This window comes from Labrus bergylta, chromosome 20, assembly GCF_963930695.1.
Source record: "Labrus bergylta chromosome 20, fLabBer1.1, whole genome shotgun sequence".
Taxonomy (NCBI): Eukaryota; Metazoa; Chordata; class Actinopteri; order Labriformes; family Labridae; genus Labrus; species Labrus bergylta.
In genome coordinates, this window is record NC_089214.1 from 12,529,151 (window position 1) to 12,601,239 (window position 72,089).

The following is a 72,089-nucleotide window of genomic DNA, read 5'->3' on the forward strand; positions in this document are numbered from 1 at the left end:
CAGCTGTTAAAGAAAGGATTTAAGGTCTGCTCAAAAAGTAGCTCGGTAAGTTGCTAGGTTCTGCTTAAAAATATATATAATAAAAGAAAGAAAGAAAGAAAGAAATGGAAAACAGAGAAATAGTTAGTACATTTCAAAAACATTGTTTCTAGTTGTATGCTAAGCTATGCTAATCTAAGCAGCTCTGATAGCAGTAGCTTCTCTTATGAGAGTGTATAAGAATAATAATCTTGATAAAAAGTGCCTTTGGCTTGATGATTCACCCATTTGGTCTGACATAATGTGTAAACTACTCTGAGCCAACCTTTTCTGAAAGTTCCATCTTGACAAACAAATGTTTGACTTCCTGGGTCATTGACTGTGCTGGGACCTTTCACAGCCTGCCCCACTTTGAATAGTTCAGACTTTGAAGCAGATGCCACAAGTTAAAAGGCAGAAGTCACACTGAGTCATGTTTGGTCTGATGAGTTACCGGGGCCCTGTGGTCCATCTGCTCTCACAAGACACTGACACTGTGGTTGCCAGCCTCCCACCAGTCTGAATACACTCTGTTGTAGTGTGCACTCGTTAGGGCTGAGAGCAGCACAACACAATTATTCAGGACGATATTGGGCTCTCAATTTCTCTCCTTCCATTCATGCTAACTCAATTTGGACATTATGATTAAAATGGGATGAATGCATCATGTATTCCAATGGGAAGATTACAAACTGCTCCTACTTCATAAAGATTTCAGGGGGGGCATTTTGGCTTTGTTTGACAGGACAGCTGAAGCGAGACATGAATTGTGGAGAGGAGAGAGTGGGGGTAGACATGCATCTAATAGTAGTGGCCAGGAGACGCACCTGCAACTGATCCGTCCAGACCTTTTGGTTTATTTGTTGGGTGTATTTGAGTTGTTTGCCCTCTTACCAACTGGGTAGTCTGTGTTTATCCTGTGATGTTCTTTCCTTCTATTTGTATCTTTATTTCAGCAGCTGAGAGTCACTTAGTTGGGAGGCTACACACTCAGGGTGAGGTCCCCTCCACCTATGGCATGTGGGTCAGGAGCATCAGGACACAAATACAGTGCACCATAATTTGCTGTGTTGCACCTCATTGTAGTCTGCCTCTCCACTAGTGACCTCAGCTTTTAATTGGTTAAGTACTATCTTAACAGTCACATTTAAACTTCTACATTATAGGCCTTTTTAAATATTGATATTAATAAGAATTTATTTGATTAAAATGATTAGTTTTGTGTATTTAACCATTCTTTCTTTCCTCACAGCTTCGGACCTTCTTTATCTATGACAAATTCAAATATAATGTATCATTTCTTTTGAAAACACAACACGTCTCTGCCTCATCAGTGAGAAATATGTGTGCTTTATCAAATTACAAGAGTAACATTCAATGTTTTGTCTTGGCATTGTCAGTTTGTCCATTGCCAAGTTACTCATTTACACCAACCTTGCCACATAATGTAAACTTATCAAGTTGACAAGTGTTTGGCTTATTTTCAATCACATGGCATAATGAAATTGAGGGTTTCTCACAAGTCCCTGCATGTTTGTTTTCCTACATTGTTGCCTTCCATCCATCCATTATCTATACTGCTTAACCTCTTAAGGGTCATGGGGGACTTTAGCCTACAGGTGATATTGTTAATAGTCTGGGTGCACTCTAGACTGGTCACCAGCCAATCGCAGGGCATGTTTGACTTAACTTAAAATATGAATTTTCTATGTGATAACAGATGAAGAGGAGGCTCTAAATTCCCAAATCTCAATTTAAAGGCAACCTGAAGTGTAAAGTCCCACTTTCTCCTTGGCCAGAAAAGATGAGGTTGCATGCCACAGAAGTAATGATGCTTTCAGGGGGGAAAAACATTCTGAAAAAAATCTTGGCATACAAAACTTAAAGGTGCCTAAACCTTTCTTTTATTGGGGCTGTATGGTAAATATTAATGTATGGAAAATATGAAGTGCAGACTTATGTTTTATCAAAATTACTGTAACTGAGATGCGATGGATTAGTTGTCAAATTTGGGAGTAAAGGACTCAATACCTTACTGTTCCATTGTAAAACTAAGCTTTTATCTTTCTTGTTCAGAAGCTGAGTTTTTGCATGAAATTGTAGAAATATTCGACTCCACTATTCCTCTGGATGCCCAGCCCTAGATAAGTGCAGCCGTCCACAAAAAACACAAAGGCATGTCTGTGATTGGCACATCGGTAGGAAGCAAAGTGCAGATACAAATTTCTCCCATATTTCAGGGGCTCAATTCTTGGAAATGTTAGTATCAGTTTTTCTTTTTCTCCCTTCAATCACATAAAGTGGTCCTATCATTAGGAAGTCACTGCTTCATTCATTTGCTTTAGACTTTCTACATCTTAATACTTTTTTCCCTTTATTCTGCGTCCGCTCGCTACTTTTCTCTTTCACTCGCTCTGCTTTCAGTTTGTCACTAAGAAAGGGGATAAGTGCAAGGCTGCAGTGGGTTTTTAGTGCTCCAACATCATGCTAATCATGGCAGGGGAAAAAAAAATGATGGTAGGGGGAAAAATATGATTCAGACCTAATCTTGCAACTTGCTGTGGCAGCTCACCGGTGAGTTATTGTGCCCCAAGGGTGCATTTGGCTTTCAGTTCCTTCCCTCTCCTTCATCGTCATCACAGTCTACATATGTGTGAATGTTTGTATTCAGTGTATGTGCGGGGCTCACCATAGTGTGATCCTATTGACACAGATGTCATGTGTCAGTCTCATCATTTCACTCTTGCCTGTCTGTTTACACAGTTACCGCAACTTTTTCCATTACAGGCTTTTTGCCCTTACAAGATTTTAGCAACATTTATTAATCAGCCACAAACTGCGGCCTCTCCAAAATAAAATCACTTTTCTGTAACATTCTTCAAGGTTTGATTCCAGAGAAGATAAAAAAAAAACTGTTAAACATTTTTACAAGCTGGAAGATATTGAATGATCCACTCCAGGTAATTTGCAGCACTTCATTTGTCGCTGTCCTTGCAGCAGGGACTCAGAATGAATGAAATTGGATCAGAAAATAATTACATGGGCCCAAAAAAATTAAATGTCTTTTTCCATTCTGTAGTCAGAACAGAAAAAAAAGAATTGGGCTGTTACAGTACATCTCCTCGTCATGTATGATAGTAGGGAGGGCAGAAGGAGCTTCAACATGTGATAGCTGTTCTCGAGGTTTGTTTCTTTGTGTGATCAGATGGCATCAACCTCCTCCTCTCGTTTTTTGGGTAAACAACTGTTCACAACGCTGTCCTGCTAGCTGAAACCCAATTCTGTCGGGCGAAGGCAAGTTTGAAAAGATTCCTGTAATCATGTTCTTTTCCCTGCAATTGAAACACACTTGGAAAAGGTGGGAAAATGGAGAAAAGCAGAATAGATAACATGATGTTTACAGCTTGATTATTCTGGCTGCTTTTGTTTTAGTATAAGAGGGCTTGTTAGCCCAAGGAAATTGACATCACCGACACAAACAGAGGTCACACAGTAGATCCAGAGTCACCCTCATCAGTCATAATCATTCTCAGCATCCTATCTTCTCTTCTTTTGTTTCCAGTGTCTTTATCTCCCCAAGCCAGCTTTCCAAATGGAAAAGGGGGCCTTAGCCAAATGCGGAGGGAAGGTAAAATAGAGTGAGAGCATATTACTGTGAAGTGTTCCATGGATACATAAAAAAAGGGGGGAAAAAATCATCCATCTCATTTCCCTGTTGAGGGCCTCTATGAATTTTCTGAATGATGCTGGAGGCAGATTCACTCCCCTCAATCGTCCCACAGTGAATGTGCTCTGAAGATGACCATAATAAGAGGGGCGGGATCTGAAAGCCATCAAATCCTCTGGAGTGCATTGATAAGGAGCTGGCTGTGTGTGCTGGGGATTCTATGGGCTTACTTTTAGAATTGTATCCATCCAACAACTTGGTCCAGACTGAAATGTCGCCACACTTTATAATGTTATTGTCATTAGATTTTTTTCAGACATTCATGTTTCCAAGAGGATAAACACTATTATTTGGTGGGGTATCTCTTGATTTTTCCTCAAGCACCACAATGGGGTGGAAATGTGTGACCTGAAGTGAGACACAACTAATAGATGTATTGAATGATGTTTTGGTATCATTTCTGGTCTCCAGAGGATACACATTGATGCCTTTCCTTTAGCACTAACAGCAGTCTGTTTATTTATTCCAAAGCTTTATGCTTCAAAGTGCTTCAACATCTTCTGGCTGGATTGGAACCAAAGTTGTTTTTCATGGTTCCTATAGGATGAATCCTAATAGATAACCGATCGGCAAACGTCAAACGATCTTTATGGTACTAAACCTGAGCTGTGGTCTCCTGGATCAGAGTCTCGTGTTGTTTTGTCCAACCACTGTCCTTGACCATTACCCCGAGTAGACTTTCATACATATCTATTCACTAAGAGCAGTTACACTGAGGGTCTAATATTGTTTAATAAAGCCTCTAGCATCTAGACGATGAAGGGTTCCTTTTGTTTCTTTGTAAACTGCAGAGAGCATTGGACAAAGGTGGAAATTAGGACAGGCTGCTTACTCATTGCCACAAAATGTTTAACAAAGACGTTTTGACAAAATGGTCTTCATCAGATTATATGAGTGATCTAGTTACTGAGAATTTAGTATTTTATTGTGGTGATTTGCATGTCTTTCATTGTTTCATTTAGTTATACAGTTACAGTTACTGCTGTATGTTGAATATTGCTTGACCCATATAGGGACAGACTGCCAAATCTGCTTTGGATGTTAATTTTGTGGAATGTGGCTTGTAGACTTGTCCCTGAACAAATAGCCAATTAGACAACATTATTATCTTTGCTGACATTTATTTACTGACCTTTTTTCACCACTGGGACCAATTTTGGATTAAGATTGAGATCCTCTTGAGCATTATGCCTGCCTAAGATCAGCATTTTAGCGTTGTCGCGTTGACGCTGCTTTGGCACGCTGAAGTTAGCATCAATCTCAAAGTACAGCCTGACAGAGCTGCTAACATTCATGTAGCGCCTCAGTCTTGTTTTATCTTTGTCTTTCTCATTTCTTTCTTTATATTTATTCTCCAACACAGCCTTCACTGAGCTGAAGTTGTGCCACTGTTTGATAAAAAAAAGCTTGCCATCGGCCAATCACAAATTAGAAGAAACCAACATAAATGCGTAATTGCCTTGCTATCTGCATTGATGAAGAGTATACAGTATTACCCTACAGGAAAAATATGCCTTAGTTTATATTCATACACTCCAGAAATACATTCATTTCTCTGCTTCTGTCACAACATCTACAAAAAGAATGACTGTGCAGAGAAACAATATTCAACTCCTTACTGCCATAAAACTTGAAAGTGCATTTAGTGATATGCAGCTCTCGCTCATATTTCACTATGATGACTATCAGTTTGAGTCTACAATGATCAGACAAGAACTACATTGTAAATCTTAGAAAACCAAAACACAATTAATCACCTGAGCCTGCATGTAACTGAATGAAGTTGAAATATACATTGACTGACTATAGGCTTACTGCATATCTCTAAATCCTTGGGGATCATTATTCAACTTTTGTTTCATCTGTTTGCTTTATGATATACGACCATGCGCTGGTTTCTTTATTTTTAGTATTCTTTGAACACTCCATAATTTTGTTCAATGAAGAGACAGTATACTGAGTTGACTGAGAAGCTATTCAGTTCATTGCTTGTTCTGTTGCAGGAACTTTTTTAAAAAGTTGCAGTGCCATTCGCAATTTTTTTGCATCTTTTTCCTTGGTAAGACATTAAACATCTACTGCAGGCAAAGACGTTGGTTTCACGAGGGTCCTTTTTGTGTTCTGACATAGTTTTTGGTCCAATGATGTGTCATAACGCTGAATAAAATCAACGTTTAAGGACTGAATGAAATTACAGTTAATGTTCAAAGAATGCTCAAATTGCACTGCGCATGCACAACTGAAATATGTGGAAGAATCTACACGTTACTTATAACATGTTCACTGTTGTACTTGCTATTTCAGGGGCTCTGCCAATGTCAAACCTTGTTAAGAGTGTTATGAGTCCAACATGTAAAATAAGAATATATAAAAAGACTCTTAGATCAGCCCTGGGATAGACGTGGCACTTATATGTGGAGCATATATCAATAACAAAGCCTCTGATTGTCTGACAAACCCAAACGGAGGCATCATAGTATAGATTTGTAGATGGCTTAACATTTCTAAGATGAAAAAATAAACACAAGAGGACATTAAGTATTGGATTTATTATTAGTGATTATACAACATAGTAGTTGTAAATGCATTGTGTCTTTGTTAAAAGACAGGAGTTATACTCATAGGCTAGATTAGGTAATTGAATAAAGAGAGAGAGAGAGAGAGAGAGAGAGAGAGAGAGAATGACACCGGAGCCTAGTTCGAATGACACAGCTGTGTGCTTCACATATGACGGTGAATCCCTAGCATGGTGCTTTCCAAAGTTGTTTAAGATACAGTTAACAAAACCCTCAGATGTTTTATACCACATGGATGAGCTAAGGGGTGAAATATTTTGAATAGAAAAGTTACTCTAGTGATGTGCAAAATGTGCGGGGATTATTGGTCAAATTGAGAAAGGTTGTCTTGACAGGACGAATTTACAAGTTCAAGCAAAATTTACAAAATGAGACTGATTGAATGTTTTGTTAACTGTTGCAATCTCGACTTTGCAACTTCCTGGAATGACTGACTCCTGCAACCTTGCACTAGCTAAGTAACTAACTTTTTGATTATCCCAGAACTGTTGGCTTACATTGTGTTAAACCTATGTATGTTCTGCTTTAGTGTTTTAGGTAATAAACCGTCACTCATTCAAGTTTTACCACTCTGCAGGTCTTTATTTTATGCAAGTGTTGAGTATCGCATTCTGCAGCGTTCTGAATTTAGTGCATCAATAATAACCTGTATAACATACAGCTAAGTGTGGGCTTAGCAATGCCCTTTGCGGATACTATGATTTAGCTTTAATTCAGATATAAGGCTTGGACTTGTTTTTGCTGGTGTGAAAGAAGCCACTGAAGCCTATTTTAAAATAATTTGTTTTTATCATAATAGATTAGCCGACTCCTTATTCCACTTTTTCAAATACTTATTAATAAGGCTACAATTGTATTATTTCCCTCACAAATCATTCATACCCATTAGATGTGTCGAGTGTAATTAATGGTTTTTAATAAAGAAGAAGAGTCTCCTCATAAGGCAGCGGCACAGGAAAAAGGTGCAGTGCAATAGTGTATTAAAACATATTGCAATGCTGAGGAAGAGGAAAACAGTCATTCATCATATCATGGTAATGTTCATGCTTCAGTATCCACCAGTCCACTGCTGCTGCTGCTGCTGCTGCTGCCTGTTTGAGTGGGGTTGTGTTTGTGTGTGCCCAGAGATGTGTTCTTGCATTTTGTGCTATCTGAGTTGCTGGTGTGTGGCCATCTATGATGTAGCTCCTCATTACCACATAATTGGCCTGGTGATAAAATGATCATGGATGGGCTAAATCATTGAGATAGACTCTGCTCTGTGAAGCCATTACTGTCAGTGGCTGAAGACCTGTATGTGATCCTGAAGAAACACATGTTTTTTTTAAATTTATTTTAATCTTTACCCCTTCGCTGGTTGACAATCTGATTTTGTTATTGTTGCTGTAAAATGGGCTAATTGAAAGATAGTATCTTTATAGCTCTATTTTCATGTTCATAAAGTTCTGGTACAATCTGGCAACTTAGTAGAAAATAAGACTAGATTTAAATAGAGAATCCCCAAACTTAATACATCTTCATTAAAGCATCATTTTTAAACGTGATTTCTGTTTTTAGACGCCTCTGTCTCAGTTAAAGCTGCCCAACCCAACCACATGTCTTGAGGAGCTACAAAAACATCAACCATGGTGCAACAGAGAAACAGAAACCTAATTTTTTTAACCAAAAGATGCTGATTGCTGATATTTTGCTTTAAAATTTAGCAGTGATTTTAAATTGTCATGTGAAGAAAATTCCTTTACAATTCACTTAGCAGACGCTTTTAACGCATCAACGATATTATTCCAACTATCTGAATATGGCTGTTGGTCGGTGGTCCATCACTTTTAAATAAGATGCTTCAGATATGCTTCTTGCAGTGTTTACATGTACAGGAAAGTGTGGTAACAAAATGCTAATGGGGTATGTAGCCAGAAGTTTGAACATTTCTAACAGTGATGATAACGTAGTTACAGAACAATATAAATAAACCTCTCTTTACCTTACTTTCTGCTCCACATTGTGAGGAGGGATCAGCAGTGTTGGCACAATTTGTGCTCCTGGACCTTTCAAATGGCCCCAATACACCTTTGCTGTGGTGGTGTGACCTTGCAGACTAATGACCCCCACAAGGTGAGTTCTATTATACAACTACCTCCATGTTTAACAGGCTGTGGACCGAAGCTGTCTATAAACTGTACCAACAGTAAACTTGTGAGGATGTGAGAAATATAGAATTAAATAAAAATATCACAACATTAAAGCTAATTAATTTGCTTTTTAACAAGTTTATACATCTTTGTGGATGCAGATGGCAGCCATACATTTACACTAATTTCTTTGCCAGGCTCACAATCTTCAATTTAGGTTGTAGTTGGCTGAAAGCAACGCTAATTAAATCCTGCCTGGCTTTAACATTTATAGCTTTTAACTATATCCTGCTAAATGCTTATTCTGCCACTGACATTACACTAGTTCTTTCATTTGCAGCAGCAGCAGCAGGTTGACTGTGTGTTTGGCACACTGTCAGGACTTTTAGCACTGCAAACAAAGCAAATTCTCTCGTTTAATTTGTCTGACTCATTTTTGTCAAAGTGAAACTGAAGGATTCACTGTGACATTTCAATAAAATGCCCAAAATATCTTAAGAAATGTTAGTAACACCACAACACTCACTATTATGCGCTAAAGCAAATATCTTTAGTCATGTTTGAACAAATACACACTGAAAATAAGCATTTCTATAGTGACTAATTTAAAGATGTGGAGTAAGCATACCACTTTTTAAAAGTATATAGCTGCTCTGTAAAAGCACGTTTGAGGTGAACTCCTGTCAGGTGCCGCAGCATTTCCTAGACCACATTAATGCTGCCATAAATCAGTCATAAAAATGATAAAATACACATACAATAGGAGCAGTTTCCACAATGTGAAGTGGCCTTCCTGAGATCTTTAAATGCCCTGAAGTAGATTATAATTCAGACACAACAGCGTAGGTTTCCGGTCATCTCATCCTTCCCCCTTCCCTCAATAGGCCTCCCCACGGTGCTGAACCCCTCGCGAAAGAGCAGAGACTCCATCTGCAGCAGGTGCAGGTCTAATGACGCTTTGATGCCATATGTCAAATCTCATCGCTTGCTGAGTCGACTGACATTTCCGTTGACGGCACCCAGCAACAGCATTACGTGCGGTTTACTCTCACCTTGCATGCAAGGAGAGAAGCGCTAACAAAAACTACTTCAAAACCACTTTACAGTTTTTTTTACACATGTGACAACACTTCTACTTTTAGTAACACAACAGAGACGTCTTTTCTTGTATAAATCATTCTTAGTGACCGACAACAACAGATGGCGGTGCACAACTCTTTGACGTTTTTTACCGTCCTTGTCTTGCTGGTTATACATTAGATTATTTAGTGTGTGCGTGCGTGCTGTGAATTTTTGTCACTCTCGTCTTGTGTTCTCGGCAGACACCTTCTGATTATTGCATCAACAGCAGTCGTGTCTTCAACGTCAACCTAAACTGTGCTATTTTTTGGTCAAATCATAGCTCCACAGCCCACACTCGGCTGCTGGTTGAGTAACTACTAATCATTCCACTTGTGTTTGATGTGCGGGGCTGCTGTCTAGTCACAGGCAGCCCATCACAGTCAAGTGGTAAGGAGTGATTGCCTGCATTGTGTCAGTGATGGAGATAGAAGACACTGTTCTGTCCTTGTGCAGTGTGTACAAACACAACAACAACAAAGACAATGGAGAACACAGCGGAGCAGTGTGTGAGTGTGTGTTAAGGAGTGTTCAAGGCCGTCTCTGTCCTGTGTGGTGATTGGCTGCCAAATAAAGTTCATGGGTTATTAAACGAATCACAAGATAGTGCTCCTTCTCTTATAACATTACACGAGTAGTAGGAGAAAGTGTGGTGGCAAAATGAATTTAATTAGTAATAAACCTTAAATGTGAAATTAATTAAGAAGATAATTATTATTCATATTACTTAGATTATTAACTATTTTACCTTCTACTGACTTGCTGCAGTGTAAGTCAAAGTAAACTCTGCTGCCTCCATGTTAACAGATGGGACATGTGTCAAACTATAATATACAACAATGCATCAGATATTTTTTTCTTAAACATGGTATCTGTCTTTATAGTTCATTCATAAAATGCTGATTTAGGCCCTATAGTGTATTTTCTATTGTGTTGTCTCTCACTCCAAACATCTTCATTAGCGCACACCACAGGGAGTACTTTGGTTTCACTTTTGTAGTCAAGATGCATCATCCATTGTTATATACCATCACCAGTTAAATCCAAACTATAGTTTAACTTGTTCTTTCTCATGAACTCTGTCCTTTTTGAAGAGGAACTAGAAGAGGAACTCTATAGAGAGTTCCCTGAGAACTACACACCATGGGAACTTTTATCTGTTTGCATTTACACCCTCATGGTACCTACTCTGGAGCAGGAGCTAAAAAGGTTCCTCTAATTGGGGTTCTAGGAACTATAATAGTTCATAGATCCTGCGATCCATGAGCAGTAAAAAAGAATGAGGGTTTGAAAATCCGAAAAAATGAAAACACCTAATGTTTGCTCTAACCAACTATGTGAGGTCACAATGTACTCACAAACACTAACGTACACATCTACATTAGTGCTACAAGTTAGTCAGTAGCAGCAGAAGTCAATATTTGTCCGCTGGTGTAAGGTTTTAATCCTAAAACTATTTCTTAAAGATACAGTAACACTTTAAGCTTGTCAGCATATTTCTAAGCATGCATTTGTTTTTTTCTAAATGAAAGATAACAGGATTTAGGCTCCTTATACGAATGCTTCATCCTTCCCGGTAGCTGTGCTGAAAATATGTAACATTGGTAAAGGACTTCACACATGCTACTAAGATACCTGTTGATTCAGTAAATTCCACCAAAATCAGATACAATATTTTATATTATAACCTGCTGGTGTTGGGAATTTGAGTATCTGTTTAAACGCAGAGCTGGGGCAAGTCACAAAAAAAGAACGCAATTTCTTTATAACTTTCTTTTGGTGGGAACTTGTCAAATAGTTCAGTACCTACCATGATCTAAAAATAGCTGCTGTTCGTTAAGGAATGCTTCAATCAGTAGGCTGTGTGCTTCAGGTTTAAGAAACAGCATTGGTGAAATATAGATAAAACTTGAATTGGGATAGCAAGCGTATATATGCATATATTTTTTAATAATTCTCTTAATTTGCGTCATTGGATTCAGTTGTATTTTTGGTTTCCTAGTGAAATCATCTATATTCTACTGCAACTACTCACAAGCAGCACAGCACCTTGTAAAGCTGATTAATTACTCATATTATGTCTTGTTTTTATTACAGTGTAAAGTCAGTTCAATCCTGAACAAGTGTTCCACAAGTGGTCGTCTTTGTTGTATTTCATAATTTGGACTGTCATGGTGAGGTACCATTAATCAAAGGCAGGAGGAATGAGTGATATCAAAGGAGCAGGAGAGTACAACACTATTTTACAAACTATTTCTGCATAATTGACTGCTAAACTGTTTCCCTCAAACAGGCACAATGATCCACATGGTCGGTAGCCTGGATGTATGCTGATAAAGCTCCCCTCAGCTTCAGTATCAGTGTTGTTAAAGGTGTATTCTCTCCTTTGATTGCCTCTAATCAGCTCCGCTCAGCCAAGCTAACTCCACCTGGAGGACCGGCTACTGATTTTCTGTCAGAGGGAAAAGCACACCATGATTATGCTGCCATTTGAAATTCCATCACTCTCCCTTTTGCAACAGAAATAAGATGCATCTCATTGAAATGTATGTGGAATGCTGGAGGGATATATTCGCGGGTAAACCTTGTCTTTTTAATTAAACACACGGTGGCCTTGGCGGATTGCTTGTGACACAGGGAATGATCGGGGCACTTAGAGGTGCTGCGGTTCAGGTAAATATTCCTTTAATGTCCCAGAGGGCAGTCGGAGGGGCATGGCTGGGCATGTTTATGGAAGTTTGGAGTTTGGAAAGGAGATTTAAATCGCAAAATACAATAAAACATTGACCTTTTCACCCTGAAGTTAAACTGGAAAACACAACTAAACTGTTGAACCCCTGTGCTGTTATTTCTCTCTGTATTCATGTCTATCTTGTCTAAAAAGATGGACTTCATGGGGCTGCTCACACATATCCATCACATATTAAACCTGTGGGAAGATGATGAGCCCCATTTTTATGATGTATGCAGATTATGAGGAATGATCCAGGAGCACGTTCTCCCAGGTCCCATTACTGGCGTCCCACTAGCATTTATAAATCCCAAACAAAGCCCACTCCCAGACATGACTCTGCTGTTTCGTCTGTCACTTCCGATGCTAAATGTACTAGTCGCGGAACAATACATGCACTGTTATCAGCAATATCTCATTAGTATTTTCATATCTTCATATGACTAAAAGAAAAAGATCAAGAAGAAAGAAAATAAATGAACGAAAAAAATGACACCAAGATCGGTGATTCTACTGAGACAAAGCCGAATGACCTTGACATTTCACTTTGTCGAAATGCCAGAAGATTATTCAGTCAAGTGAAGAACGAGAGAGACAGACAGCAGGAAGAGGGAGAGGAGAAAACTAAAATAGAATTATTCTGAGGGGGGGAACAGACATTTGAATTCCCAGTGATATTGCCAAATACATTTTTAGCTGCATTTACTGACAAGTTTCCGTTGCCAAAGCTTGGAGAAGTTACACTTTTGAAACGACTTGTCATTACATATCAATTCTGGGTCATCTTCCCTGTTTTATTTATGCGTGATACAGTATGTGTGTGTGTTTGCCGGAGGGTTTTTTGGATGCTGCGGGCTCTCTGAGTCAGACGTTACCCCTCCCCTCCCCCCCCTCCCCCCACTCTCCTCTCGCTTCACTGCCTCTCACCTCTCACCTGCCCTGTGGCCTGCAGCCTGCAGACAGGCACTCACTAATCTTAACCTCCCTCCTACTTTCTCCCGTTTTCTTTCTTCCTCCTTCTCCTTTAGCTTCTCCTTCGCACACAGGACAACAAGGTCTGACTACTGACCTCTCACTCTGACCACTTCCTTCACCTTATAGAGCCTCAAAAATATTTATTACCCTGGGTTCATAGCTGTTGCACAAGTACGATAACAGCCAAAAACACACCCTTTTTCTTTTCTTATAAATTCAAAATGTACAACTTCTGGTTCAGCTTAAAGAGGCTTTACTTATAAATCTGGACATAATACATACTTGTAAATCTAGGAAAGGTTGAAGGATAGACTTTGAAAACTGCTGAAGAGTGCTAGCCAAGGAGTGCCATCCTCCCGAAAAAAGTTTTAAATACAATACCTAAGTGCAATAAAACTGCAGTTCCCTGAGTGTCCACTTGAGGCTTGATCCGAAAGCCCCAAAAATCCCTGGCTGGATATTTTTACAGCAAAACATGTTAACAGCCTAAAACAAAAAACAAAATTCGACTCTTTAGCTTATTTTTCTATTCATAACAGCTGTACGTTATGGGAACTCGTTCATTTTTGAACTGTGAACTTGGTTCAAAATTTAGAATTGTGAACAGTGAATGTGAACTAGTGTTTTTTTTTTACTTTGTCTGAATTAAACTTTGAGCTAGCTCTTTTTAAGTCTGCACAACACTGGCTGTGTTTCTGTTGTGGGCACCTTTCTGGGAAGTTTTTAACCAAGAGTGTTGATAAATAATGTGGCTGTGTGTCTAGTTTATGGCTCTAATCTGCCGTTTGGAGAAATCTGTAGTTTTTTTGTGAGGGAAATTCTTGTATAATAACGGTGATAAATTTGCACTAAGTAGCTGGTTTACTGTCCTCTATTTAAACGGTTTGTTAGTTTGTAAAGTGTGAATTTCCCTTTTTTTTTTATTTTCAGGACAGTTTATAGGAATTCAAGATTGTTGTTGGCTGGCCTCAGAGAGATTAAGCGGATGGTACTGACTGCTTAGTTTAAGTTACCCGCTGACATTCAATCGCCGCTCTTACAGTACATTCAGATGAGTAAGTGACGAATACCTTACATTCTACTACAGTGTAGATCTCTCTTTAGACTGATCAGTAAACAGCTCAGTCAGGCAACACTTTAAATAAAATCTCATTACGCTGGAAACATGAGGAAAATCTATTTCATTTGATGCAAATGAATTGCTCCTCTCACCAAAGCTTTGTAACTTCTTGCTGCAGAAAACCAACGTGGCCGCAGCTATATGCTGAACTCAGCACTTCATATGTACACTGAGAACTCAACGGTGGCTCAATTTTCCAACTGTCCCACTCCCTTTTTGCTCATTTTTAATATATTTGGAGGAGGCCAGGCATCTTGTAAGTATGACGCAAAAAAACAATTCAATTAATAATCCTTAGAAAAACAAACAGGTATAATGCCGATGGATGACGTCATAAGGTTCAACTCTCACAGAACAAACAATTTAAAATAGAGTTTTTACTCATGTTGTTACCTACGAGGTGTTACTTTTTATAAGCTGCTCTGCGCGTAAGCACAACCTCAGTGTTTGAACGTCATGTTTCTATGCTGAACTGATCCCTTGCTCATTGTGGGCTGTGTCCCTGTCTGCTTTAATAAATGCAGCGTGCCGTCCTGCTTCCCCTCCTGTCTGCATTGTTTTGCCAGCAGTGCTGTGTCGCTCCGGCTCGGCTCTCCGAAAAATGTGCATCTGCATCACCTGTCACTCATAGGGAGGCATGCCGTGTTCAGCGTGATTGACGTCTGGATCTGCTTGAGGAGAAGGGGCCGTCTCTCACACGGTTCAGTGCGCCAAAATATGTGTGAACAGAAACGAGGACATTTAGGGAGAATGAGAACTGTGAAGAAGTGAAATAATGTTAGAATGATATGATGGTGTTTTTAAGAGGGATTCTGTTCCCCTGTGTGTGTTGTGTGTTGATTTAACAGAGCGTGAGCGGCTGCCTGTCTGTGTGTCTTTGTGTGTCTTTGTGTGTATTCCTGAGTGTATTCCTGTATGCATAGCTGTGTGTGTGTGTGTGTGTATGTGTGTGTGTGTGTGTGTGTGTGTGTGTGTGTGTGTGTGTGTGTGTGTGTGTGTGTGTGTGTGTGTGTGTGTGTATGTGTGTGAAGGCGTGCTGTAAGATCTTTCACTTTTGTGCTTCATCTGATGTTTCCCGGGCCGAGCCAATGGTGGCGGCAGAAAGTGACAGGTACTAAGGTGTGCTTTGACAGGGCTCATCTGCAGGCCCGAACATGCTGGACGGTACCTTTGGGTGCATTTACACCCAGGGGTCAAACTGAGGGTTAAAGAGACACACGTGCATATCTTCTCTCTACAAAGAGCCGGTTTGTGTGAGGCTTTGATATTCTTCAATCCTTCCCTTCTTTGGTCATATTCATGACTCTTAAAACAGAACACAAATCAAAGCTCTGTGCTCCTCACTGATGTCAGAGAAGGTCAGCATACCAGTCTTTTTTTCTTTTTTTTTTAAATCAAAATTTGGACAAGTGCTTGTTGCTGGAGAACCTCAACAGCAGCAAGACTTATCCCATTAATGACTAGGCCTAACTAAAAAAAGGGAGTGTGTTGATAAAGTCCCAAAACAGGAGGAAACACTGGGCGGTGAAAACTGTAAAACAATGAATATCATCGACTTATCACAAACTTCGGGCCAGGATCGGCTGTGATTGGTCGAGTCTGAGAGCAAAAAGAGTCATTGTAAAGTAGATTGACAATACAGTAATACAGATCACATCCACCTGAATATTATTTTTTTTTACATATTGTGTTTCATTATCAATTATTTATCAATTATTTGTAAATGTTTTAGATATAATAATGTTTGCTCAGAATTCAGTGTTTTGTGAAACATAAGAAGAAGACTTGTGAGTAGTTGCAGTAGAATATCTGGTTGTAGTTTGTGCGTGTGTGTGTGTGTGTGTGACATAGAGCATGAGAGAAAGGGCAAAGAGAGGGAGAGAGAGAGAAAGAGAAAGAGAGAGAGAGAGGGCAAAGAGAAGGAGAGAGAGAAAGAGAAAGAGAGAGAGGGCAAAGAGAGGGAGAGAGAGATACTTGCATAAAACAGTGTCAGGGCAACTGAAAAAAAAAGAACAGCTATTGGAAAACCCCATAGAGATACCGTATAGAAACACAACAGAAAAAATTGCTTAAACAAAATGTGAACACTGGAACATAAAGGAAATAATCTTTTTGAATTCACATTGCAAGGGTCCAGATTTGGAATGAAGTTTTAAAATGTCTTACTTGTTGGTCTAAAGGTTTATATTTGGATAATCAAAAAACAGGTACCTCCTGTGACTACATGACAATAAATAGTCCTGTGACAGGAAAGCACTTTAGCCTCAAACTTTGACAGATGTGTTGTTTGACTAGCTGCTACTGCTATTTAAGAAATGATCAAAATAACTGAACATTTAAAATAATGTTGATCAAATCCATGCAGATGGGGTTCCAGTTGATGCCGGAATAGTTTCCCTTGTTGTTGTTGAAGCTACAGTTTACCCGCAGAGCATCCATAGTGAAATGTTCACACCAGTGCTTTGTGATTTCATCTATAAGATCATTTTCAAAAGACACATTGTGCAGTGGAAGCCACGGGAAGCTTTGCAGAAAAGCCAACGAGAAGTTAGCAACAGCTCAGCTGCTTGTTTTTTTATTTATCCTACAATCAGTGTGTTCATCGACACAGCAACGTTGTGTGTGTGTGTGTGTGTGTGTGTGTGTGTTCGGATAAAAGGAGTCACAAACCGACTGAATTCACAGAAAATGAAAGGTGCACCTTTGAAGGAAATGATGTGCCGTTTGAAAACCTATCTCTGACAGTTGCAGAACAACCCCCCTCCTTTTGTGAGATTTTTTTTTTTGGGAAAGAGTCGAAACTTGACAGTTTTGTGACTGTCTCCATAGAAACGGTGAGAGGGTCTCATTAGGGTAGTACCACCAAAAAATCTGTTTTTGGAGGAACAAAACCCCCTTGACTAAAATAAAAAGAGCTGAGAGCGGCAGGATTATTATTATTATTTTTTTTTTAAAGATGCTAAACCACAAAAAAAAAAACACAACAAAGACGTGACGTTCTAAGCTTGGAAACGTGGGAAAAGTCAAACTTCAAAAACAGAGGACAGCAGAGGACTGTGATTATTAAACATTTGCAGAGCTGTGGATTCAAAATGGCTCTTGACACAGACTGTGAGTTTGCTGTTGCATCAGACAAAAGCTAGTTTTCAAGGGCAATCTCTCCCTCACATGTCTGACAGGCCTCGCCAACTATTTCCACTGGCATCACCATTGTCTGCTGTATTTTATCTGCGTCTTTCCTTGAGCTCTGCTATGTGTTTTTTTTTCTCACACTTAAATGTTACACCTCATAATATTTGCACGCCCACATAGACACAGATGTAACAGGCATAGACTTTCCCCCTCTGTATGCACAGCGTTTCATAGACATCGCTCCACTTCACTTTTCCCTGGAAGAGTTGTTTTAGGAAGTTCCTATTCTTTCCAGCTGACACATTAAAAGTCTTACAGATTTGTCTTCAACATTTAAGAGACATCCGGCGTCAGCATGATGTAAGCTGCGGCGTCCACGGCAATATTCAGTGCTGCGTAAAAACATCACTTTGTATTCACTCTGCGGTATAACTGTCGTTTATCATTATATAATAAAAGAAACAAAATCAGACAGAATGAAGGCTTTATTTTCTTTGGCTTTTGGCTTCGGCTAATTAATTTCCTATGATGCTTATCTGAAATGCAAATCATGTCATGCTTTTTTTCTTCTTATATCATTATCACGGCGTTGAATGTGCAATAATATGAGTTTTAATTCAGGAAACAATGTTACTAAATAATGAACTAACGTTCAACTTGCATTGCAGATTTCTTTTTTATCTCCCTGAAATGCCCCCAGGGTGGAGCATAATGTGAAAAAAAATATGACAAAGCTGTGCCAGAGGAGGATGTGAGGAACAACTTAAACTCATCATTATGAAATATTTCACTTCCTTATTTTAAGAGAAGTCAGGAGCAACTTTTTCCATCAGTCTTACTGGAGTAGATGGTTTCTTTTATACGGTGACAGAGGCATGCATCAGGAGTTATTTTACATGACAACCATATGTGCTGTAGAATACAATTCAATTATAGCAAACTGAGAGTTTAAGATCATATGCTGTAAGATAATACTTAATTATGAAAGGAATTCTAGTGCCAGATTGCTCTTAAATTACAAGACAAAATAGAAGTTGCACAAAAAAATTATCAAATAGCCTATATGTGACATGTGGGGCACCCAGAGGTTACTGCGCTTGGCCCTTGTATGGAGGCTAATAGTCCTCCAAGCGGGTGGCCTGGGTTCAAATCCAACCTGAGGCTCCTTTCCCGCATGTCATTCCCCTCTCTCTCTCTGATTTCTGACTCTATCCACTGTCCTGTCTCTAAAATAAAGGCATAAAAAGACCAAAAATAAGACCTAAAAAAAGTGAAAACACAAAGTGTAAAATAATAGGAAGTGAATGAGGGTTACCTGCCTAAAATAGAATAGCAATAGAAGCAGGATACGTTAAGTAGCTAAGTAAGAGTTATGGCATTACTATGACAGTTACATTGTAGGACTGAAGGTAGTGAAAACTCCAATTGCTCCAAATAATGAGCGATACTTAGCATGTGATTCAAAGTTTAACCATACAAGGTAAAAAAAAAGACTAATATTGGAAATATAGTGAAAGTTAATGTATTATTGCAAATTAAAAAGTAGTACTGAGCATTGTAATGTAATAGTAAACACTGGAAAGTATTATTGCACATTGTTTTTTTAGTCAGCAGAATGTTGAGCTGCTTCCCCGGGTCGCTCCGAGGTCTTCAGCCTTGTATGCAAATGAGCGCCGTGTTGGAATTATTAGCCGGCTTCCCTTTTATTTGCTAAAGGACACGTTAACAACGGTCGTATTTATAACCTTTACTGTGTTTATCACATGTAACACTGTGATTATGAATAATAAGAAAGCGACTGCGCTTTTACCGCCTTTTCTCAATTTTCATAAATGAACACACAAAGGGCTTTTATGAGCACTCATTAAAGATTTCTCTCCACACATCTTTCGGCCTCATGCCTCCATGCGGAACGACATCATTAATGTTAAAGTGAAAGTAAGTGAAAGGGTGAAACGTTTGCATTTTGAGCATCCGGCGCAGGAAGCTCACCACAGCTGAGCGTTGGGGTTGGTGCGAGGGGCGCCGCGGCATGCCTTGTGGAAGGCTGGGAATTAAGCTGTATTATGCCAGGAAGAGAGGGCTTTATTTATGGGAGCATCCGGAGTGAGCTGAAGGAAATGTGCTGGCGTTACCTGGGGGACAGTTGCTAAATAGTGTGAGTCCATTCCCAGGACAGGGGAGACTGCAGAAAAAGATGGGGAAGAGTTGGATGTGGCTAATGAGAGAGGAGCGAGAGATGCTAACACACAGGGACCTTATGCAAAGGCAGCAAAATAAATGAAGAGCTCATAATTATAGCAACCAAGTATTCTTGTTAATCAGTATTTCATTATTAGCTTTAATCTGTGATGTTTATTTTGTTCTGAATTAATCCTTATTTTGAAAGTTTGATTATTTTGTATTTATCTTTTTTTGGTCATGTAAAATTGAATTTACTTGTCAATTCTTTTCCCTGTTTTTCGTACAATTTGATGCCCCTTTAGGCTGCAATTCAGCATGCTATTTGCTATATAAATGATGTTGAGTCTAGCTGTATGATGATGCTAATAACAGTTAACACTGAAGCAGTCAAGCTTGCATCTCATTATCAGCCCACTAAAAACACCACGGCTCACTGCAGGAGCTCAGAGAGAAGAGATAAATGTGTGTGTGTGTGTGTGTGTGTACCTGCTAATATGCGTTGTGTATCAATCACATGCGACTATTTCTGTAAGAGGACGACGCAGTGCGAGTGTTTGGACGGTTTCCACTTATTTCAAAGAGAAAAGCTGAGAGCCAAGAGAGGCAGGCAGAGTGTGGGTGAGAGGAGGGGTGCACAAGCAAGTCCAAGAAATAAACCCTATACCCAATTTGGCAACCAGCTCCTGTCTATTTTTCTCCCCTCTTTTTTTGCCTCTGACACGGCCTTCACCCCATGCGAGTTGGCCCTGATGGCCCGCAGCGTGTAGGGAGGAGGCGAGTATAGTCTACCCCCTTCCCCCCACCCCCACCCAGCCTCCGCCTTAGCCTCCCCTCTCCTGAGAGCACATGACAGAGAGCGGCGTGCTAAAGCGGCTAGCTCTTCCTGAGCAAAATTCCCCTGCCTGCCAGAGCCCACCAAACCTTTCTCCTTTCTACACTCTCTGCTGTCTGCTCCACACTGTTTACCATCAGCAGAGAGAGACACACAAAATATTTACTAATCTCCTTGGCTGAACTGTAAGGGGTGGGGGACAAGTATAGTATGAGGCTTGACAGCAAATTAGTGCCCTGCCATGACACATGCGGTGGTGTGGCTCGACAGGTCCCCCTCTTTCCCCATTTTTATTATCATCCATGCTTGAATTATTCAGTGGCAGCCATTAGCATAACACCAGCCATTTTATATTTAGCTCCCCCTATGTTGACTGCGACAACATTTCACTCCAGATACGGCTAACGTCCCTGACAAGAGGCAGGAAGCAGCGGCTCAGAACAGAGTGCAATTAGTGACCAAGAAGAAGAAGAAGAAGAAGATTCTTTCGTGCTGCTCAGATTCTAAAATCACGCGGCTAATGTATTTTCAGGGGAGGGAAATAGTCCGGAACTCTTGTTAGCATTTAGCAAAAATCGCCAATTCTAATACTATTTGCTGAAAAAGCCCTGAAACTGCCACACATTCAGAGATGTGCAGAAGCTATCACCCAGTCTCATTTGTCACTATTAGCAGTAATATGAAAGATCCCTCATCTCATCTCCGAGGGCTAATTTGTTGGCGTGCAATAGGAGCCCGACTGGAGCTTCAATGATGAAAGCGCTCAACGCTCTTCTCCCTCACCGAGTGTGAAATTAAAACCTTTGCATAGCAGTTTAAGCATTATGAGGCACTCTGCATGGACATTTTAAGAGTGTATTTAATTGAAAAGCGTTTAATTTCTGGATGAGATATATGCAGGGAAGTCGTTCATATAGAGTGTGAAAAGAGCTGTGACTGTATGTCCGCAAAATGCTCCGAGACTGGCATGTGATTCCCGTCTCCTCACTCCCACTAGCTGTACACTTTGACCTCTCGCTCATCCTTGAGCTGCTGTCAAAGAGCTCGCTCTCTGCCGTCACTCTGCAAACCTTCACTTCTTGCTCCAAATTTGGGCCTGGAGTTTCTCCGTGTGTCTTTCTGAGGTGGCTCCCTGGTTTAAGCCACTCAGGAGAAAGCGAAGATCCATTTGTAATTCAAAAAAAAAACAGCCTTGCGCAGCCAATTCAGCACAATCGATGCAGTTTGTTGGCTTCATTTGAGTGCAAAATGTTCAGGATTCAAGGGAAATAAAGCGGCCATTTCCCCCAAATACTCAGCCTGTCTGACTAAGAGTAGTCCATTTTTTCAAACATTTTCTTTCTCACACTGTCAAATGAGACCGTCTTAAAATCAGCATATTCATCAACTATATTTAGTGTATTTCTGATGATGTGTGATTGAGAGCCTATAAGTCATCTATAAGTTAAACTAAACATTTCCCACCATGCGTGTGTGCACATCAATAGGTAGATAAATAAATAAATAAAAACCTGCATGTATGTTATTTATGTGGCATTTTAACGCAGCGCATAATTGATCCCCCATGTTGACCCTGTTGATTTTTACATTAGTGAGATGAAGTGAGCAGTCTGGGCCCAGCAGAGGAGAAACATCCAGAGACCTTTACAGTGAAAGCTATATTTTATTCTCTGCTCTGTGCTGGAAGCAGAAACATTTGTATTTGGTTATTCTTTCAGTTTATAGGCATTCTTAGAGGTTGGTTTTTCTTTGTCCTATATGTGGAACTACAAAAAAACTCGACATAACAGATTCAGCGAGCTAGGACCTGATGTCGGAAAAACACAATCTGCAGCAAACTTGACGGTTTAAGGGCCGGGGAGCAAAAACATTTGCACCTTAGCACTACTGTGCTACCGCAGGTTACGGCCTATTGTAGGCGTGCCACAGAAGTTAACGGGCATACAACATGAGCTGCTGGGCTTGCCACAACGAGCCAATGGGCTTAGATCAGTGATATCACACTGACAAAGCGTCACACTGACAATTTTTTTTCGAGGGGGGCAAGAACCAAGCGTTACATGCAGCTAATGCTGCAGCTAACAGGAGGATGCGTTTACGCAGACTTTTGCAAATAGATGTGCCTAAACATGCACAGGACACTTGGAAAACACACTAAAGAGCATATAAAACCAGAAAAAGCATAATATGGGCCCTTTAATTAACTGAACACAACCTAAGTCTTTCTTAAAAACTTTTGAAAAGGCTTGTAATTATCATGGGCCACAAACACACTGATGCTTTTCATGACATTCGAGCTGTTCAGCTCTATTATTGTTTGATTTGTCATGACTTCTAAAAAGTAAGCAAGAAAAACCTTATTAAAGCCATGAAAAGCCCAACGAAATGTGGTGCTTTATTTACAGCCGTTTAACCCCCAGTCAGCAAATCTGCCATCTGCTTGCTAACCGCATAAAAAAAATCTTTTAGCACAACTGCAAACAAATGTTCCCATCAAACCCTCCTCCTCATGAGCAGGGTGTCACACCGAGGGCTCTGTGCAAATGTGAGCTGATAACCTATGATCCCCTGGGTGAATGTTTTTCATTATTTCTGGATGTTTTTCCGTCTTTCTTTGAACTTTCTGAAAATGATCTGCTCTCGATACTGGTCCGCGACCCATCAGTCCTCCTTGAATTAGCATAGAAACATTGTGCATTATTCCTCACTTCCTATGATGCAAAATAAAAAAAGTTTCACCAAAAGCACCTCCAACTTTTTTTTAACACCTGTGTCATACTGTTGCAGGTTTGTTTTCCAGGCGTCAGACACTCGAAGGAAGTCCTTTGCTGCAGATGTATGTAGCGTGCATATTTGTGCATTGTACAATAAACAGCACATGCGGCTTAGTATTGACAGTCACCTCCTGAATGGATGCTGAAGGAGAGAAAACAAAACTCGCCTGTGCAGGATATCGAGGAGATGCGTGTCACTGTTCCTCAAGCTGTGACACATGTCTTGTTGGGCCCGCAAAGCTCCTCTCTCCCCCCCCCCCCCCCCCGTTTCACTCTTACTTTATTGCGGAGGGGAACATGCTCCTTTTTCTTTGCGCTCCACAGCCTCCTTGTTCTCTTCTCTCACTGTAACACTGCAGTATTTCAGCATACCAATAACTGGGACTGTGGGGGATCCTCTTCCTCCTCCTCCTCCTCACTGTGCTGCCAGCCACCCAGGTGTGACTACATGTCAGGGAACAGACTCACTACAGCCACAATTACACTCTCCTCCTGACTCTGCCATGGCAGCCCCTTCTGATTAATCCCTGACCCTCAGAACCTGCGGTTGTACACATGTACACATTTGCTGTCATGTATTGAGCCTGGATGTACCCGCAATTACACGGGCAGTAGCCAAGTCCTACATGTGCATGTTGATACAGCCATTTTTTGCCATTAAATTAACAGCTGTTAAGGGCTGGGGTTGGATTCTTGCAGCTGTAACAGGTTGTGTGGGTGTGAAAACGGGTCCAATGGACAGAAAATAATTAGTTTAAATAGGTGTCACGACAACTTATGGCCTATTTACACCTTGTGAACGTGATAAAAAATGTGATATGTTATCAAAATGTTCCACATTTTTTTGTCACTTTTTAATAGGCAAGCTTTTAAGTGTCAAATCAGTCCTCCAATTACCTGCTCAGAAAGTTAACTGAAGTAAAAAAGACATGACTGTGCGAGGGTGGTGACTTCAACCGCTTCCTGTGGGCGTCGGGTGATTGACAGTAAGCAGAGTGTAATGTAATGTGTGCGACAACATGAAACGGCTCGTCTCAGTCACAACAGAATAACAATGAAACAAAGATGAAATGAAATTATGACTTCATACACACTATGATGGATTATCCCACTTGGGAAATTTTTCTGTGATTTTTTTGTTTTTTCCACCTCTCATGGAGCAAAAATGAATGGCAGTAAATGACAGCTGCTATATTTAGAGGAGTGAGACCTCATATCTCCCGACTATGCTGAGGGTTGGGTAACCTACATAGTCAGGTGGTAGGCTAGACACACACTCATACAGACACACGCATACACACACAAGGGTTTGTATAAGGGCTGTCAAAAAGATACATTTTTTAAATCCTGATTAATTGCATTTTTAATCGCATGTTTAAAATTACATTATTTGGCATTTTAAAACAGTTTTAGTCCGTATTAACAATGTAGAGTGATCCTTAATAGTCTCGTGATTTAGGAATTACGACGGAGGATTAGGGCCATGTTAAAAAAAATATATTTTTTAAATTTCTAAATTAAAGTCCTGAATTTACAAGATTAAACTCATAAATTTGCGAGAATAAAGTCGTAAATTTACAAGAATAAAGTCGAGAATAATATCGTAAATTAATTTAAAAGTATTTTCCTCTGCAGACAACTTCCTCCAAGTCAGTGTGGTTCTTTCTTCGGAAAAGCCACAGTTTCTTGCAGCATCTTTTCAGGGTGCTGATATTTTAAAGACAATGTGAAGATGATGATGTGCCAAAAGCATGTGTAGTTTCATATCTGCATAAGTAAAGCCCCAACTCAACTATGTGTGTCTGTTATTGGTCTGCCTTGTTAAAGTGTCTAATGTGCAGCGGCAGTTTGTGTCCTGTTCATCATTTTACAGATAAACAAGGTCTTGCAAGTTGAAGTGAAAACTTCTCTTGAACTAACTGTTTTTACCGACTACACAAGGAAGTAGCCTATTTCCTTATTTGTGACACCTTTAGGACAAGATGCTCCATGTTTGTCATTTGAGAACAGGATGCTGCTGCTCTTCTGATATAGACTAAAATAACACCTTTATCCTTTTATTCTTTAAAGACTTCTACTTTCATCATTTTTCGCGCAGGCTGGTCTCCAACTCGTTAATTTACGAGATTAAACTCGGAAATGTACAAGTTTATTCTTGTAAATGTACGACTTTAATCTCGTAAATGTACGATTTTATTCTCGTAAATTTACGACTTTAATCTCGTAAATTATTATTATTTTTTTTTTTAACGTGGCCCTAATCCTCCGTCGTAAGGAATGAAATAAATGCAAAGAAATGTTCTTTATGTTCCTGACTTTTAGAGTTATTATTTACATAAGTGCTGCACTGGAACCAGGCCATGGAGGAAATACAGCTTCAAAGTGCTTGTTCTGTGAAATACAAAGTTAGTTAGTTTAGTTTTTGAAAGGATAATTCTCTAACATATAAAAAATATGCAGGAGTAGATGTACAAATGACCCTGTGTGCGACAGTATTGCACTTTTAAGGACTCCCAGTTTAGTTGCCTCAAATGTTTCATACAGGTCCTGTATGCCTGAGACGAATGTTCCCTGCAACATTAAGGCATATAACAGCCCACAACATGCCAACCTGAGGATGTTCCTTAGACCTCAGTTTTCCACAGTGTCGACCGGCTTGAAGTCAGATGCAACCCTTTAAGCAAGCGCAGTACTTCAATTGTTCTATTTAGTTTCATCCACATGCCTAAAAATAGTGCCATGCCAGCTTTGGCGATGCGGTTGCTCGCTGAAATTGATGTGATTTGCTGCACTTGCAGATGATAGTTATAACCTGAAGTATTTAGGTGATCATTCAATCACGTTTGACACAAGGTGCATATCACTTTTGACTTGTCAACTGAGCTGTCTGGGAGTTTGGAAAAAAAAAATGAACCATTCAACCTGTCAATCATGTCATCACTTTCCATCACTGCTGCAGCAGGAAGACGCTGAGGCGGATTAACTATGGTGCGTGACAAGGGACAAATGGCATGTATTTATCTTTTTTTATTCTCATTAACGAGAAGTTAGTACTATAACTAATCTGGATAGTACACTGTTTATGAAGTTTGTTCAAACTATTTTAGACAACCTAAATTATAAATGTTTGCATTGTTGGATATCCTTCTTACTGGGAATCCTAACTGATCAAATCACTTATCACGTATTTGGTTGCTTTTTCCAATAGGCCTGCATAATGAGAAAAATAATATGCAACATGTATTTGATTACATTGTTTAGTATCATGATATAGAGTGTGATAGCTATAACTCAAAGTTCCTATGCATGTCTGCTGTATTTCATGTTCAACGCAATACCTCGGTTTGCGAAAACTTTATTTTTTCTAAGAGCTTTTTTTCACTTTTACATGACCCCACTAAATCTGGCGGACCCTGTGTTTAAATTGAATATCACAGATTATAAGCACTTGAGGCCATACCGTAGATCAAAACTGTGGGAGATTTGCAGCATAGAGGAACTAGGATTCTTTTTGGGGCTTTTTGCACTTATTCGACAGGACAGCTGAAGATAGATAGGAACTATAGGGACAGAGAGTGTGGAATGGCAACAGAATGGCAACAGGATTGGAAGTTGAAACAGTCCACCATTACGACAAGGACTGTCGCCTCACACGGGCGGCTGCTTTAACCACTGAGCTGAGCCAGCACCCCGACAACAGGTTTATTTTAGCATTAAAAAGATACATTTTGTCTCCTTTTTGGCACCCTGCTGGGCTGGCGGTTGACTGAATAATAGAGATTTAATCTGCTATTAGCGAAGCACACTCGAAACACAGTCCTTTTTAAATATAGTCCAGCAGCCAGTTGGATTCAACCATGTTTAGTGGAAGATAAAGAACTAAAAACGTGTTCAGCTTCTTCATTATAAATGGGAGTTTCCCTTTAAAGTAGAGGGAAGTGAGCACTTACTGATTCAAGGGCACTTAAGCAAAGGTGACATGCAAAGTTGAAGGGTGGTCCTTCTTATTTACTACACCATCGGGATTCCCACACCGTAAATTCAAGGAGAGGCAGGGAGAGTAGGAAGGGAAAAAAAAACAATAGCAGGAGGTTAAAATGCAAATCAGAGGGCGGGTAAACACAGGAGTTCAGGTATATTGGAAAAAAAGCGAGGGGAGAGCAAAGAGGGGTTGGCTGCTGGGTGGGTGAGGTGTGGTGTAGAGATGGTGGATGGGGGGGGGGGGGGGGGGTCTGACATCGCTTCCATGGTCATAACAGCAAGGTCTGCATATGGGAGCAGCTGCTGTGCCCTCTGCTTCCCCCTTGCAAAATATGGCTGGAATATTAATTGCGCTTGTAATTGTGCTTAACACAGCTTTTCGAGACGCTCAGAAGGTCTGGTAAGCCCCTTTTACGTTAGCTGGTTAGCAATTACGACTGCCCTGCCCGAGTATGGGCAACACCAGATGATTATCCAAGGTTTACTACTCGTAAAGGACCATTTACTGGAGCAACAATTAGACAGAAAAATACTTGTTTTTTTTACAGGAGAATTCAAGAGCTTTTCTCAGTTGGAAATTCTGTGGGAAGGAATCGAAAATAAAAGCTGAAAATAAAGGGCTCGCTTCAGTAACTTTGATGCAATCTGTTTCAGACTCTACCTTTGGCATCACCTCCGTTTCTGTCCCCCATTGTCGGCTCATTGTCTGACAAGAGATCGGCTTGATTGGCTGCGATGTACTTAAACAAGAGTTGGGCTAATTTGAAGTAAACTCTGCGCAAGTGGCTGAGTCGTTGTTTTGTGACCCTGTTTGTGTTGGATGAGCGCACCGTGTCTCTCCTGGGAGCAGCCTACAGGCATCCCACAGATCTGACACGCAGCTCCGCACGCTCACAGAGAAAAAGAGAGGAAGGGAAGAAAAAGACGAAGAAAAAAAAAAAAAAAATACAGTTCCCCAAGAATCCTGGCTGAATACATTACAGAGAAATAAAAACTAACTTTATCAAGTTTTTTTTTTCTTCCCAAAGCTGGGGTCAAAATAAGTAAAGATGATACGCGTTAATACACTGAAGAGCATACAAGGTTCTGTTTTTCATATTCTTTTCACTTCCTGTTGCATATGGGTAATTTTATGAAGGGGGGGGGGGGCCTGAGCAAAATCGACAACATACTAGCAGTTAGTGATATTCATGCAGAAGTAAAATCCCCAAGACAACATGGCGATATCTTTGTAAAATCTGAGAATATTCAGGACCTTTGTGGATGTGTACATAAGGGCCTGCAGGGATTTATGGGCTCCCCCCTTGTGCCACTGAAGCACCTTAGCTCTCTCAGCGGGACGTCTCAGATGACAGAAGGAGCCGAAATGTCAAAAGAAGGATAGAAGGAGAGGTGTTGGTGAGGAGAAAAATAGGGAGAGGAGGGGGAGTGTGGACCCTAGGGATCCTGGTGTGGGGTGGTATATGAAAGGGTGGGGGGGTGGGGGGGTCAGAATCAGCGAGTGCGAGTTTAATCTGATAGGAGTTCATCCATGCAGAGGAGCTGGAGAAGCATGCAGAGAAGCAACAGTGATATGCACAAATTTTACACCGGTGAAGGGAGAAGACAGACAGGGGAAAATATATGGACGTGTGTTTGGAATGAAGATGATTTGTCAGAGAGGGTGGGAAGGACGGAGAGAAGAAGCATCATAGAGAGCTTAGAGAACATGACAGCTGAAATCAAACACAGGTAAATGTGCAAAGGTGTATAACAGTTTCCATACAATCCTACTCATAAATCGGTGTGTGACGGAAACGGTGTAAAAGGAAGTAAAATACAAGCAGGAGATGTCCAAGATGAGCGATCAATTCACAATATTCACATGGTAAGACTAAATGCTGTCATATTGTTGTAAATGTATTCAAATCATATTAGCGTATAGGGACAATTTGGAGTATTTCATCACTTTCTGATTGTTCAGCAACAAAACTAGAGGAATATCTGGATGTATTTCAAGTTAAAACATATTTGATTACCCACTAAGCAGCTACATTACCATGCAACAACTTGATAGCACAAAAGGTTGTTAGCAAAAAATGACCCTGTGGAAAGGACAGTCAAGTTTACGGAAAATGTAAGCTAGCTAACAGCTGTCAATCAATAGCTAACAATACCATTTGACTGTTTTAGGGATTTATATGATGTGAATGTTCCATGATATGAAAGGACTGGCAAGAACACAACAACAACAAGCAAACAGTATTCACAAGAAAACCGGCCTTACCTCAAGAAATTAGAAACTAATTTTTTAAAGTAGGCTACTTGTTAGCTAAAACAGCCTTGTTTCAACAGCTTCTGCTCATTGTATGAGAAGGTTGGTTGGCCTTCTCTTGAAGAGAGACGCAACAAACACTGGTTTATATATTTTAAAGGCTCTTATTGGTAAACTTCCACCTAAACTGAACTGTTTGAATGGAATTCGGGCACCTACAGTACATGACTCGTTCTTCTGAGTGGCTTGTTCTTAAAGTCCCTTTTAACTGAACTCGATAAATCAGCATTTTCTTTTCATGCCCCAAACTCGCTTAACGCCCTGCAGCACACTCTAAGGATCGGAGTTCTTCCCTCTCTTCCAGAGTTTAGGAATTTGATTTCTAGCCACTTTGTTGTTAAATTGTGACTGTTTTTAATAGATCTCAGTGGCTTTTGTCACTGATTCTGAGTGTTTGTTGTGTTTTTGCTTGTTTTACTGTGCTTGTAATCTTGACGGCATTGGAAATGAGGGAAACCCTCAGTGTCCTTTCGAGAATAAATAAAGGTTTGAAATGAAATTACGAGCTGACAATTCCGCAGGACTTTCCTTGCACCATCATAGGTTATAGTAATTGGTTGAATGTAACATTAGCTGTTGTAGTAATGTGAACGCTGAACTGTTCTTTATGCGTTACATTAACGCCCACTGGACTTTAAAAATGTATCTTCCTCACATGCACTCTGTGAGTAGTTACACACATTAAGATTTTTTCTCATAGTCCACTGCACAGCTCCTACATTGCACCTTTTGTACATCTTTTATTTTTTAATTCTATTTTATGTATTGTAATAGCTTCTTATACTGTACAATTTAAGTTGTTGCTAGTTCTGCGTTATTTCCTTGTTAATTATTTAGCACCAAAACACCAAGTCAAATTCCTTGTATGTGTAAATGTACTTGGCAATAAACCACGATTCTGATTCTGATTCTGATTATTGATGTTGCTTCATCATGAAATGTGGTCTCATGCTACTTCAGATTTTCTTATTCACTGTTTTTACAGTTGCTTATTATTCAGGAAGTGGTGCCATTAAAATGATGATTCCCTACATATGAACACAGCAACACAATATGAAAACAGCTCTTTCCAACCTGACTGTGACATCAGAGGAAAATGGCCGTCGTTGAAATGTGTAGATACAGGTGAGCTTACATTCCCCCCCCCCCCCCAACACCCACCCTTCCTCACCGAACAGCGAGGGTCACCCCTACTTTCCTCTCCTCTTCCGCTCCACTGCATCCCCTCGTCATGCACTGTAATTAAAACCACAGGTGGGACCAGTAACACTGCCTGGCTGCTCCCAGCATGCAACAGGCACCATCTGGTTCACAGGAGGGGCGTTTTTTTCCCCTCATAAACAGCCAGGGGTTAAAACATCAAAGGCTCAGATCTTTGATCGGACCTCAGCAGGGTCGAGAGCACAGGGAATAAAATCCACTGTCTTTTGAATCTTTCTGCAACACAAAGCGTGAAATGGGAACGCGAGCATGAGCTTGTAAGGCACCAGGTCAGCTACCTGCCGCTCCTACAGGGACCTTTTGTCGTCACCTGTACCTCCTTTCCCTGTATCATGTCCTCCGACAATGTCTGCCTGCTAACCTGTTAGAGAGTATTCTCCAAAGACTCCTGCAGTGCTGATTACTTTTGCTTCGGTGCATGCTTCGCTAAAGCGAACATGCTCACTACTCCTTGAAACATGACAGAAGTCATAAGAAAACAAGCCTCGTCTAGGTCACAGCACAACACAGAGCCCTGCATATGTGGAAATTTCTACCGTACTTTTGTGCTTTGCCGTACTTGTTTTTCTGAAGCCTTTTTTTATTTGGTGGCAGGAAGATTTAATATTCATTTTAGGAAAGCGTTGACAATGTTGTTACAAAAATCTTTCTCGGCATGAGGGAACAAGTGTCTTTCAAATCAATATCTGAAATGAAAAGTTACGAGGAAGACAAAACCATCTCTCAAAGCCTTCACTCTCCCCGCCAGTGTAATAGAGCCTTTAAACAAAGCATTATGCAGCTGTCTCTAGACACAAGATGACACACCAGTTTTGAATTATCTCCACTGACAGGAAAGTGGTACTGCACAGGACGGGGAAAAGTTCATTTGAGATCGGCACAGAGAAGGACAGAGTTTTACCTGGGGCGTTGGCAGATTGCAGACGTCTGCCTCTGTTCACTCCAGTTGAAGCGTCGCTCATGGAACAGCCCCCCTGGTGGAGAAATTCACTTAAAGTTAGGTCTCTGAGGAACAATAAAGACCCCAAACTGCGTGCCTAAATTTAAGCTAGCATGAAATCCCCCCGCTGCTCTTTGGTGGCTGGTTTGCCTCCTCCCTCCTCTTTCAGTGATGTGACACAGCTTCTCAGTAGTTGCATCACAATTTGTATTTGTCTGTTAGCTTTATGTACCTGGAGGTTTACTGCAACAAGAACAATGGATCTTTGAGTGTGTGTGTAAGTTAACCGAATGTGTCCTGAGCATCTGTTGTAGAAACAGGCCTCATAAAGCGGACGGGAAACAAGGCTAACACTGGTGCATTATAAAGAATGTTGGTCCTTTACAGCACTTAAAAGGCTTTTTCAGAGAGGGAACGGTTTGTGATACAGCTTAGATAACAAAAGAGTGTGGTAACAGCACACACTTGTGGTTAATGGGCCAGGTGTAATCCCCTAGATCAGCGGTTCTTGACTGGTCTTGCCTTTGGACTCACCAAAATCATTCATAAAGTACACGCCCCCCAAAGTTCTCACATTTTTTTTTACCAATCAATTTCACTTAATGAGGAATACAAAAAGTGCAACCTCAGGCAGGACAAAACAGATGACAAAACAAAGAAGCGGAACAAAACTTACATGTTTAAAAAAGCGCTTCGAAGAATATTTTGACATTCATTTCCAGGCACACGTTTGTTAACCATGAAAAAAGCTCTGCCACCCACTTTTGGGTTCTGACCCATCAGTTGAGAACCACTGCCTTAGATGCTACACTGATGTCAAAATATGGATAATGTACAACATAACGTTTTCCGTAAACATGTTTAAATACTTCATTTTATCGCTCCAAATTGATTCATTATTTTCGTTCTTAATCCAGAATGTATACAAAAAACTGCCTTCAGGTTTGTCTGACATATAACTGCTGTGCCTTTCTGACTCAGTTAGGTTAGGGTTTGTTTTCTAAATCCCTTTGTTAGGTTTGTCAATGTATTTTTCGTCATTAAAAAAGTAAAAAAATAAAATATTTATGGGAGGTCCCAGAAGACTAATGCAGTTTCTTTTAAAACCACATCTTGTTGCATTGATTAACAAAGTGGTTGGCATACTAAATAGCAGCTTTATTCTTAGTATTGTAGCTCATGAACAGAGCTACATTATCAAGCGCCTATGTCAGAATCAGACAGCTTTACAGTGTTCTTGTTTAAAATGAGTCAGCTAACCTTGTGTCAGCCACAGACAATGTTTTTCACCAACTAATGAAGCTAGCTCCCAATGGTTACCTCCATCAGTCCAGCTAACTTTTTTCCTGTTGTTGAAAATGTACTTCAAAATATGTCAGCCATTGTAAACTGCATACTGTGATTAGAGAAAGCCTGACTGGTTAAGCAACAGTATACCAAGGGTCTGCAGCAGAGTGAAGTGATAGACTGTAAAGATTGTGTTGAATCTACTGCCGTGTTTTTCAGAGTATCAAGGCCATATTGAGTATCTACGTAAAGAGACCTTTCCAAAGGCAAAGTTCTTGCTAATATGGAAGAGAAATGTTATGGAACTTGCAATTTAGCCAAAGGAATTTTTAAATTATGAAAGGCAAGCTATACACCTGTGGGAAATCTGCGAAAATTATTTAGAAATAGCAAGCTTTTCTGATTCAGCGCGCTCACATCCAGAGTGAGTATGAATAGAGAGGAGCCCTATTACTTCTGATGCGATCACTGACCTTGATCCAGATCTCTTTGTGTAGTGGGACCCATTCTCTCTCTGGTATTTCAGGGAAGAGTAAATGTGACGCATTCAATGGCACACTATCCATTAAGGCCAGCCGCAGCAGGGGTATTTTTTTTTTTTATCAGAATGCAGTGCTTATTGATGGATTGAGATTCATGTCTCGCAGTTCCGATTTGATAACCCGAGCTACTTGGCCTTCAATTCACATCTCTTTTTTGCTTCACAATTCATCCCTTTCCTCACTCTCTTCACTTGTTCTCCCTCCACACCTTTTACTCTCACTCCATCATCCCCATCTATACTTTACCTAATGTGTCATATCCCTTTTCCCACTATATACCCACCTCCTCCTCCACCCTCATCTCAAGCTATTCCCCTTCCTCTCCTCTCCTCTCCTCTCCTCTCTCTTCTCCTGTCCTTCCGTGCCCAGCGAGAAGCTGTTGGCACCGGCAGCTCCAGAATTCTGATCAGCCACTTTGTGGTCTAAGAAGGCTTGCAAAACTGCCTTTCCGATTAATCAATAGTTCCATTGGCTGTGGTTAACACCTGTAACCTCTGCATTACATGGAGGGAAATCTTCAGTCCTTGAGCAGAATAGCAAACATCTAACTTATCCTGGCTGCAGCCAAATCCTGCTCATTGTAAAACATTTTACCTACTGAGCTGATAAGTTCTCCGGGATTAGAATCATGGAAGTCTCTCTCTATCTTTTTCCTGACTGAGTGAGTGAAGGAGTGAGTGTGTGAAGACGTGAAGGAGTAATTGCTGATCAAAAAAAGCCTACCTGAGGGCTGTTTTTGTATCCGCTCCAGCTCTATGATTGCCATATGGATGCGTAAGGAAAGTGAGGTACACTTAGATGCTGCGATAAAGGTAAATGAAATTCATACTCCAGAATCTAGGTCATTTGTGAGGCCCAGAGCAACATCTCTTTCCCTGCCTGCCTTTTCCGTGTGTTGCAGGAGTCTGTGGAACATCAAGGAGATGAAAACACTCCACATCCTGTATGTGCAACAGCGCACACAAGAGTTGTGATCGGCAAGCACGCCAGCATGGCCCCTTGGAGTTTCTTTTGACAGTTCATAGCTAGAATGAGCTATTATTATATCACTAAATGCATCAACATGCATTTGTTGAACTGATGTGCAAAACTAAATCAGTGGAAGCTACCAAGAGGGCTGATACAGTGAACAAGTCAGATAAATGTCTCAACCCATTAAGAAGCAAATAAGCATTGTTTGATTAAATTATGAAGCTCAACCAAACATTTTCACTGGTACACATCCAGGTAACTCCTTTGAGAAAGAACCGGCAGACAAAAAGAGAATTAAAAATGATGTATTATGTATATTATACATAAAAGGCAAAAGGAAACGTAACACAATCAAGCTTGTCTGTGCTGATACAATGCAACGATACCTATATGAATAGTTGTTTTTAGCTTGAAATATGGCCGGACGTCCCTCTGGACTTTTTGGAGTCAGGTGTGGCTGCAGCCTGGAGACCTCTCATCTCACGCTCTCTCGTGTCCACCCACCTTGGCTAACGTCTTGTTTACTTACAAGGGTTAGGAATCAGGGTTTAAAATACAAAATCGCTAATTATTTTCAAAACGGACACAAAAGCGAATGAGCCTGTTTGCTGCAAATAAATTTGAGTTTGTTTACATATCTATGTAGTTTGTTGTAGGGATACGATTCCTCAGAGTTATTGTCAGTCTCACAAAACCAGTGATAGGCTTATACTGAGGCTGTGATCTTTAATAGAAACGCTATTCTATCTATTTGATAGAAATGTGATAGAAAGACTGGAAAAGATGGGAGAGAGAGTTGAAGATAAGATACAGCAAATAGCAACTTGCCTGAGAGTAGAACCTGCATCTGAGTGTGATGAGGATTCTGCCTCTGGCACCCGCTCATCCATCTGAGCTAAACCAGAGCCCTGTCCTTTCTCATAGTCTGCTACCGCTAGATTTTCAGTTGCTGACCAATCTGAGAAAGGTTAAATGTGGTAAATTTGTCAGATCCTATAATTTGACTTAGAAACCTGGAATAAAAAATAACCTCAAGGACATTTGAGAAAACATTTTTGTTTTATCGAAACGCTTCAAGACATTTTGATGTCACCCTATGTTAGCCCGTCTTCATTATTATAACAGTCACAACAAAAATGTTGCACATGCCACTGCAGATTTGTTCATAGTTATATAAAATTATTCTCCTTATTGCCTAGTACTCGGGGAATTACTCCCAATCTTAAGCATTCTATCAATAATAAAACTAACTGATAATGGACCATAGGCGTGCTTTGGAAGTTAAATACCCGTCAGCCAGTTTTACATTAGTCTCCACCAATGCCTTAAGAGATACCCAGCTCTATAGTGACCAAATGATCCAATGTGTTCAATCTTGTTTCTGACTTTGTCTCTGAAATTTTGTAGGACTTTATCTCTAGATAAATATTTCTATATTTTAGGCTGTCATATTAGAGTGTGTACTAAGAACCCAACCTTTAAGATTCAGATTCCGGTAGGAGCTTTCTTTGGGTTCGTCACATCTTTCTGCAAGCCATCGGCCTTTTAAAAGCAGAGTTACGTTCTGTTTTCATGACAGTGTTGCACAAGTTTTAAGCAAATTTCAGGAACCCATTTGGTGAGATAAGACGTGAATCACTGTCTATGCTAATATATTCAAAACAATGTGACATGGCCACATAATTGATCAGGCACTGATATCAGCTCTGATATAGCACAGCGTTTTATCGCTGCTTCCTACCTATGATAGCAATTGTGTTGCTTTTCATAATGAATCATTTTCTCTCTCCCTTCAGTGTGTTCCCTTTGTGTTTTTTATTAGCCCCTATGGTGACGGAAAGGGACTTAAGGGACACATTAAAAATAGTTTGAAGGAAACATACTGATTGAAACCCTTTTTAAATAATAAAAAAGATCACAGAGGTATGAGGTAAGTTTGTTTAGGGAGCCTTCTGTTGAAACCTGAAAGAGGAGCCAGCTCACAGTATGATGATAAACACTATGACAGAAGCAGATTGTGCAATGTAACTTTTTATTTCGCAGCCTGTCTAATGATTTTTAATATTTTTGTGTCCTGGCCAGAATATTTCAGAGATATTCCAATTACTCCTGTGATTTTTTGATAGGGGAATGATTTTCAATTGGTATACATTTTGCATGATTAAGTTAAAATGTTGGCATCTAAGAATAGAGGAGTCAAATCAAGAGAAATGTCCTCTTACTCAATAGATCCGTTTTGCTGCCACAAATCTTTTTATGCTTTTGAAGGAGATAAAAAAAATCCCCAGAATAGCAGAAAATTATATCCAAAAAATGTAGACAAGCTTTCATGAATGGCATTCTGGGAAGGTTGTTTGAAAACTCACTCAAGTATGCACAATGACAAACTAAGATGCAAAGGGTATCACAGGTGGATGATTAGATCCACTAGATCCATTAGATTGATCTGATCGTGAATTTCTCCCTTTATGTCAGTGGCTTTAAAACTGTTGCTCTCCTCTGTTGAAATGTATTTTGGAAGTTTTCACTTCTTCCTTTTTTTGCATAAACCCTCCGTCATCACGTCTTTTTAAATTCACATTGATTCTGCTTCACTTAAAATAGTAATATAGTTGTCCTTGTCTGTGAATCCACATTGCATTTGCGGAAGAACCTGTGAAAATGTGTCGAGAAACAGTGGAAGCTCCACATACGAAGGACTCAGTACAGAGGTCGGATCACTTGGTCACCCCCATTACACCTCTGTGACATCCACAGTGAAGGAGAGGCGTCACAGGGAAGTAAATATTGCACATTGAACGGGCAGTCTGAATACTGTAGGGCTTGGTGGGTTCCAATACTCTAACCCACCTATTCCACCTTCTTTGTAAAGCTCCCTGCCCCCCCCCCCCCCCCCCTCCTCACCATCCCCCACACACACATCCTCCATCCATCTCTTTCCTTACCTCGTTTTCTTTCCTCAGATCCCAGGAGTACATATTCCTCTCCCTCTCTCCACTTGGCCCTGACCCTCACAAACTCACGGCCAACAGCTCCTACATAAACACAAACATCCTCCACACACACACACACACACACACACACACACACACACACACACACACACACACACACACACACACACACACACACACACACACACACACACACACACACACACACACACACACACACACACACACACACACACACACACACACACACACACACACACACACACACTCTTACAGCACACACAAACAGACAATGAAGTTTGCTTCTGTGAGCTTGTAGTGCACGCCTCAATCAAACCTCAGCAGCATTAAGGCCTTGGTTGGTTGATAACCACTCTGTATGGTTTGTTATGATGAAGGACACAACATGTGTAGTATTTAGCTCACAGTTAATCACATTTATATGCATTCAACCCACAATCATTCACACAAATTATAATGAAAAGTTATGGTTCGCATTATGTTTTTTATGATGCCCTTACAAAGGAATTTCTTTCCTAATAAAAGGACTCCACCATTTCTGATGTTATTTTTATTTGTATTCAGTGAATAATGCAACACAAAAATCCCAACCAAAATATACTTCACAGTGCTTTTCATTTCCAGAAAAAAAAAAAAAAAACATACTTGACAATAGCTGTGTAGCAAGTATCTCAGGCTGGGAAGCAGATTCTTACAGCCCAGACAGAGATGGTAGCTGGAAATAAAAACAGATTGTGGGAGTTGACAGGTGCAATGAAAAAGGGGGGGATGTTTCCTTGATGTTGGGAAAGGCTCAGAAGAACCCAGATCAAAGTTTCAAGTGACTTTTAATATTTATCCAAGAAATATATTTCTGAAAACATCAGTAGCTGTTTTTACCCCTTTCATTTGAACTGTTTACTTATCTAAAAAGACCCCCAAAAAAATCAGCAGAAATGCAATCAGAATGAGCCAGTTAAGAGAAACTGCCCCACTTAAATGCTTTAGATAATGTTTTAACATGTTCAGGGACAAACTATGGCACATCTCTGTAGACCCCAAACAGTCCAATGTTTGACCATTTTTTCTAAAGACCGTCAATCGACTGTTAAGCTCACAGTCGACCACAAGGATCACTCCATTCCAGCTGTATGGGGTAGCTCAATGTCTAATTTTAAATAGATTTGCCTGTTTTCTCCAAATAATTCATAACCAATTTCTTGGTATAATAATAATCTTACTAATACTTTAATACAATTCTGAAAAATACTCCTTTTAATCAGTCTCCTTAGTGTGTAAATAACCCAGAGTTATCGATTGAAGCAGCTTAATGACATGATCAGAATTTCAACGAGAGTCACTTGCGCGCAATTGGCCGAATATAGCTACTTCAGTTGAGGCACCTCATTTCAACTCAGGCTCTCACTGGCTTTTAAAGGCTGAGAACACTAAATGGAAGGTAATGATTGGCAAAATGAGGTTTCAATCAAAAGGTCAGAGTGTCATTTTTTATTTGGCTATTACAGTCGAAAACAATCAATAATAAAAAATCAATTATAACATAAACTACAGAAATCTGGAACAACAGTGGCAAATTTGAAGTAGTCCGTGGATCTTTATGGATGTAATGTTTTTTTAATAAAAAAAGGAACTGGATTCTGATCATGGGAGCCCTTGACGCGGCAGCAAGACAGTTTTTGTTGGAATGTTCTGATCAGAAGAGTACAGTAAATATTTAAATGGTAAGTCAAAAGACTGGCGGTGGAATTCGTACTCACACCTGCGGGCTGTCAGTCTGTGGGCCTGCTGTATTGTAAATGGGGATGTGTAATATTGTTATGAGGTCAACACAATGATGACCCAATCAGTGAGAGAAAGAATGGATCATATCACAGAATAATTATGTTAGTCAAAGAGAAGAAGACAACTAGTTTAATTATGTGGTTTATCTCTTGTGTTGCAAATGAGAATATTGATCAATGAGCCAAAAAAAAACACCATTTGACGATCTGTCAATGATGGTCAAAATCTGACCAATCAGGTTCGACTATGTAAATCCTTAGGTGGGGACAGCCCTAGTCTTACTAGTATTTCAGTAAAGACAAAGAAGAAGGGAAGACGAGACATGCTGAAATCGTTCCTACAGTTTATCGACTTTCTAACGTTCAATTATGGCTGCAGTGGGGTTTGGGGAGGAAGTGGGAGGCCTGGTGAGCTTCAGCTGAAACTTTATAACATTTACATTTCTCCCTCATTAGCAACACATTCTACTCAAACCTTGAGAATTAATTATCGGGCCCGGCTGCCAACTACATCTCATTGATTTCCTTCCTCTTTTTTTCTCTCTCAAATGATATGAATTATATCACTCGAGCATAATGCAGGGGCATACAAGTCTCGGCAGACGTGGATTCACAATGTATATTTTAGAGAAGTGTGTGCACACAGTAGAGGAGGAGGTATGTGTTTGAGAGAGAGATCGATTTCTTTTTTTGTTTGCAGTTTAGGTTTTGCCACTGTAATATATCCAGGATTGGGTTTGAACAGATGTTTCAGTGTTAGAAGATTTATGACCACTGCACGTTTGAATGATAAGTATCCTCCAGTTAGAATCAATTGATGATGCATAGAATCATTGTAAGTAAATATATAAAGATTAATGTTATTCTTTATTCTCTGTGGAGTCAATTGCTAATGAAGATTTTTAAGCAGAACAAATGTTTTGATCTACTAATTTGACAAATTTACGTGTCAGTATGTCAAATTAAAGAGCAAAATCAAAGGTTCTATGCTTTGCTCTTCAGTGCAGTGTATTCTTCCTTTTCTCTCTCTGCTATCCGTTTCGACTTGCAGGTGATATTTCCCCTTTTCCCTGCAGGATTGTCATCAACTGTCATCAACGGCAGCGAACCTTGAACCAGATACAAGATGAGGGATTTCTCTGCCTTGCTTAAGTGTGCACGCGGCAGCCAGACTAAGAATTAGTCTGGGCTGAGGAAGGAAGGAAGGAAGGAAGGAAGGGAAGCACAGAGCTAGTTGTCTGAGGCCTACCAGGAGACCTCGGATAGCCAGCACACCGTGTCTTAAATCTTTACCCTGGTGTCATCTCCCCTCATGTTCCCACACTCAGCCAGCCCAAAAACAACGGCCTAGAGAGGGCTGAGAAGTAGCTGGTAGGTAACAGAGCTGTGTGGGTTGAAACACACACTTTATGCTTCATCGACAGCAGTGTGTTTTTTCCCATGCAATGCGCTGGTCATTTTTATTTCATATTTGCCAAGGTTGAAGTCACTACCGTGGCAGGCTTTTGCAGAAAAAAACATTTAACTTCTGTTATTTGTGAGGTTTTTACTGTCCTTCAACATGTTCTGAAAATGTCATTATTTAGCAAGTTTATACTGCATAGATTTTCCAATTGTCTTAAAATTCTTACAGACCTGTGTGTTGTATTATGACGTCATGTACAAGAGGTAATCGTGCTCAGACCCGGTTAGTCCTAGAGCAGTGTGAGTGCAAGCCAGTGGGGGAATGGGGAGGGTGGACAATCGTGCTTAAGCACAGTACGGAACACCTTTGCTAGTGTAAGTTCGCTTTGAGAGTTCACTCTGATGACTAAGGATGCACTGATAAGGAAAACCAGGGCTGATGTGTTTACATTACTTTCTTTGGCATTAAGCCCAATTCACACAAACTCCGTGCGCGCCGCGGCCGTCAGCGCCGCGCACTACATTGTACTTAGCTTCCACTCTAGTCAATCATTGTGTTGAGCCACTGACGGCACTGCGCTCTGCTCCGTTTCAAATACGCAGCGAGTCTATTTTCGCCGGAGTACGCTGCAAGTTCGAAATTTCAAAATAAAACGCAATATACGGACTCGTGATCTTATTTTTCATCACTTTATCAACATGACGTTAAAACAGGAACCGAATTAACAACAATGCATCCTCAGAAAGACAAAACAACGTGTTTTTTGCATGTTTTTCTCTTAAATCCCACGGGATCTTGTAGTTCTTCTGTGATGTGTCATGGGTGCGTGCCGCTGCGCTGACGTCTCAGAAACGGATCCAGTGTGAATGGGCGCGAGACGTCCCACGGAGCAAAACCGCGGCGCTGACAGACCGCGGCGCGGACGGAGTATATGTGAATTGTGGGTTAGACTCCACATGACAATATTTTCTCTCATGTTTGACCATGAAAACAGATCACAGTCCATAAGGTGATTTATTGTGCCCACTTAAAAAAATTCTTCTCTGACTCAGCAGTTAGGTGAACTACATGCCAGTATTAAATTCATACGACACAACAGACAAACATCGGTTACTGTCATCGGTTCATTATTTGAAGATGTCTGTCAACAGGGCTGTTAAACCGATGCATCCCTAATGAAGACACCATTCTTTAATCACCAACATTTTTATTAATTTCTGCATTATATGTTCCATAAAAAGTTTTCATAATGGTGCGTATTGCAAAACTGGCACACTGATACCCAGATGCCCACTACGCTCTGCCAATGAAAGGCGTCTGATCCAACCTTCACAACAGGGTCTTAAACTGGACTCTTCTCCTATGGTGGTGGAATGAACTTCCAAACTCCATTCGATCTGCAGATTCCCTTTGCACCTTTAAGAAAAAGCTAAAGACCCAGCTCTTTCATGCTTACCTACGACCTTAATAATGATGATGGTGACGATGGTTTTGATTTTATTGATGATGATGGTAATGACGATGGTTTTGTTTGACGAAGACGATTTTAATATGGTTTCTATACTGATCAGAGCCATCAACGTTGTGCTTTGCCTCTGTGCAATGCCTGTCAGCACCTGTGTGTCCAATCGGACTCGAAGCTGATCATTTGCTCTTACTGACATTGTTTCCTTTTTTTCTAGATCCTTGCTTGTGCTGTACTTACTCTCTGATGTATGTCGCTTTGGATAAAAGCGTCCGCTAAGTGAATAGTAGAATTGTAGCTACATCTGTGAGAGACAAGAGTCAGCTTGATAGTATCAGCTGACTGATATAAAAGTGTAGACCCTACTTTGGAAGTTGAATGGTCATGATACAGATGTGTTTTTATGCTTTGATTGGTTTAGAGGGGATATACTGTGGCTCTTTTGACACTGATTAACAGGCAAAGATTATTTTATGTAAAGTTAGTTTTTTTTTCTAAACTACACACTTGTTTGTGCAATATCCACCACTCTAGAGTGCTTTTATTGAAACAGCTGCAGTCAGTACTTTTAGAAATCTACTGATGAGGTAAGTGGGGGGGGGGGTCAACTATTTGTAGTCAAGGGGTCTCAAGTGATTGTAGTAAAGACAGTACGTGCACTGCTTAATGTGAGAGTTCTTCAGAGGATGTCCCATAGGAGAAGGGGAAACGGCTCCAATAATCACAATGAAGTATGTAAAGCTGCAGTATGACCTTAAAGGCTCATGTATGAGGAGGTGTCCTTCAACCTGAAGGCTATGACAGAAGTCTGAGACGTGTTCATCAGTGTCTGTCTTTTCACTTCTGGCTTTCCATGCACCCACAGCCTCTCTCTGTCTGCGCTCAGCCTGCTCACCCCCCACCCCCCCCGAACGTCGCACAGCTGTGGGTGTCGATGGTGACAGGTCAGCTAATTAGAGCGCTGCTCTGTCTGTCTGAGGCTGTGGCAGGGAGCTGCTGGGCACATGACTCTGTGAACGCTCATCAGGGCTTCTGGCCCCACAGAGGCACCCGTGCATACACACACTGATGCATGCAGAAATGTTCTGACACATATGTATTAACTTTGCAATGAGTACAGTGGCCATAGAAAGTTCAAACTTTTTAAGAGCATGACCTTTTTTTTCTGCAGGAGGGTATATCCTTTTTTTTACCCTCCACAAACACATTTCTATCTATTTAAAAAAAAAAAAAGAATGTTCTGCCAGATTTAATTTAGCTTGATGAAGAAGTAAAACAACATGTAGTACATATTTAAATGAAGATATTGCCTCAATTCACTAACACAAATAAACACAAAACACTCAAATATCCAAAAAAAAGTCAAGTGTCAAGAAGTCTTTCATAGCCTCTGCTAAATTCCAGGTCACATGCAGTCATAATTACTTGACTGACCTTGAACAGGGGCCGGCTTTATTAATAGTAAAGTTATAGTATGTATCCCAGACAACCATTAGCCAGCTTGACCTTCAGGGACAGCACGTCACCACAGCAACCACCACTGCGGCAAGCACCATGACCACTTCCATCTCTGACTTGATGTGACCTCCCGGAGCAATGGAGCCTCGTCATACCCTGACACCTCGCCGTGACACACAATTTGACCCTTTCCCCCCAGTGATGACCACAGTGAAGAAGCAGATGGAAGCAGAAACACACACTCAAACACACACACATGTTACACACACATGTTACACACACACAACACGTTAGGGCTCGAGAGGCTTTACTGTATATATGTGGTCGTTGCTAGAAGATAAAGATATTTCCCTTTACTGTATCATTGTATCTTAATATAAATCTGCCAAATTACATTTGTAATGCAATAAGGTAAAAAATGTAACAGTTTCCAGGAGATGACAGAAAAAATCAAATGTTTACAAGCTACATCTGATGTGAACTATCGCTTTAATATTGCCAAGTACGCCATTGAACATGCTCCATTTGACAGTGTTGTGTCTGTATTGCTGCAGTATCCAGCTCTTTGTGAGTTGCTGCCAAGGGAGGTCTTAGAGGTGAGCTTCTTTTCTCTTGGATAAATTACTTATTTTTCCTCCTCCTTCCTCCATGAACTGGACCTTTTGGCCCACTCGGCCCTTGGGTGGCTTCCGGAGTCATCTACTTTTATTGCAGTTAATGCTCCAAAGGTACAAAAAAGCAGCCGTGATGCACTGGGAGTTCCCAGCCCTGGACACCCGACACGAGTGCCAATCAATTTTTAATCACAGTTGAATCAATAGGGCCAGCTTATTTTTGAATGGAAAAACAAGCAAATGTGAGATCTGATGCATTGTCTCAAACTGAATTTGGTCATTTGTTTATCTGCATGATAAAAAAAAAATCTGATCTTAAATCCTCAGCTGCGTATCGGGATGGTGACACAAGCCGCGGTCGTACAGCAGACAACACAAAACACATTTAATGGCCACCTTGTGTGAAATATTTAAATATTAATTTGTGCATTTTTATCTGATATATACTGCAGCTATAAAGTGAGATTAAAAGACCTATTTGAGAGTTTCTTCACTTGCTCTTAATGGATTGGGGAACTTTTTACGACCTACACTTTGTCCCTGTTGTAGTAATAGCGATGTTGGCTATTTTTTATTCCCAAGTTCATAAAAGTGCAGTGGAATGCTTAAAAGAACAAAAGTCAGACCAGGCTGCAAACCTTAGAGTATAAATCTAAAACATGCATGTTCAAATAGCTGGAGTGAGGAAAAAAACCTCATATTCACTACATCTGTTTCTGAAGAGCTTTTTACAACATATCCCCCACACTGGTGTTTAAGTAACATATTGTAATTTAATATACAAAAGAGACTGGCTTGTTGATATACGACCGCACATCCTGGGAAAGAAGTAAGCAACAATTTGTCTTGCCTGCAAATATGTAAATGACAAGGCTGCGTCTAAGTGGCTGATTGTGAAAAAAGAAAAGACACTGCAATAAATGAGTGGCATATGGTTCCAGTCGTCTCTTTGTTGGCAATTCCTATACACAAGGCAATATAGGTGGAACTGCAGAGGCAGCAGAAACCTTAACTGGAGCCTTATGCTGCCTTCCTGTAATGACAAAATGAAGTTTGGAGTTTCAAAGTTTTTCTGAAGTTTGTGTTTTTTTTTTGTGTGTTCAAAGATAAAAGGGAGATGAACCATATTTCAAAAATGATTGTTTTAACTCTGCATTTAGAATGCTGTACCTTCCTATTCAAGCCCTAATTTCAAATTAATGCAATGCTTTATTTTGTCTTCCAAGTGTATTAAGGTCCATTATCACTGTTTCTAACCTGAGAGGCAGCAGCCCACTGAGTGCCAAGATGTAAAAACTGTCCAATGAGTCTCAACGATATGCAAAGCTCCCTGTTAATAATTCATGTCTGAGTTTACAAATGGCACTGTTGCGCAGAGACGAATCAGTCGAGTCGTTGAATTGCTGTTTGGAGGAGATGAAAGTTTAATTCCTGTCCTAGATTACTCCTCCTCGTATCTAAGCAGGCCCATTATTTTTGCCTCCACTGATGTTTCCCCCACTCGCTGTAATGGGAAACGAAGGGCGACGTAGGCTGCAGTGGCGGGACACGAGCCGTTATGTACTCACAGAGGATCCTCCCTGATAGGTGACAGCTGGGGCGGCTATTTGCATCACTGTTTGAGAGAGCGTCCTGTTAGGCCACAAGCTGCTGGAGGGAAAGCACGGCCAGTACTGTAACAGTCGCATGGTAATGTGTGTGTGTGTGGCAAATACTGTATTTAAATAAGAGGAGAAATAAAAGAGGGAGACACAAGAAAGGATACCTTCGGCCGAGAAGACATGCATTGAAAAAAATCGATTGTTCAAGTTGGGGTATGCAACTTTGAAACAAAATAGCAGACTAATGTAAGATGGAGATTACATTAATTTTTGGGAAGTTTTATTTTATAGATCTTTGTTTTTCTCAGGTTCAGATAATATACATTATTTGACTTCATGATTATTTCATTTATATTTACATTTTTGCACTTTGCCTTTAAGGTTGCCCATGGTTACGGTTGGGGTGGGGGGGCGTGATATGGCTTTAAGACAAGTGAGGCATAACTTGTGTGTGTTCGGTCTGTGTTGGTCATGCCATGCTAAGGACGGACATTAAAAAGTACGCGAGACGCACAGAAGAAGTCGTCCCCTTGTTTTTACTGACCCACACCTGAAGGTGCATTGATTCACTATGTGTAGTGTTGTAGTTAACGGCAACCAAGGATTACAATAGTAATAAACTTCACCCAAGAAGCGCCGTTACACTAAGACTTAGGACGTATTCAGGCATTGACTGTATAAAACATGGATGTGGTTATTTCCCCCATTGGTTTCTGAAGAAGCGTTATGAAGCCATTATGATGACAGTTGCCATATTGGAATATTGGAATAGGAAATACAGATAACCAATTAACTGTCTGATATAGATAAGTATATGTTTGGTAGTTATTTGTAGTTACAGTCCTACATACTATATCTGCTCCATTCAGCTCTAAGCCTTTTTACTGTACTGACGAGCTCTGCTTGACATTACACACATCACCCAAACCTTGGAGAGATCTGTGTGCGTGGGCTTCTGTACATCAGTATGCAGCTGTGGCGAGTGAGGAAGCTTTGTCAAAGAATCTGAAAAGCTCTTTGATAAATGCTGAGGGCCACCACCCCAACTCTGTCTATCTCTCCTTCTACTGGTTCCCCTCTCTCTCTCTCTCTCTCTCTCATCCTGTAGACTTGGAAAGCTGAGTCAGACGTGATCAAAGGTTCATTTTGAATTGTTTCTTCGCCTCCAGGTCTGAGGTCAGGACACATGTAGTGTTTCAGATAAGAGAGCGTAAGGTGAGTCTCATACCCTATATCGATCAGTTTTTATCCCTTCAACTCTCTGATACATTCCATACAAAGTGAAACAACTACTTGGATCAAAAAGAAAAAAAAAGTGTGAAAATGAAACTTACAGCGTATAACTTCACACATACCAGTGCCACTTAACATACACCCGCATGTTCGGCTGCGCCAGCACGTACACACTCACACTGTAACACACACAAGGGGATCTAATTCGGTAGTCGTCTAAATTGGAGGCTTAAGTGTCAGATGACACTGACAACATCAACGTGTTTATTGTGTATATTAGAAGTGGTGCATCGTTAACACATGAGGATATTCTTAGCTGGATTTTATGCTCCATAATGTCGATAGTGAATGCATCACCAGCATCTGATCAGACTGAACAAGATGAGTGATATGAAGGAGAAAGGCGTTCTTATACGACTACTTTTGTGTAAATTAACATGTATGCAGCTAAATGAGTCATATGTCACCAATATTCCTTATCAGATGACTACAATTATAGAAAGTTTACACATAGAAAATGGATTATGTGCGACTGGTATACGGGGCATTTGGCTTCACACATTAGAAGATGGTCAGAAAACAAAGCGTTCACACTACAGATGCTGAATAATTACAAAACAACCTTAAGCACAGGAAAGTGTTGGCATTAAGTGCTGAGTGATTATACAATAGACACACACTGTATCATGTTATTTTAATGAGAGGTTTATCTCTGAAGAGATTCTGAAGCTTTTCATTATTCCCGCTGATGCCTCATAAAGTATTTTGTTGTTAAAGCTCACTCTTGAATATAAGAGCACATTTTAACATGGAGTTTGTGTCCTGTAGCTAAACTAGAGGTTACATTCAATCTAGATGGACAAAGGGGAATATTCTTCCTTCAGTTGTATTGCTCGTATTTTTCTTTTCATTGGATTCTTCTTTGGCGTGTGGCTTTAAAAAAATGAAAAATAGTAAAGTGGCAAGAGTCAGGAATGATGAGGATGAGAGATCAGGAGTGCACCAAAGAGCAGAGGGGGAGACACTTCTCGCTAATGTTTTGAATTCTGCAGTACCCATTTTAAACGCTAGGTGTCAGGGTTACATATTGCTCCTTTAAGAAGGTTGAAAACTGTGTACTTTGTATTTTCTTTCAGTTTAATTCCTCTTTAAAAACTTGAGAAGTTATGTCCTGCTTCTTGGGCAGCTGAAGAGCAAAAAAGGAGGACCAAAATGCTGACATAGCGGCTGGGTTGATAGACTACTTTGAATTTGAGCGAGGGGTGGTCCCTGAGGTTGACCCAACCATTTACAGTGAAGCAACAACTTCCTGGAAAGAACCCAGAAAGAAATACACAACACTTTGAACCCTGTGTTTAGATAAATGATAGCCCAGCTCCTCTCAGTGTGTCTTTTGGATGATGGGCAAAACCAGATATTTACAACAGTGTCTTATCTCATTGAGATAACTCTTTGCAGTGTTTGCTGTCTTACCAGAAGTTTGACGGAGTCTTCTTCTCTCTGGATTCAGGATGCCTCAGTTTGGTACAGCTGGGAGATGTAGTGAGATGTAGTAGTTAGCATCTCTGAAAATAAAGAAAAAATGTGGTTAATCAATAGTTCTTTTTTACATGTTTCTTTTTAAGGCTGCTAGCGATAATCATCTTAGCTTTGCTGACGTATGATTGAAAGATCAATCACAATTTGACAAGTTTCTCAAAAACAGTGATCAGTATGAACAATGAAAGAGCTTTTTGCTTTCTGTTACCATACCATGTGTTTATACTAGACTGCTACCATGTTGGCTTTACCATTTTCTCATTTAATTCAACTAGATCTTGCCTGCTAAAAATTGCGAGTTGCTTTTGTAGATCTTGTTGGCGGGATTTTTGAAGAACTCCCTGATGGCTTCTTCAGCCCGAAGACTCAAACAGCCGAAAAGTCAGCTTTGCAATATTTGCGAGTAGTCTCATTGAGAGCTTCAGGAAGGACAAGTCTAATGGAGAATTCACATTTTAATGACAAATAACCTTGAAGCTGAAGATGCAAATTATCTTTAATGCCATTTTAATGGGAGTATTCTAGTATGTATAAATTGTTGACAGTTGATGTAAAAATGTCTGGACACCACCATTTAAGTGGTAAAAATACATTGTAATTATGATGTTGGAAGTGAACAAGACAAGAGTAGTGGGTGGAAAGTGAATAAGGAATGAGACAGCTGATAGACCTAAACTTAAAGAGATTTTGAAGGATGTTACATGTATATCTTTGGTGTTCTGGTATGCCAAGAAATAAAACGAGTTTGCTCGATCAAAAAGCCCAACAGGCAGGTGTTGCATTCAAACAAATTGGAAAACCCAGTCGTCTTTCTACCATAGAAATTGTTTAATTGCTTAGTCTTTGACTACCTTGTAGCTGTTGTCCTTCTGACTGGTTCAGTCTCAGTGAATCTATGAAGGCCATTTCTTATACACCATGTTTGTCCTGCCAACTTTACAGAAAACACTGCATCTCTCCAACCCTCTGCTTGTTTGTGTCCCAGAAGAACACGAGCGTCCAAGCTGTGTGCTTATCTCTCCCTCCCTCGTTTCTTCTCCTCGTCCTCTCGGCTCACTCAGGCTTCTCTGTGCTGGACCATCAGCTGTTAGGGGACCTCACTCCAGATGTTTTTGATTCTCAATTTTTTTGTCCTCAAAGAGATTCAGCTACTTTCCTTGACTCTTTCTTTCGTTCTTCTTTTTCTCTTTGCAAGCATGTTGCCCTTTTCTCTCTCTCTCTCTTCCTCTCTGTCTGTTCCTTTGTGCTAGCCGTGTGGAAGATGTGCTGACAGATTTTGGATGCTCAATTACAATAGAAAAATAGAGGTTGATAAGTCCAAACGTAGTGATCAATAAAACCTCCTTTTTTTTGCGGCAATTGAGCAAGTGTGCGGGCCTATCTTCTTTCTAAGTCCAATAGAAAGCACAAATGTTTTCTTACCTCCATAACAAAACAACACACAGAGATTACATTTTTAAGTTCCTTAAAGCATCCTTGAATATGTCTCTGACGATAGGGAAAGTCAAACACTATCAGTGTTTAACTGTGCCTGACAACAAATGTGAATATTTGAGGAGCAGCAGGTGGGATTTGACAAATCATTTATTTAAAAAACTGAGTTAATGTCGGGTCTACTGTAGAGGAGGAAAATTATGGAATACTTCAGCAAGGCAATGCGGTACTTGTACTTTTTGCTTTGTTTCATTTTACAGATGTTGCTTGAGTATATATGAGAATGTCCTCATATACTGTACTATCTTTTGTAAGACTCTCTTATCTGTGTTTGCCACTCCTGACATTGCCAAAACTGGCTCATTACTTTAGTTCATGGGGGATTACGGAGTATTTTATGGTGATTCTGTGCCTGTTTCCCCATGGGAAGAGCGGCTTTAAGCTAAACTTGTGGGCGAGTAGATGATGCATTGGCGTACATCAGTGCATTTCATGTACAGTATAACAGACAAATTGAGGAAACAAAGAAGGTCTCTAAGAGATGAAACACACAAGATAAAGAAATATGACTGCTGAGACAAGGCTTCTGTTTGAAACCAACAATGAAAACGTGATATGATATTGATTAAAGTGAACTACCTACATATAGCAGCAAGGCACTTGTCATCTTAATGGGAACCCAACATAGTGAGACATGTTAACCTTATTGGGTTTTACTGATCTTATATTTGTATGTTTTACATTTATTTTTGCACGCACACAGTAACCAGCTTCAGGCCTGTGGGTTTGGCATGTGTTGACTACGAGATAATATGTACATAAGGTTTCCATGCGCTGCAGCTGGAGGATATTTTGCCTTACATTAGACACCCAGATCAGGCTGAATTTAGAAGTGGAAGGTCATCCTCTGATAACCTCAGGAAATTGCTTCTCTTGACGTGACTAAGTGAGCAGGATTGCACATTGATCGTTGCCTTCTCATGATGCGGAGATGTTGTTGATCAGGTATACCTGGGTGTGGTTTTTATTTCATACTCTGTAATATCTTATTGGGGATCTAAAATTGGATTCAACAGATTTACTCAGAACCACAGGCATCAGTTTCTCAGAAATGTGTTGATCTAACCTTCTTAAATCTGTTACAGGTCTCAAAACAGGCTCTTATTAGACTTTATAGTGTATCTTGAATCACATAAAGTGGCTGTGAGAGCCAAGCCAAGGGTTTGTGGCTTAGAACAAGAGATGATCCTTTTTTTTTTTTTTTACTTTCCAGACCCTGCCTCTTTAGCCCCTCTATGATAATCCCTACTTAGACAACTGTTTCAAGTCACGATATTTTACACCCCTGTGATGTTTCGCCCTCAATCTGAATGTTGCAGCGGCTTAATGGAGGGAGTGAAGTGATCCCACCTCTGTATTGTCTTTGGAGGTAGTAACAGAGCCGTTACAGAGGCGAGATGTTTCAGCAGGGAGGCACAGCGCTGTGTGTGCGCGCATGTCTGACTGTGTGGTTTTTTTTGCTTCTGCAACGCTGAAACGCAATGTGAACACACAAACTGGAACATGAACATTACACGGTCGCAGAAATCAACATGAATCTGCACGTGATGAGGGCTAAGTTTAGGTATGACACTTTTGCTAAAAAAACAAGTCTTGTTATCAGAACTATTAGTATCATGTTCAAAAATACCAGGTAGTCTTTCAGGTGTGGCGCTCACAGCTGAATGATTTAGTGATTTAGATTTAGTGAATATCATGTTATGATATTGGCTTGATTTGTGACTTTTTGCAATATCTACAATTAGTATAAGGATTATTGTAAGTGAAAATCAAACCAAACTATAACTCTAATAGGGTAAATAAAGAATCATACACAGGTGTTCGTATACATCATAATGGGACTCATCATGCCTATACTGTTGGTAGGGGTAGAGAAGAAGCAGGTATTCTCCATCCCTCCCTCCTTTCTTGAAACAAGCAGTCAGAATTATTGGAGAGTGAATACATAAACCATTGCCAGAATATCCCCAGTTGTGAGACATCTCCCTCCAAACACCAAAACAAGAAAAAAAATCTTGACTTGCATTGGCAGGTTTCGTGGGCACATCAAGGTTTCTTCTTTGCCAATGGAAGACCCGGACCAAGTCTGTTTTTGCTGAGCAGTTTAAATTATTAAAAGACACTTCCTCTTTCTTATCCATGAAACGCTTTTGTATAAGGAAGTAACATTCCATAAGAAATACTCCAACTTCACCGCATTAAGGTGTTTTAGTGTTCTACGTACCCATTTCCTTATTTACTTACTAGACACTGTGAGCTCAGGTTGGTTTGTCATATAATATTTTGACGCTAACGTCTAATGTCTAGTCTTGCATTATGAGTTATATATTAGGGAACTTGGGAATAAAAAAACTTCAATTACATACTGTTCATTAAAAATCCCCGCTGTGAGCTCTGGGGATAAAACTATTCTCCATGGTGCAGACATATATTAAAACACTTTCTGAAGCGAACATGAGGCTTCAGCTGGAAATCATCCAGATGAATATCCTTTTAATATAGCAACCACACCTTTTTTTCAACCATACAGTACGCTGCATGCCTGGTAAACACAAGATGAAACCTACATGCTTCAAATACTTTTTTTTTTGGAAGATCCTCACTTGATTTCACTAATTCGGACTGCAGAAGTTTTATATTCACTTCAATATGACAGAAATTTGTCTCTTATCAGTGCAATGGGGTGGCCTGGGCTGACTTGGGTTCCCCCCTGTAATCTGATTTTTTTTCGAGGCGTCAAGTGCATACATTCAGCTGCATATAGAGAGGAAGACATTTTAAAAAAAATCAACATTCCACATGAAATAAAACTTTTGTTTGTCTTTATCAAGACCAAAAAAGCACAGTGACCTTATCTTCATTGGGGTTTTCTTCACACACTGACATTCTCATTCTGTGGGAGCAGTCCAGTAGCACCAGATAATTACCACAGAATCATCTGAAATCTCCCTCCCTTACACTTCAGCACAGCTGTTGTCAAGCCAAGAACAGAGTATTTCACACTCTCCTCCCCCAGCTCAGAAATTCCCCTGATGGTTTTGAGAAGTCAAACTGGCAACTTCGCAGTCACAATCCCCTCCTCAGCAGCCTTCAGGCCACAGCTGCCCTCCTCCATGATTGGTAATTTCTTCCCGTGAAAAACTGGATGCTTCACAACATAAAGTGCTCTCCAGATGTTTCAAGTGTCATAACATAACAATGCAGGTGGTAGACTGACAGCGAGGTGGATTCACTCCTCACAGCCAGAAAGTATCTCCTGTCAAGACTCCCATATGAAAAAGGAGTTTTTTTTCTCTCATTCAGAGCTGTTTGGGTGGTTACAAAAATCTCTACAGGAGATTACATTTGTGCACTTATTCCATTTATTTCCTCCCATACTTTACAGTTGTCACAGTGAGCATGCTTTTATGGGTTCATGCCATCACATGAGTTGATAAATCTTTAATAAAACTGCCCCCGAGAATGAACACTGAACACCTCCTTTAAAGACACGGCTCACCTCTCACCTCATCTTTTTTTACTGTCTTCTTCCACTCTGAGTCTGGTTCGGTATCTGCAGTAACAACACTTCTCACTTACTGTAAAGCAAATCAATGCAGTCATGCACTGAATCAACACATCTCGTGTTGTCAGGTGTGGATGTTGTCAGTGTCAGAGGGGGAGAGGGAGAGCCACCGGGAATACAAGATATTTATCAGACATGTGCTGTCTCTTGTCTCTTTAGCGACTTTGTCACAGTTATCTGAAAGCCCGGACAAAGCAGCAAACCTGCATACGTCGATCTCTCTGAGGAACATAAACCCCAGGACTCCATCAATTACCAACTAATTAATCTGTTTAAAATGGAAAATTTGCATTTATTGCCAGACGGCATTTCTGGCAATAAACACAAACTACTACTAATTGATCATCACTTAATGTTTGCTCATGAAATTATATAGTCACATATATTACATTGGGCTAACATGTATTATTATAGTGCAGGCAGTGTTGTAACCTTTGAATAAACTATAAATTATTTTTATTCACCCCTCTTTCACAAAGTTGCACTGGACAAAAATCACTGCTTGCTGTATTATAATGGAGATCATGTTACCCAGTTTAAAAAGCTAAGAGAAAGATATATTAGCAAACCAGGGCCTCTTCAGATAGTCCAGTTACGTCGATACTTCTGAACACAGTACATGGACAAAATCATATCAAGGAAAGATGGGAGCCAGAAATATAGGGTTAGAATGACGTGTGAGTGGTCATCATTTTTTCTGTATTTGGTTGGATGTATAATTGTCATGTATGTATAATTGTTATTGTATGTATAATTGCTGAATTCTGTTGAAAGGATCTTAAAGGGAAACATGCATACTGTAATCTCAACACCATACATGTTGGAGAGCTCTGTGGGGAGGACTTTTTTGGAAAACTAACTGGAAAATCATGCAACAGCTCTTTTAAGTGTTGATTTATTTGATGTGCGTGATACTTTTAGCAGGTGATCTACCAGAAAAATAACTTGAAATGACTGAAACCTTCTGATATTTTCACTGTAGCTGCAAAAAAAAAGAAGAAGTTTGTACATTGCAAAATTGACAGAATGGATTGTATAAGAATCAAGGTTGGTGGCTTCTTCTTCTCATGCAGTATACTAGAAATATACATAAATATTAGTACTTCATAGGGACCCTGGTTTAAGTTGTATCTAACTACTCTGGACACTATGGATGTCAAGATGTTTGGCAACTTTATTGTTTGTTTTTAATGGTTTGATCAAAAAAGACCAGATATAGTTTAGTAAATAATAAAAAAAAATACAACGCTTATTTCCCTTCAACTATTCCTTAAGCAGCTAAATAAGATCTTGATCTTGTTTTAAGCAGCACTGCTGACTGCTGATGGATGGTAACTGTCTAATAAACACTGATCAAAAACAAATGATTGTGCCGTGTGCTGGTACTGAAACAGTAATCGCACCACCATTGTGCAATACTTTCACCATAGAGGGGATCAATAATCCCGTGGAGGGAACCCAAGAAATTATAACCACAGATCAGGCTGCACGCTTCAGAGCCGACAATGCCACAGGCGAGGGCCAGAGAAACACAGCAACCTTGAATGTAATAATGAAAAGTTTTCACTCCGACCACAAATATTAGCACGTTTTAGCATACAACGAGCACCTTGAAAGACAAGGAGCGCCCCAGGAGCACTCGGAGAATGGACTGCTTTTGTCTAGACGTGTTAAAGTTTTATGCTTCAAAATGAAATTCATGCTCTGTGGTGGGAATAAATATTCTTTTGTATTTGTGGGAGAGGGAAAAGAGACAAGGACGACATTTTAGTGGTGTTTTAAGAATAACAGCCTGGCAGTATAATTTTTACTGTTTGTTTTTATTAATATCCACAAGGAAACATTACATTTAGGGTTTGACAATGAAAGGCAAAGTTTGGAGGACTCACAGGAAACGGGCAAAATAGTTGACGATATACTTGACTGCTATATTTATATAGTCAGCCTGCTGCAGTGTTTTGTGGTATTCCTTCCTGTGCCAGCACTATTCAGTCAGTCTTTAACCTTTGTACAAGGATATGTTTGATCTAAATAGAGGTCTCAAAGGCGGAAAGGTTTTTTCAGTCATTTCTAAACTGTCAGTTTTCACTTAAAGCTCCTGTTAGGAACTTTGTTTGTTGCGACTTTGGCAAACCCCTGCGGACAAAACGAGTCTTCTTGTCTCGTTGCCTTTTTGTGTTTTCCAACAATAATCTCATACTTGTTCCTTTCAATAGTCAAACATATCCAAATTTCAAAACCAAGAATGAAGCTGATGAAAAAAGCATTAAAGGCCACTTTCCTCACAGGCTATTTATCACTTTGTCTGACACCTACCCCACCTGCATGCATGCAGCAGCGTTTCCAGGCACGAAAATGACAATAGGAATATTCACTCTTGATGCCAATTTTTTTTTTTTTTTTACCTTTATAGCTCACAAAGAAGCATCAACATTCATTTCACTGTGTGTCATCACTACCTGGAAACTCCTCACAGAAGCTTTAAACAGGTTTCAAAGTGTTGAAAAGAGTTGCTAATGTCTTTATTTGGCCTTGGAACACATGAATCGAACCAACATAGTTTAAAAAGTGCTCCTTCTGCACAAAAAGACCAGCATTTTTAAACAACTGTGCCTCTATTTCTGATGAAAACGCTTGTCAAAACCACCAGGCACACTTATTATATGAAGGCATGTGATTGATCACAGTTGAATTGGCCAAACAGCTGCTTTTTTTCTCCTCTTGCCATGGCAGGAATGAGTATTGTTCTCAAATAACAATCCTGCTAAAACACCAAATTGTTGAAGGAAGTAATTTCATTGGTCCCCGTGGAGGAAATTGATATAGTCACTCTATATGTGGATTATAATCGAACAAAGTGGACACGACAAAGCTGGAATTAAAAGAAAGGGGGGAAGATTGATGGCGGTGAAAAGAAATGAAAAAGAGCTTTTAATAGGTGATGCTTGTGGAGGAGTGAAGTTTTATGGCACAAAAAGCAGAAAGTCTGCTTCATTTCGAGACGTTTATTCAATGTCTTATCAGGATTAAATATCTCGCCCTGAGGTTGCGCCTCACTCTGTGTTCATTCAAAAAGCTGTTTTTCATATAGTTGTTGAGCGCCGGAATATTCCACAAGAGCTTGTTATTTTTGGTTCAAAATATGGATCTATTTTGCAAAGCAGAGATTGAAATGGACCAGAGTAATCTTGTCGTGAACCTGAGCTGACACGCTGACTATGATGCATGACTTGACAGTTTCCTCATCCCTCAAATCTATTGTTTTAAATCGACTGCGCTTTCACACGATTCAATTATACAGTCAATATTGCAGGGGCCGCCTTTCCGCTGCAAAATATTTGACGTTATGAGAACCTTGTGTGACCCATTTATTTTGATTTGGGAAAACAATTGTATCTCATCCCTTAATGCCTGTTGTGGGCAGGGCTCATGTATCACTCTGCCGCCTGCATACAGATAGGAGGTGTAAATTCAGCAATATCTAAAGAGAGGAATTAGCATGGATTATGTTCCTTATTATCAGGGATTTGTGGAGAATAGCACACGTGCCATCCCCTTTTTTGTTAAACCATCACTTTCAAAAGAGTCAAAAGTTGAGCTTTCTTCCACAGACTCTCGCTTTCTAGTCAGAATCAACTCCTCAGAAGACCTTTGAAGTAATTTTTCTCTCTTTAGAGGTAAACCTAGTGACACTCAGTGCATATGTTTTATGCAAAACAGCAAAGGAAAAGGGCGTGAGCTTTAACACCGATGATAAATCAAACCTCTCTGCGTTACCAATACACTGCTTCTGTTTTCCTGCTCTGTTGTCTTTTCCTGGCATGAAAGGGAATTTTAAAAGAGACCTCCAACACTGCAAGAGCGAAGGAGAGAGAGAGAGAGAAAAAGTGCATGCACGGAAACGGAGGAAGTGCGAGAGTGTGGAGAGATAGTGTTTATTGCTTGTGGGAGGTGAATGATGGCGCAGCATAAAAACCCCCACCAAAGCGAGCAGATGGAGCCGATGTGACAGTAAAACCCCAAACGTCCGCTGAAGGTTTTTTACCAGTGACTTATGAAAGCTATCTGTCAAAACAAAGGCAAGAGTTAGCAGGATGATATGATAATGAAGCAGCTCGGCTTCAGTGACAAATTATACTCAAAAAAGGTAAATTGTTTTTCATAAGAGGCCTGCGTGTGAGCAAGGACGGAGGAGAGGGGCGAATTATTGCTCCAGGAAGTGACATGAGACGAGTAGTAACTGAAGTTCACAAAGAAATAGAACTTGTAAATCTTTATACTTTGAGTGGAGAGGCAAAAAGGAAATGTCTCAATAAAAAAAAAAAAACTTTGCCATCCTGTTAAATTTCTCAAAAAAACAAAAACAATGATGTGATCCTTCTTCACGGTGCTTATGTCCTTATCATTTGCAGTGTCAAAGTAACTTAATACATTTACTTAAGAACATTTTTTTAGGACCTTGTTTTTGAGTATTTTTTATGTTTTGCTACTTGTAGTTCTTTATTGCATTTTGTAATGATGCATTCAGGGGACCTGCACGAAAAACACAAGTGTTTCATTATTATAAAATACAACAAATTGTTCTTTATTAAGATATTTCAAATATTTTTGCCTTACAAATACACAACTGGTAATGCCCTCCTGAACTACTTCAATCATTTAAATAAATGTTGAGACCTAAAAAGATCATTTTATCCATAATTTAAAAGAATATATATTTAATATATTTATAAAGAAAGTAAGTAATGGGGGCACCGGGGCGGCCTAATGATTTGATTCCGACCTGTAGCGCTTTCCCTCCCCATGTAATTCCCCTCTCTCTCTCTCGCTCTCTCTCTCTCTATAAAAAAAAAGCCCCAAAAAATAAACTGAGCTTCTTCTCCTCCCGTAAAGAGTCTGAATGTTCCAACAGTTCAACTTAATCAACAGCTCATATTTATATTTAAAACTGGACAGTGACCTCTAGTGCAGAAATTATGATGAGAGAAACATTTGAGTCCATTTTAGCAGGTAGTCTAACAAAAACATGTCAGACACCTCACAGACTACGATGAAAGTGATATGAGAAAGCACAAGTCAAGAAGACTTCTAGTAAGAAGCAGGAGTGATGTCAGTTGAGTCATGTGTGTAATGTAACACACATTCACTATTCAAGTAGTGCAACTGTACTGTACTGTACTTCTTTCACACATGTTTTTTTTGTTTTTTTTCCCCGTCGTTTTTGGTGATTTGACCTTTGACCTTTGACCTGTATCTGTGTCCCAGCTGTTTGTCCCGTACAAACATGTAGGTTAGATGATATACCCAAGGGGTTTTTATTTTTGGATCACCCATTGATTGGGTGATCCTTTCATCAAAGTACAAAGAACAATGTGGTCATATGGGTTAAAGGCATTGCTGTCCATACATCATCTGTTGACCTCTCACATTTATATGCTGACCCTTTGAATGACACCTCAGTTAGAGACCACATGATGACTGGTCTGGAGAAACAACAGTAAATGTTCCTTTATTGTTCTATTGAAACACCATCAAAATGACTTAAGATTTGAGATAAAAGATATGACCTTCTGTTTTTTCACATTGCATTTCAGAGTAACAGATCCCTGCACAAGCAACTACATTTAGAGTAACTGCAACAGAAGTGAACAGAGTAGAGATCATTTTTGAGAGCATAAGTATTTACCCAAAAAAATATAAAGGCATTCAAAGTTCAGCGCAAAAAAAGAGGGAGGTTTCTATGAACAGAGGGGGCATTGAGTCTGCAGCCAAAGCTTACGACTGTAAGAAAGGGCAAACCTGCAGGAGGTTTTGTGACGGAGTTATTGTCAATGTTTACATGCCAGGTGTCAATGGTGTCACAGATTGCCTTCCCAGTGTTCTCAGCACGGCTTCTGCGCGATAAACAGACTTCAAAGGAGACGACTCTGTGCTGGAAACGGGGACACATATGCACGAAAAAACAGTTCTCACACATACACACACACACACACACACACACAAAGAAAAACAATTCCTCAGGTGAGCGAGTATGCACATAGTTCGAACATAAATGTATTGTTGGGAGTTGCCACTGTATGCAACCAAAAGCATTTGTTTGACTTGAAGACAACAAACACACATTCAGCAGGGAAAGTCAGTTGAAATGTCATGCTGGGCTTGACAACAGCACAGGCCTGACAGCGAGGTTGATTTGATGTGTGCATGTTCAAGTGCTTCTCTGAGGCCATATGTGTTCTTTCACACAAGGCAAGTACCTCGTGAGCTTTTGTGCATAGTTTACAGTATTTTTTTTTTTTATCTGATGTTTACCCAAATGGATTGTGGGGATTGCGCACTGCGCCCGCCCTGCACTATTTAATTAGGATGAACTTTTCAAATAATCCATTATTAGCAGCAGTGGATCATAAAGGGAAAACAAAGACAGGGCTGACTTTTATGACTTTCCCACTGCAGCACAAAGCCTCAGTGTGTTTTCTGTCTTTAAATTTAGATCCTTTGTGTTGTTGTTTACACAGTAAAGATGCTTTTCTAAATAGACATTATGTGTATTTGCAACAGTATTTAAATTATTAATTAACAAATGACTTACGTCGCTGTGTCGTCTTTGCATGCTATAGGCCAATTGGTATTCCAATTGTATGCAATGTTTTATGAATCATGAAGCAGATCGCTGGTGGTGAAATATTTTCCTCATCATAAAGAATCTGCTCATAAATTCACAGCAGTTGTGAGGACAAAGACGGAGAATTTGGCAGAGCGGTACAGATTGAATGTTTTTAGGGGGTTTGAAGGTTTGTGTATGTATAAAAAAAAGAAAAGGAATATAAATATATATAAATATATATCCCGCGTCTCTAATGCAGTTGGGGTGGATGTGCCTTGAGATATGCGTTTTGCTGAGGCACGGTGGAGTGTTTGATTTCAAACCAATTTTTAGCTGATCATTATATTTTATTAAAGCATCTCGGTTCATTATATAAAAGCCCTCTCCAGCGTCAGGGGAAGGAAAAAAAAAATGAAAAAAAGAAAGCTTAGCATCAAAAGCCACACACACATGCAGAACTGGAGAGAGTCTAAGCCTTTAATAGGAAGCGGAGTTTACACATTTATGAACCAAACAAATAAAACTGCTACCACAACAGCTGCTGTAGCTGTCAGACGTAATGTATTATTGCTGTGATAGTCAGAGTTGTACTCTTTTTATTCAGATATTACACACAGAAATGTGCGTGGGTCGCTCTTCCAGAGCCTGGCTTCCTTTCAGTGCCAATTAGATGGGAAAAGGGGGGATTTATTTTCTTCATCGGTTTGAATGATTTTTTTCACAGGAACAAGGTGAGTTTAAAACATTGTCAGCAGAGGAGACAAAGGGCCAATCAGAATTCAATATAGCGTTTTCTTCTGAGGCCATGAAAACCATGGGGGGTGGGACACACATCCTTAATATTTAATCATGATAATACAGCAGCAAATCACATCAGAGGCAACACATTCTGGATCATATTGTCTGATCCAATCACGTGCTCGCGTGTTGCTATCAATTACAACTTTGGCACACAACTAATTTGTTCGAGGGCCTGGATTGGTAATTTGATTTCGGGCTCACTCACTTGATTTCCCTTACCCATTAATTTCATTTGCACTTGCCCATCAGCGGCGGCGGCACATGTCGAGTCACCCGCGTCCCAGAGCTCATCTTCGCCCGCTCTTATTAATACCACCAGTTGTTGCGAGTGCCAGCCTGACGCTTGCACAGCATGCCGCTTCTCATTGAGAGCCATCACAGCCTGCATCGCCTCCTTCAGTGGCCTGGAACCCTCTTAACCTGTCCACTTCTTCAACAGCAAGTGGCTCTGCTGAATATGAATTCAGAGCTTCCCTTTTCATACACCACCATCATTCTGAAGTACAGTTTTATTCCTGGCTAAAACAAAATCCAATTAAAATCTGAGTTTTCTGGAAGATTATGGCAATTACCTAGAACTGATCAAACAGGGGGAAAAAAATAACCAATTAGGTGATTTAAGGGTAAAATCTAGAGGAATACATCTTCATATAAGTATAAAATGATGTAAAAGATGACAAAGAGATAGTGTCATTACTATAATGAGTCTATTTGCAACATCAAAATACATTATTAGGGATAAATATTTCTAATTTATATCCTGAGAAAACGATAAATCCAATTAACCTCGCATGACACAGACATCAGTGTGACACAACCCCGCATTTAGCTTATCGGAAAGGAGGAAAATAAATTATTTACGTGAGGGGAAGACACTATTTTGATAGCTTGATAATAAAGATTGAATTAAAATAAAAAAAACAGAACAGCCCTTAAAAATGAATAAGTGGACGGTGTAATCTTCCCTGATGAAAAAGAGCATCTACAGTTACACAAATCCCATCTGTATTGATGGGTCTACTGAAAAGTGTCATGTGCAAGCGACTTGTGTTATTGAAATTTTAACAAGGATAAATGGCAGAGACACAGAGCGTACCTCTTGGGAATCTACCCCCCCCCCCACCCAATCAGCTCTGGTGTTACAAGGATATCTTCTGTCGTAACGCTGAAATGAACTGGGCCATAATTTGAGTTCCTTCTCTATATTTCATGTTTCATCACATGTCTCCGTGTGATTGTAATTTTCTTTTCCATATGGGCGCTTAGCAGTAAGGAGTGAATAATAAAGGAAAGCCAAACAATTATGAGGCTTTAGTCGCGCATCGCCGGCCTCCTAATGTCACTTGTCTGTGAGAGGGGGGGAGAAGTGTTCTGTCTTAGTTAGGAGCTCTGTCACCCCGAGGCCTTTGGATTCCTGGCTGCTAACTGTTGCTATCAACCCTGGAGGTTTCTAATTCTTTTTTTATCTTCTTCTTCTGATGTGTGAGTCTCTCAGTCCCGCGAGATAACGCAATCTTTAGAAAAATCCATCTTTCTGTCTCGAGCTGAGACACACAACCTGGAGTCTCTTTTTCCTACCACAAAAAAAAAAATGATGTCAGATACAAGAGAAATAATGAAAAAGCAGTATTTCACACACTTAAGTATTGCTTTCCTTTCCCTCTATTGCTAATGCTGCATACTGATGTGGGTGGGTAGGGAGGCAGGATGCAGGGTTATGGATGTGAATCTCCTGCCGTTAACCGCAGCCACCAATCCCCCCGACTTCCCACCCCTCGTGGCAAATTATCGCGCCCTCTTTCATAAATAAGAATAAACGAAAACACATTTGTGGCGTATAATAAGATGCAGTAATTAATGTCATCGATTCACATCTGTAAGGATACTGACTGGGAGAAATGTGATTACTTTTATCACATTTCAAAACTTGGAGTTAGTTTTGGAGCCCTGTAACTCGGTTAGCGTGCGACTGTGGAGAGAGGGAGAGGGCTGCTCTGGCTCGGTGATTGATGAGCGCACACCGGGCAGGCTATTAAAAAAGCTGCAGCGTATTCCACAGACAATGGCAATAAACATATTCAGGGTGCTGAATTCAAAATGACTTATTTAGGAAAAGAAAATCCTATTTTTTTGCACCAACCATAACCATAAACCTTGGATTAATGGGGAAATCGGTGTGTGCATTTAAATGCGCCACTCCACAAAAACACACAATAAACACACAAATACAGAAGTGGATGCACAAAATTTGCACACTGTATGTATACAAAGGTTACATATCTGCATTTCAATCAGACAGAGTCCAGAGTATAACATATTTTGTTTGTGAAACACGTCAAACTGTCCAAGAAAGTGTGGGAAACATTTCCTGCCATGAGTTAGGGAGAGTCTTGTTGTCACTTTCAGGTCTGTAAAAAGCTAGCACAGATGACCGGTTAGCTTAGCTTAGACTAAAGTATGGGAACAGGAGAAAACAGCTAGCCTAGCTCTGTCCCGAGGTAACAATATCAGCCTCTTCAACTTTAGTGTCAACTTGTTATTTCTTGCTGGACTTATCTCTGTAGTTTCAACGGTTAAGTTATTTTCACTCTCAGGGGCGGCGACTTCCTGATTGATGCTCAGACTGGGAAGCTCAATGCTGCTGTGTCATACTGCTGTTATCAGGGTTTGTCTGTAGGGAATCTTACAGTCGATATCATCTCCCCAGAGTCACAAAAAACTAAAAAAAACATTGTATTGTGAAAAGTGGAGGAAATTAGGGCCATATTTGAACAATATTTAGGAACCCATTAGCTAGCTTAAACAATACAAACAAACAAACACGATAGCGATTATGGGTAAATAAATGTTTGTTTATTTAACTTAAAATGGCCTGTTGTCAGATTTTACAGGTCTTATCAATTACTGATGAATCTGTAGATGATAAAATGAACAATTTATTTTTAAATTATATTTTTATTTCTGAAAGTTAAAGGCAAATCATTTACATTTTATTATAAAAACAGATTTCCGACAATAATTATATTGCGCATTTTAAAGAAAAGCACAATAAATAATATAAAGGAACACAAGTAATTATATGTTCACGAACAAAAGTGGAGTCTGTTTTAACAACAAAGTTGAATACAAATATAAATTCTATTTGGTGGTTTTAAGAGATTTGCAGCAGGAAAACATTGGTATTCTGTTAACATTCGAACTTCCTAACCTTGGCTTGATTTCAGAGGAAAAATGGGCGCCATGTAAAAAGAAAATGCCAAGGAATGTCCGACTGGTTCTTCTCTGTGATTGTGAATTGTTTGTTTTATTGATTTTTAAATTTTCTATTTCAATATTCATATGTGTTTTCCTCCGTCATGATGCTATTGATGTTGTGTGAATCACTTTGAATTGCCTTGTTGTTGAAATGTGCTATGTAAATAAACTTGCCTTGCCTAAATATGGTGAATGATGGTTCTTTACGGATTGAACAAAGTAGAAATAAAATGTTAGTTAGTGAGCTTTCAATGTGCTTATAGGCAGATTGTCTTCAGAAAGAGGGATGCTTTCAAGCTAACCATTACCTGACTAGTTGTGTTGTGAACAATTTACTGACCCCTCATGTAATAAAATTAAAACACATAATTCAAAAAATATCTATTTATACTTATAAAAAAAAATCAACTCTGAATTCTCCACAGACGAGAGCAACGACATACCAGCTACGAACTCCCAAAAAACTTGAGACTTTAGAGAAATAATTTGGCAGTCACTGCAGACAAGCATCTCTCTGGGAGACTTTGGAGGAGGTTATGATTAAAATAGTTCTCAGCAAAGGAAGATGAATAGTATTAGAAAAGAAATATCTTTGGAGATGGTGCAGGTGATTAACAATAATGTAGATGCTCCGCACAATAAGAGGTGTCGGGTGGGGAAGGAAAAAAGAAAGAGAGAAACCTGTATTGTAACTAATGGATAATTCATAAAAGTGCTGTTCATGGTTACATCTCCTGAGATAACGGTATATACATCTGCAAATTGCGGTAGAATGAGAGTTTAATAGCAAAGTAATGAGTGTTTTGGCTGGGAATATATTATGCAGCTGAAATACACAGATCCTTTGATAACCCTCTTTTCCTGTAAGTTTTCCACTATCGGTCGTTTCACCAAACACAGAAACACACCTTCTGTGAGCAGGCTCCTCCATGAGAGGAAGCCTTGCATGCGTGTGTTGTATGTGCGCTCGCAGTGGGTACAGGTGCTCCATTATTCAAAGTATCTCCTTGGGCTTTAAAGCTCTGACAGAAAACTAGACGAGGTTTCTCCCCCACCTCTCTTCAACACCCCTCCCAACCGCAAAAATATTACCAGAGCTTCCCCGGGGAGCCGCACAGGGGAAACGTGATCTGGAAGAGAGGGGCGAATCCACCACAACAACAGCTGCTTCCAAATCACAACAACCTGGGGAAGGGTTGTGGGTTATATTTTATGGGTGGAGAGGGACCACGGATGTTCATTTATTTATCTCCACAGTCAGCATTGAGGAGTGTGTGTGTCTGTGTGTGTTCAGGCATGTGTGTGTGACAAGATCTGTCATAGCTTACTTTTTACTTCTACAGGAAAAAGCCTAAGGTCACGAGTCTGTTTAGAGCTGAGACCTCTAACACTGCAGCCAGTCATGTGTTCTAATCATGAATATGTAGAAATAATCAATGTAATGCGTCAAAATATTATAATGAATGTATGGAAAATGGAAAATCTCATTGAGTTGGTCGGATGCCATCTACTTTCCTCTTCACTCGCTCTCATAGACGCCACTTCTCCGCGGGTACAATTACGCTGAGAGCATTTTCATATCTCAAGTATGCAAATATCGATACTGTGTGGTCACAAAACAGTCCACATGCAGGAAATATGTAGGCTGCGGAACAGCAATCCTTTTGAAGTGTCCTGCTAGCGTATTGTTTTAAGTTTACATTAGCTTGCATGTGCATTTCAACACACACATATGCACACAGGGATCCAAATTAGCCTAATGGTTCTCAGTAGAGCTAACTCCGAACACACAAGGCCTCTGGTGGGGTAAAAGGCGGAGCGTGTATCAGAGCTGAATACAAATCAAACTATTAGCAGTTGGAGCAGGCTGATCTAAGGCAATGACCCCGGACATGTGTTGGTGCTTTGTTTTGTCCCTCACTACACCGCCGTTATTAATTTGATTATCTCTGACTTTACATGAAGAAGTAATAGCATATCTGAGATCATTTACTTACCGTTGGAGATAGATCACAGGGGATTACCACCACAATCAGACTTTAGGAGGTGATAAATGAGATGATGAAAACAATCAGAACCTGCACCGGCTCATACCTGCCACCAAAACGTGTTAGATCACAGATAAATTGGTCAAGCATATAGTATGTTTAAAACATCAAGCTCCTGACTTCACTTCAAAGATTCATTGTTACAAACCATGTTGTTTTCAACTTTTACATGCTGAAAGACAACAAAGACAGTGGGATCACTTCAGTATGAACATCAGAAAGAGAACACAATACTGCTACCAATCAGTAAAATGTTACTGGATTGTTTGATTGTCGAATGAATATTTTCTGTCCAGGGCTCAAAAGGTCCAGGAACAGCAGCCAATATCTACGATAGGGTTGTCACTTCCTGTTTGGTTTTTGAACTGTTATCAGAATCAAAACTACTTTTTAAATCCAGGAGAAGATCTGGTCATTACAGTTGCTCTTTCACGGAATATATAGCAGTAGAAATATAGTTGTATAAACAGAAATATGAATGTGTAATAAGGACTGTAAATCAGAGATAAGGCAATAAGTACAAGAAAGGGAATGAACCAAGTGCATGTTACTGAAGAATAAGCTATGTGTAAAGTGCAGATTATTAAAGAAATTAACTATGTACAAAAGCGCAGAGTAGAAGAAAATAAGCAACATATACAAAGTGAAGTATTAACAGTCATACTGTATTAACAGCAATCTCCATATGCCACAAGAATATTTTCATTTTTTCTTTGGTGCCAAATTCCAAAGTCGTAGTGAAAAATTCCCTTTAGGTGTTAAAATCCAACAGACTTCCTGTTTTATTCTGTATGATTCAGATATACATATATATATGACTTTGAATTTTGACCCCTTTAAATTTCTTTTTAGCTTTTAAACCATGTGACTTGCGTAATTGCTCCTGTTCCGGTTTTGTCATTTAGCCTACATTTTTTTAGTCACAATTATTTTCTATGAAACATAACTTGACAACCCGTTTGTTCTTCTACCACAAAACATTAAGATTAAAGACAAAGTTGTGATACAGCTTTGTCCAAAATGTACGCTTACATGTAAGGAACAAACAGGGGCTTTGCTAGCACCTGCTAAGGCAGAGTCATTTAGCATAGTTCATTCTTTTGAAGTATTCTGTTTCCACATGTCTGAGCTTTAGACTGATAATGTCAAGAGTTTGTACAACAGTTGAGCTTTTCTTAAGTAAAAGCTTAATCTTTATCAAAATGTTCAGCTTGAATGTAAAAGGATAATGAGGGGGTACATATTGAGTAAAATAGTGAAGGTAAAAACACTAAAATTGGGTGTTTCATTGCTTCTGTGCCTTTAAGGGCTTCTTCAAGTTTTGCTGGGCACAAAATCTGTTCTTTTGTTGCGAGTAAAGTTGTGAAGCTTTACATCTTTAAAGCACAACAAGAAAAAATCCAAATGTTTTAGAAAGCTTCTTCTGCTAGCTTATATAAAGATGTTCAGATTCTGTATACATTTGCTTACACTCACCATGCTGTCCAGGAGCTCTTTAGAGGGGTGGCGACCAAACACTTCCTGGTTTTATGCTTTTTTTGCTAATGTCATGAGCGATGTCCTGGGTTATACCAAGAGTAGGGGTGTCAAATTAAAATACAAATTTAAGACTAAGTAGTTAATTATTTTTTGTCTTTGGTTTGCAATGATAAGAGTATTTTTGGGGTGGAAAGATTAAAATGTTTAAGCCTTTTTTTCTCTACAGAGGATGTTTGATGGTGCGTGTGAATTTGTGATTTATTCTGTTGTAGGCGGGAGACAGACAACCCTAAGAAAAATGTTCTACCTAACCTGTTTCAATTTTGGAGGGAATATTTAAATTCAGACAAAGATATTCTCTATTTGTGTTGTGTCCGATTGAGTATGATGAGTTTTTTCTTTTCTTTTTTCTTTCTTACAATTGTTACATGTGTCGTTCAGTTGAAAATAAATCTGAATTTTTGAGTATACATACACCTCAGAGTCTACCACTTATCACCTTGCAAGCCCTCTTTGAAAAACCTCCACACAGAAGCAAAAGCAGTCTCACCTTGGTCCCAAATGCTCCCCAAATGGCTCAAGATTTTAAAGACGGTCATATCAGCTACAAGGTAAGATTGTGCAGATATGATATGTGTTTGACACAGCCCAATAATATAGAATCCATGGATAAGATATGGCTCCTGCTGGGAGAAGGCTTACAAGTCTGGGGCTATCGTTTTCTTCATGTCTTGATTTCATAAACTTATTTTAATTGTGAAGTCTGTATTGTCCCCTATTGCTTGTCACAAAATCCTGCACTTTTGTCCCCCTTAAATGTGTCATAAAGAGGATCATCTTTTCCGCTCTATCCTGTTTGTAATCACAACTTCTAAAATTAAGTCAGAGGTGCTGGCTTTAATTCCAATCAACTGATACCTTGACAAATCAGGATAATGACAACTTCCAACATTTGGAAGGTGTTGTGCGTGTTGCTATTCCTGTTGTATTTGAAGATGTTTTCTGGACGAGAGATCTGAGAGCTGTGGTGCATAACAACTTTTTACCAGGGGGATTCTCCTGCCATTCTTTCTCTCTGATGTGGGCCTTATTATCACTCTTATTACCTTTTTTTGTTGTCTTTTTTTTCCTCATGCACCATCTGTCTGTCCTGTGCTTGTTAAATCAGTTTGCCCATTCATGGGGCCCTCTGCCTCGACTTCAACCCCTGGCATTCTCTATTTAGTCTCCGAAAAAATGATATGCAAGCCTGAGCTAATCCAGCCCTATAGTTCTTGGATATTGTTGAAACAATACTAGAACAACAGCATGATTTGTTCTTTAGACATTTCTCAACAGTCTATACCCTCTTGGCATAGTTAAGGGAATGCAGTGACAGACATGAAGAAAATCTCCTATCAATCTACAGGATATTAGCTGCGAGGCAGCCGTTCATACTGCCAATGATGTAACCCTCTGTGCCAGTATGAGCAAGTGCCATAATAAATTACTTCACATCATCCAGTGCTTTTATCAGATGATAGCACTCTGTGTGGGCTGTGTGATTTCAGGCTTAAGATTGTGTTGTTGTGGCGGTGGCAGCAGCAGCACGGTGATTAAGATTGTGTGAGGGGGAGAGGGAATCCAAAAACAAAGCTGTGTACAAGGCCATAATTGTGCAGGGTTTATCATTTATGCATTGGATAATGTCTGAATCTGAGACCCTAGCCAATTCCCCCCTGAACTGTAGTCACAATTTATTGTTAAAATAACACACTCATTCATTTGACTCCTCTTTTAACCCAGTTGGCAGTGTTAAGCTTTTTTTTTAATTTGAACAGAATCGTGTTTTATTCATTAGCAAGGGTGTCATTTGTGCTCATTTAAAACAAGGGGAGAATGACTTTATTTTAAAAGAATGCAGAATTAAATTATGAACTTATTTATCAAACACAAACATACTGTGTATATTTACTTTATCGCAAACAGTAAATGCACATACATAGGACCTGCTTTTTTAGTCTTTCCAACACAAGAGGTGCTTTACACTAAATGTCAGCAAGCTGACTTTTACACAATGTTTATAAATACGCTAACTATGTAGCATGCAAGGCAGCTCAACAACAGATAATTTCACACCCAAAGTTATGACTTTAGGGGCATTTGGAGTCATATATATTGCCAATAGATACTTTCAAATTTAAATTGGAGGAGCCGGTAATCGAACCATCACCTTTCAGATTGGAGGACAACCCACATCCAGGTTTAGTGATTATATATTTTTAAACTTCAATTTATCCTAAACAATAGTTCATTGTGTTTTGCTTTCCTCTATAATTTCCATCATGAATTTAAGCTGTATGTGTGTGGATGTGTGAAAACTGCCAGATTTTTTTTTTTTTTTTTTAAAAGAAAGTATCTTTTCACCCCTTTTCCTTTCCACCGATATCTCCAGGCTTGTTTTAAATGAAATAACAGCAGTTTTTACCTCGTCTGAGCCGAGTTGGCGATAGATAAGAAGAATGTGTGGGTGGTGGGCACTTTGGCATACCTGAGCAAGCCTGTGCTTGGTGGGCCAGTGGGTGACATTGCCAGACTGCAGACATGTTGGCAGAGGCGCGAACACGATCAGCTGAGGACCGGGTTTCCAAGGTGGTGGGGAATTCTCAAGCAATATATAAGAATACAAAACAGAGCCTTTGGTTTGATTTAGTTAGAGATGATCATGTAGAATCTGACTACAGTACAAAGAGGAGAGCGATGGAGAGCTGGGAGTGTTGGAGAGGTTACTGTATTAATCTGCTTGCTGCACTAGTATTATCTGCTGTCTGCCTGCCAAAATCCAGATACAAGTCTTTGCCAAGGTGACGTCAATACCAGACAGCAAATCCATCCTCGTCCCCTCATGTAAATCCACATTGATACTGTCCCAAAATATCTTACCCAATGACTAACCAAACGATAAACTAGCCTCTCATTTTCTGGGTAAATGCCTCATCTACCTTAACTTAGTCACACATTATCTCACATTACAAGCAGATTACTGTGAGTATCAAGAAAACAGGTGGAACTCTAAATACCTTCAGGATTTACTCGCCAATACTAATATACCTCAAATAAGACGGGGACATTCAACGTGGGTGTAAGAGAGGAGATTAAGACCTTTCTGTATCTCTGAATTCATGCTTCAAAAGAGTATCAAGTACTTATGTGACAGAAGCTAAATGTGATAGATCAGGAATGGTAGGGAACAGAAGATTATTTAAACCTGTTAATTTTGTAAAAAAATACAAAAACAAGGAGTGGAAATTATGACATGGACAACTCCAAAGCCGAATGTAGTAATGTTGGGAAAATATGTAAGCAAAAACCACAATAAATTTAGCAAAAATATTTAATATTCATATGTTAGATTTGTTAGTAGACCAGCTTCCAACTATGCCATTAATAGAAAATACAAAACGCAATGTCACTAAGTATTGTTGAAGTATTCCACTCAGCTGAGGTGCAAAGTGTGTTGATATGTTTGACATGTTGCCATGACGTTGAAAACGGATTAATTACCCTTCTATTTCCCTTCAGTTAGTGAATAATAAGCTGTGAGTCAGAAATTCCAGCATTTCCATCAACAAAAAGGTAAAAAGAGAAAAGAACAAGGGCCAAAAAGCATTTCATTTGTCCTCTTTTCCCTGTAGATGTGTAGGAAAGTCAGCAATCATTTCTAATAAAATGATCCACACATGATGGTACACTGAATGCCCTCGGTATAATAAAAGCACCTAACTGTTTACACACTCACACCTACAGTAGCTTCAATCAAACATATTGGCTGTACATAATGGATGAAATGAAATCAAAGCTTACATCTGATCTCCAATTTGTTCACTGCTTCATGCCGTTTCATCTCCTGCAACACCATGTTTACTGACCTGGCAACATGTCATGTTGTGTCAAGTCCTCAGTCCTAAGAAGACTCGCTGAACGGAAAGGTCAGAAAAGCATGCTCATAAAGGGATGTAGACAGCTTTTAGCCTGTGGCTTTGCTTTAATCAAAGCCAAATGCAGTTGCAGTCTGAAAACACTTCTGATTTATTCAAGCAACAGTGAACACTGGCTCTGAGTAAGACCTGTAGGATTTGTTGCGTTGAGGGCATTGACTAAGAAATCACAACATTTCCTCCAGAGGTATGAGGTGTGTGTGTGTGTATGTGTGTTT